Source organism: Monodon monoceros, unplaced genomic scaffold (genome assembly GCF_005190385.1).
Source record: "Monodon monoceros isolate NGI ecotype Baffin Bay Population unplaced genomic scaffold, NGI_Narwhal_1 Super_Scaffold_6, whole genome shotgun sequence".
NCBI lineage: Eukaryota > Metazoa > Chordata > Mammalia > Artiodactyla > Monodontidae > Monodon > Monodon monoceros.
Window position 1 is genome coordinate 6684283 of NW_021703783.1, and position 71556 is coordinate 6755838.

General features: G+C 42.8%; 3 protein-coding genes, 1 long non-coding RNA gene and 1 pseudogene across 4 annotated transcripts; 3 read left to right on the top strand and 2 right to left on the bottom strand.

Annotated features, from left to right (window-relative positions):
* Nucleotides 1-7655: 7655 nt before the first annotated feature.
* Nucleotides 7656-19095, bottom strand: NECAP1 (NECAP endocytosis associated 1). The gene is made up of 8 exons (XM_029206608.1): nucleotides 18991-19095; nucleotides 14200-14300; nucleotides 13940-14044; nucleotides 13169-13250; nucleotides 12235-12343; nucleotides 11955-12138; nucleotides 9709-9811; nucleotides 7656-9382 (listed from the first exon to the last, which is right to left on the bottom strand). Exons 1-8 carry the CDS (start codon nucleotides 19083-19085, stop codon nucleotides 9334-9336), a joined length of 828 nt encoding a protein of 275 aa, XP_029062441.1. The 5' UTR covers nucleotides 19086-19095; the 3' UTR covers nucleotides 7656-9333.
* An 85-nt stretch (nucleotides 19096-19180) lies between these two features.
* On the top strand, nucleotides 19181-24057 carry LOC114886084. The gene is made up of 2 exons (XR_003791237.1): nucleotides 19181-19265; nucleotides 23262-24057. It is a non-coding gene; the product is annotated as an uncharacterized LOC114886084 (long non-coding RNA).
* A 6576-nt stretch (nucleotides 24058-30633) lies between these two features.
* On the top strand, nucleotides 30634-38328 carry C3AR1 (complement C3a receptor 1). The gene is made up of 2 exons (XM_029206602.1): nucleotides 30634-30765; nucleotides 34985-38328. The coding sequence occupies exons 1-2, from the start codon at nucleotides 30731-30733 to the stop codon at nucleotides 36444-36446; spliced, it is 1497 nt and encodes a 498-aa protein (XP_029062435.1). The 5' UTR covers nucleotides 30634-30730; the 3' UTR covers nucleotides 36447-38328.
* A 732-nt stretch (nucleotides 38329-39060) lies between these two features.
* Nucleotides 39061-58247, bottom strand: FOXJ2 (forkhead box J2). Its single transcript, XM_029206601.1, has 11 exons — nucleotides 57824-58247; nucleotides 51512-51858; nucleotides 49516-49590; nucleotides 48629-48697; nucleotides 48306-48446; nucleotides 47621-47819; nucleotides 45021-45407; nucleotides 44503-44604; nucleotides 43486-43695; nucleotides 42831-42929; nucleotides 39061-41811 (listed from the first exon to the last, which is right to left on the bottom strand). Exons 2-11 carry the CDS (start codon nucleotides 51842-51844, stop codon nucleotides 41723-41725), a joined length of 1704 nt encoding a protein of 567 aa, XP_029062434.1. The 5' UTR covers nucleotides 51845-51858; nucleotides 57824-58247; the 3' UTR covers nucleotides 39061-41722.
* A 7029-nt stretch (nucleotides 58248-65276) lies between these two features.
* On the top strand, nucleotides 65277-66005 carry LOC114885422 (annotated as a pseudogene).
* The last annotated feature ends 5551 nt before the right edge of the window (nucleotides 66006-71556 follow it).

The window sequence follows — 71556 nt, forward strand, 5'->3', positions numbered from 1 at the left end:
AATTTAACAAATAAAAAAATTGAGGTGAAATTTAAGAATTCTTGAACTTCAAGAATTTTATAGGCCTTATAGATTACCACAAAAAATTTTTTCCTGAAGGGTCCCTAAAAGAAAAATGATAAGGAATCAAGTAAAATGTTCTTCTTGCTTTCCTATTTCTTCTTCTTCCCACCCCCCTTTTCCTTTCTCAACAATATAGCCCTAAAATCATTCATTGGATGGGGCATAGCTAGGTAGTTTTTGCATGTGCATGTGTGAATGCATGGGGGGAAATATAACATATATAGATATACATATAAGAAACCGATAATCATAGTTACTTTGAAGAGGCATTTAGGGGTTCAGGGTGGATGAGAGATTCACCTTATACTTTTATTAATGTTTTTTACTGTTTGCCTTTTTAATGCACACAAACATTACATTTTCAAACATAAAAAGTGTTTAGATTTTTTAAGTGTTTCCAAGTTCTAGGACTATTGCAATGTCCTAAAGAAATAGGCAATTATTTTTATAAAATTACTATCAGCTGTCTTAAAGAAATTGTGAAGACTAGGAGAGGTGCCATGAGACTTGAGGATAGACTGAAAGCGACCAAGTGTGGAAACAGGGAGAACAATCAGAAGGCCATTGCAATAATCCAGGTAAGAGATGGTAACTTGGTCTGTGATGGTAGCCATGGAGGGAATGAAAAATGATCAGCAGGGGGGAGAAATAGATTAGAGGTACAGATGTAGACACAGATGTATAAAATCACAAACAGGTCATATTTTATTGACAACTGAATCTTTAAATACAGTCTTATACAAATGAAAAATGGATAATATTAACTATACAAGCCTATTATCATTTACATAAATTTATTTCAACAGGTTTTGTAGATTTGTGCTATGTAATTTATGGCTAACAGTTAAAGTCACTTGGTGCTATTTCAGTTAAAAGTATCAGGTTTAAACACAGACACACACATAATCAATCAATCAATCAAACACTAATATTCCAAACTTACAAGATCACTAATTTACAGAATAAATACTGTTTTTAAAAATAGTGGTAAGGAAGTTAGGTTAAAAAGCTGTCGCTTGAAATTTTTTAGCTTGGATGCAGGAAACATCAGCAAAATGAATGTATGTAAGAAGACAGCCTTATTTTGTTGACGTTGGACGTGACTGCTTCACAATTAAAACTACACACATCGCAAACGCATAACTTCAGGTTGTTAAAGCCATGATTTCCTTGCTAGTTTGAACTGCAGCTTTATAGCTCTAAAGAAGCTTGCTAACAATTTACATAAATGGATTGAAAATATAATGTTTTTCTGATTCAAACTAAAAACACAGAAACACTAATACAATGTTGCAAGAATAATTAAGAACTATTACCTTTTAGCCAAGAGGCCACAGCACCTCCAGTAACTCTCCCATAATACCAAAGGGAACACATTTCACTTGCTATGAAAGGTAGATCTGGGCCATAGTCCTGTTTCTGTCATACACTAGACATGTGAAGGTGAGCTCTTTGGCTTCCCAAGGGTTTTGTGTCCACAGCTATAGAATTAAAGGAGTTTGGTAAAGGTGGCCTGTAAGGGACTTTTCCGCTCAAAAAGAAATTAAGTCAGCTTGAGACTCCCCACTATGGGAAGACTTTTAAAGTGGAGTAAGAAGTAAATTTTTGAAAAGGTAAATAGACTTTTTTTTCTACCTGGGCAATACCATAATTCTAACTATTCTATTCTGTTATTCAGAAAATATTTTGCTCACGGAATTTCAATCTAATGGCATACTATTAAGAAGTCTGAAAATGAAGCATCAGACAATAAAAATGTTGCTTAAAAACTTTAAAGAGTTTGTGATATTTGGGTTAAAAACAATGATACACCACTACCAGTAGGAATATCCCACCTTTGAACTTTAAGAGCTAAGAATTGGAGCAGAGGAAACAATGACTTATAGATTTCACCATTCAAGCTACTCTTAGATACGTTAATCAATACACACTAACTGAAAAGTAAATACCTTGAAATACTATCAAGAAAGCAAAGTTAATGAAAATTGATTCTCACAGAAAAATATGATTTTTTCCACCAAAACACTACACAAAAGCACATTATCTTGAATGAATTAAACAAGAATAACGAAGGCCATCATGACTGAAAATGTTCTATGACTGAGAATGTTTTCTCTGTTCCCACGATGCATGTACATTCTTCCCTAGTCTAATTGGTTCTTCTTTTCTGTCCTCATAACAGGGACCCCTTCCTAGGCTTCTTGTTGAATGCTGCTCCAGGTATCTTACAAATGCTACTTGTCTTAAAGTCACAAGGAAAATCATTCCAGGCCCATTTGTCTTTGTCATTAACAAAGACAACACATTTTTCTTTCTGGTAGTTGTTGGGTTCACTCTCGTGCCAGAATCTGAAATGTGTGTGTGTGTGTGTCTATACATGTTGGGTGTGCATGGTAGAGGCCAGAGGACAAGGCAGAGAAAATGCTCCTAGTGAAACATTTAGAGCTGCACTGTCCAACACAAGTGTAGTAGTCTACTAGTATAGAGGTTACTCAACACACAATGCTCCATTCCGAGTAAGCTTTCTTACATTGGTATACTCCACCCCAAAATGAATTCTGCTTGCTGTCTTCTTCTCACCTTTGCCTATAAAGCTCTTTTGCCCCAGTCAGTATACTCACACCATCTGTGGGTTCAATGGTGTCTTGTCCACCCAATGCCACTGGCCTTCAAGGTTCTCATCTGTAAGTCCCAGGAAATATGAAAATCGCTATCCAAAAATTGAGTGATAACGTTCTGCCTAAAAATGTGAATTTTTATAAGTATATTTGCCTTTATCAGGTGATAGCTGTTATGTTAGGAACAGAGGAAAGAAGTCAAATAAAGTACTAGTTAAGCACAAAAGCATTGGCATCAGATCTGTTTTCACATCCCGCCTCTGGCGTTTATTCCATAATGTTAACGAGTGCTTTAATTTCACCAAATCCCAGTTTTCTCAACTCCAAAAGGGATGACTCCACTATTTCACAGAGTCACTGTGAAGATTAAGTGAGATCAACTTGCAAATCACTTAGCACAGTACTTAATAGGATTGGATTTCTAGGAACTTTTATTTTTTAAATTGCCTTCTTCAATTGTTTGTGTATTTCATTAAACTCCATTTTATTCAGGAGCTGGTGAACCTATAGTTGCAAAGCCATGGAAACAGAATCCTCCAGGAAACCCTGCTAACCAAGAATAGAATCTGAGTCATGGTATCGTACATATATGGAAATATATTACATGAGGAAATAAATTTCAGTTCAAATTGAATTTACCTTGAGTTTTTTTTTTTTTTTAGAATGACAACCATACTTCTGAATTATTTTTCCTGTGCTCTATTCTGAGAAGCTATTTCAATCCTGATTAACCATTCATTTATTTACTTACTCATGAAATATTTATCAGGACCTATCTAAGTGTGCCTAGCACTGCAAAGGCCATTGGAGATGCAAAGATGCTTAAGGCATGGCTCCAGCCCTCTACAAAGTAGGACTCATTGGAACACTGAAGTAAGTGCCATGGTCACAGGATGCACAAAGTACCACGGAAGTATCTCCAAACCAGAATAGGAAAGATGGAGCAGAGAAGGTGGTCAGGGTAGTTTTCTGTAGAAAATAACACATGAATCAAATCTGGGAAGACCAGAAGAAGTTGGCCATGTGAAGAAAAATGAGAGAGGAAGAAAAGTCTTTCCAGGTAGTTGGAAGAGATGAAGCAAAGGCACAGAGGTATAGCAGAGCACAGAAATTCCTCTTTCTCTGCAAAGAGATTCAAACCAGCAGGGAAACGGATGTAAGCCTCTCAACATACCTGCTCAGCTTCTGTGCTGATGGTGGCCAGATGAGCCCCTGTCCCCATACAGTGTCTTTCACTCTGAGCCCACGTCTTGCTGTCATTAAAAACAGCAGTTGGACTGGAAGGCTCTCCAGCCCACAAGACAGCAATTCCAGGTGACCCCTCATGTGAAAATTGAAAGGAAAATTAGTTACACCATGTATGTTATCTGTAACAGATTGCATAACTATTTCACTACCTAATATCCAACTAACATTTATGAGAATAATACCAGGATTACCAAAGTCATTCTGTCCCTCCCTTTTAAAAAATCCTGAAAATTGGGCTTCCCTGGTGGCGCAGTGGTTGAGAGTCCGCCTGCCGATGCAGGGGACACGGGTTCGTGCCCCGGTCCGGGAAGATCCCACATGCCGCGGAGCGGCTGGGCCTGTGAGCCATGGCCGCTGAGCCTGCGCGTCCGGAGCCGGTGCTCTGCAACGGGAGAGGCCACGCCGGTGAGAGGCCCACGTACCACAAAAAAAAAAAATCACTGATCACAGATCACCATAACAAATATAATGATGAAAAGGTTTGAAATATTGTGAGAATTACCAGAACATGACACAGAGACACAAAGTGAGCAAATGCTATTGAAAAATGGCACTGATTTCCTCGATGAAGTGTTGCTACAAACCTTCAATTTGTAAAAAGCATAGTATCTGCAAAGTGCAATAAAGCAAAGTTCAATAAAATGAGGTATGCCTGTATAGACAACATTATATTACAAACTTCCAAGTTCCTAAGAGATTAGATCTGAGTTGCTCTCACCACAAAAAAGAAATGACAATTACATGACAGAAGTGTTAGCTAACACTCCAATTATTGCAATAAATGTATCACATTTTGTACACCTAAACATTTACAATGTTATGTGTCACATTTTGTACACCTAAACATTTACAATGTTATATGTCAATTATATCCCCATAAAAATTAATTTTTTTAAAAAAGGAAAGGATCTCATCATTTTGCCCTTATTCTTACCATGTTACTGCAATCCTAATAGGCAGAATTAGGATAGCCAGCCAAGCAGCAGTAGTAGAAGCAGTACTAACAGAGAATTTACCATATGCCAGGCTTTGTTCTAAGCACTTTAAATTTTTAACTTATTTTATTCTGACAATAACTCTATAAAGTAGGAACTATTATCTTCATTTTGCATATGAGGAAAACAAGGCAAATAAGGGTTAATTTGTCCAAGGTCAAAAAGCCAGTAAGTGGCAGAGTAAAATTTTGTGCCAAGGCAGTCTGTCTCTTTCCAAATTCATGCTCATAACCACTCCTCTTTACTTCCCATTAATCATCTATTTTGGTGGGACTGGGGAGGGGGGGTCATTAAAATCAATAAGTGTATTCCCTATTCAAAGATTTATTTAAGTATTAAAGTCTGAAGAAAGTATTATTCTGTTCTTCATTTTCCACCTACCCAAACAGCTGTTTTTCTACATTCCCAACAAACTTTGGATCAGGTACATGTTTAGACTCCATAGATGAAATGTCCCTTGACAGTTTTCATTTATGTCTTTAGGTGTCTCCCCTGCCACCAGGAAATCTGAGCAGTATTTGCTACCACTGTGCTAGAGTTGCTAGGGGGAGCCCGTCCTCTAGTGGTCCCATGCTGATATGCAGCTGGTTAAAGCATTCACAGAAATTGCCTCAAAGACACTTTTTTACTATTAGGTGCAGTGGCAGAACACACGTAAGACAAAAGAAAATATTAAAAAGCAAACAGAAACCTTCATGGTCGGTCTTAATGCATTATTGTGTTTAACTGAGGGGATGACACTAGTCTTAAGATTGATAGGGCAGAACATGAGGTCTCAAAGGACAATTATTTCACTCCTGAGATGTAGACTTTAGTATACTAGAGCTTTTTAAAAAACATACCACCCCCATTCTTAGTAACTTTCAAAAAGGGACTGAAAATGACAATTCTTATTCTGAAATAAATGTCATACGACATGGTTTCAACCATGGTTGCTGTGAAAACCATACCAAGCCTATACATTCCCCAGGCTGAAGGGACTTGCAAGTAAATGTAATCCTCTTCCTTTTTCCTTTCTTTCTCAAGAGAATATGTGATTGATGGGGAGCTCCTGAGTGTGAGTTCTAGTCACAAAGCATATGTATTTTCCTCATGTACAGTTAAGAGGCAATAACAGAAATGATTTTTTTTAAAGCCAAAAAAAAGCTAAATATAACCAAATGCAATCTTAGCCAGTTGTGATAACTGAGATCAGACAGTAAGCTACCAGATTTATCAGCAGCTGTGCTACATGATATCCAGTTTTCCTTTCCCAGGCCATAGCGTCTATGTACCAAAGTAAAATTCGTCTTCAATGCTACTACTTTCTTGGGCCCAAATATTAACGGACCCTGGAGCATATAAATGAGACCTTCTGCAACTATAACAAAGCATATAAGGAATACTTATGTCCTGTAGCTAGGAACAATCAAAATGAGAATGAGTGAAAAAAGGAAAAACCCAACTTTCTGATTTCTAGTCCCTCTTCACTGAAATCACTGTTAATTCAACAAGTATATATTTATGGCATAAGGAAAATATTGAGTAGATAAAAATGAAGACATGGTCCTTATATCAAAGAGCTCACAAACCAGTGAGAATTTCAACAGCAACCCCCAAAAACAAGGGAGATCACCTTTCAGACTGAGGGGATAAGTAACGTTTCACAAAGCAGCACTTTCCAGGATGCGAAGGATTTCACCAGGCAGGTAGAGAAGGGAAGGAATTCCAGGCAGAGGGAATTGCAAGCACTCAATGCCCATGCTGCTGATGGCATCTGCAGAATGACTAGTGTGCGGGAGCAGACTGAGTGAAAGGGAAAACTGAGAGCTGAGGATGAAATGGTACTTTGGACTTTAATCTGTAAGCAAAGGAAAATTATTAAAGGTAATCAATGAGTAGGGGAGGAAAGGGCATGAGCAGGGTTTGGTTTCAGGAAGGTTATTCTGGTGTCAACACGTAAGCTGAACTAGGGCTGAGAAAGCTGGAGGCAAGCCAACTACCTAGAAGGTTATTGGAATGGAGGAAGTGAGGAGTAATAAAAGCTCACATGACAACCGTGAAGGCAGATGTCAATGTCTAAGCAAGGGGGTTGACCTGGAAAAATTATCACCTGCATCTTCTACCCAAAAACCCCCTACAGTTTAGGCTACATGTTTATCCACGACAGTGCCTCACAACCTCAATAATGACAAGAAAGGCCATGGCTGGGGAAGCCATCCAAGCCCTTCCCTAGGAGGGCGAATGGGGGAGGTGTATCAGAATCTCTGGAGAGAGCAGTATGTTATTTTAAACTGAAAACAAAAAAAGAGGAAAAAAAAAAAAAAAGAAGTACCCGTATCATTCTGATTCATCTCCTGTGACAATCACTGAATGAGAACTCCAAGATCCTTCTGGCTTCCAAAGTCTACGGCTCTCACTTTAGTTCTATCTCATGCGTTGATTCCCTTCACTTATGCTGACCACCGTTCTGGGATATGAAAGGTGGCCTAGATCACAAAGATAATTTGAAGCAAATGAAATTAACTGTACCAGCAAATAAGTAATAAATACAAATGATCTCGACAAGGAGCCTCTGTGTGTTTAGAAACATGAGGACAGAGGTCTAGCCTTAACTTCTTAAAACCTCCATTTCTTGAAAATGAGTAATAGATATAAAATGTCCTTTTATTACCTACTGGCCACCTATATTGGGTCAATTAAATAAAAAAGATAATGAAACAGGCAAATAGAAAGATAAAAGAGACACCACCTCTTTCCATATTTTTAATTACCATTATTGCACCAATACAGCATACATATGCTCTATATACATATATCTGAAACTTCATTTTCAATTCTTCAGCAATTCAAATACATAATATATTATCATCTTGAGAATACAAAGAACACAACATAGAGGAAGATTGAGAAAACAGGCTCCCAGCAGTTAGTCACTAGTGATTCTATAGGCTTTCCTTTTAGTGTTTTCTATTGGAATTTTTAAATGTCCTGTCATGGCTCTGCAAGAATAGAGCTGCCTGGAACGGGGAGCAATGAAAAAAAAAAAAAGGACCCAAAGTTAAAAAGAGTCAAGAAGGAAATCCAAGAGAGAGAATCTATTTTGAAACTAAATATAAGGACTCCCTTCAGCCAGAGGGTACACATCCAAATAGGTGCTAAGGGAAGAAGGGAGATCCTCCCATTTCACTCTCAGAATTGCCCCTTAGCAGACAAAATAGCTGGTGCCAGTTCATCTAAGAGCGGGACCCCTTCACAGCATTGTAAAAGGAATGGTGGGCAGAGAGAGGGGAAGTGGTGGGGGGCAACTTGCGCCTGAGATACTCCTGGTGATGGGTATTGCAGCCGTCGTTTGGGCAAAACCTACCACAGCTAAAGCCATGGCTCTCCAGCTTGCTTCATAAATGATGGTACATGTAATAGCAGCTTTCTGTTGAAGAGCTGGTGGACTAAAAAAATAAATGTGTATGAAAAGGAGCCAGATACCCAGGCAGCAAGGCAATGTGGGTACTGAATAAGAGTTAAGTGCTTTCAACCTCTCTGCTCTACAAATTAGGTTAAAAACTCTAAACCCTTTAACTTTAGGACAAATAATGGGGCCATTACAAAGTAACGCTGTGCTTCAAATGCAGCAACTAGATGGAGCTGCAAGAAAGTAACTGCTTCTCTAGAAAATAAGTAGGGAAACATAGTCCCTTGAACCTCCTTCACCCGAGAGACACCCGCTGATCAGAGATGCTGCACTAGTCAACAAAAGGAGAGTGGGGTGCCACCAACACAACCCTCTTGCCACAGGAGGACACATGTAAACGCACTAGAGGGTCAGGGGGCTGCACCCAGCACTGGATGTTCACTGAATAAGACAAGCCTGAGGGAGGATATATAGCAGAGACCCAGGAAACAGGTCTTTCTTCACACCTACCCCTATCAAAATTCTGAATCTGTAAACACTGTGATCAGTCTGTCCATTTTTAGAGTCTTCAGTTAACGGAAAAGGAAGTTCTGAGGGTTTTGTCTCCCCTGAAATTGCTAAACAGAGCTTCACAAAGAGGCACACAAGGGTCATGAGATGATTCTGAAAGAAGTTAAAGAATTTAAAGATGGAGAAAATTTTACAGATGTTGGAGGTTATTTCCCCACCAAAGAGACCCTGGCCTTTAGAGCCCTGCAATAGCCACAAGTATCATAAGACTCACTATTCCCCTGCCCTGATAGTGAACAGGAGATAAGAAATACTTTCTTGGCTGTACAGCAAGGAACAACACCGGGGAGCGACACACCAGCCTGAACGCAATGGAGAAGCTATGAAAACAACCGTTCAGTAATTTTGGTTCTGGGGAGGGAAGGGGTTCCGAGCTCCCCTCACAGATTGGTGCCCTCAAGGTCATTTTGATTCTTCAAGTCTGTCCTTAACATCCTGCCAGTGCTCCTCAGAACTGGACCCAGCTGGATGGCTGTGGTGCCTGGTTTGGAACAGAGCTGCAAGACAGAACAGAGAGATAGCCAAAGGCATATTAGGATAGGGACTCCATCCTTAACAGTAAGAAATTTCTGCCCAGAATTCCTGAAACTATACTTCACAGCAATTCTACTTATTAAGGCCTGAGATATTCCACTCAAGCTTCATGCTACAGCTTTGTTATCCCACCATCCCCAGCACTCCTATACTTCCTTACCTAGAATTCCTGCTGAAGGCTCTATATGACCTACAAATGCCCTGCTTTCCCAGATCAGAGACTTCATTTGACTGTACATACATCATCGATACCCTGGTTGAGAGTATGCTGGTTTCCCTATGCTAATACCTGGATGCAGTGCTAAAGTCACCCCACAAGTCATTGCTTGCAGAAACTGGAGCTGGTGCTGGTGTCGTTACAGGAGCAGGAGAATCCAAATCTAAAAGGATATCTGAATACAAGGTAAGAGAAGAAATAAGAAAAGGGGAAACATAATAAAAATTTTAGAAACAAAGACTTATGTTCACACAAAAACCTATACGTAAATGTTCACAGTGACTTTGTTTGTAACAGACAAAAACTGGAAACGACCCAGATGCTTTTCCATGGGTGATGATTAAACATACTGTGGTATATCCATACCATGGAATACTACTCAGCAGTAAATAGGAACAAACTGTTGATATATACAACTTGATGACTCTCAAGGGAATCATCCTGAGTGGGAAAGGTCAATCCCAAAGGTTATATACCATATGGTTCCATTTATGTAACATTCCTGAAGTGACAAAATTAGAGATGGAGAACGGATTAGTGACTGATTGCTGAGGGTTAGGGATCGTGGGGAGAGGCAAAGAGGTGTGGCTATAAAGGGCGACACAAGGGATCCTTGTCGTGGTGGAACTGTTCAGTATCCTGACCATGATGGTGGATCCAGGAACCTACACATGATAAAACTGCACAGAACTACAGCCGACCCTTGAACGACATGGGTCTGAACTGCATGGGTCCACTTACGCAGGGATTTTTTTTCAATAAACACTCACTACAGTACTAGGTGATCTGTGGTTGGCTGAATCTGCAGATTCGGAACCGCAGATACGGAGGGACAACTATGAAGTTATACACAGATTTCTGACTGCATGGGGGGGGCGCGGGTGAGCAGGGAGGAAGTGGGCGGTGCACCTGAGCCCTGCACTGTTCAAGGGTCAACTGCACACACAAATAAGAATACGTAAAAATGACGAAATCTGGACTTCCCTGGTGGCGCAGTGGTTGAGAATCCACCTGCCAATGCAGGAGACATGGGTTCGAGCCCTGGTCCGGGAAGATCCCACGTGCCGCGGAGCAACTAGGCCCGTGCGCCACAACTGCTAAACCTGCACTCTAGAGCCTGCAAGCCACAACTACTGAAGCCTGCGTGCCTAGAGCCCATGCTCCGCAACAAGAGAGGGCACCGCAATGAGAAGCCCACACACTGCAATGAGGAGTGGCCCCTGCTCGCCGCAACTGGAGAAAGCCCGTGCACAGTGACAAAGACCCAATGCAGCCAAAAAAAAAAAAAAAAACAGACGAAATCTAAGTAAGATGAGGAGATGGTCTCAATGTCAATTTTGCAAAATGTTGAGGGTAACTGGGTAAAGGGTATGTGGGATTTCTTTGTATTATTTTTTACATCTGCATGTGAATCTACAATTATCAAATTAATTTTAAAAAATAAAAATAAATAAACCTTAGATACTATCCTCAGTGCCTTCTGGCAACACTTACCAAAAGAAGTAGCCTGTAACCACTTTTACCTCAAAAATTCCAGAAGGAGATGGTTTGCTCTTAGCAATCAATTACAAATGATTAATGATATAATTTAAAACTTAAATTATATTAAATTATAATTAACTAATTAATGATATAACTTAAAACTCCCAGATTCTAATACTAGGTTCTCTAATCTTAGGAAAATTCCTTCCCAAGTTCTAATTTGTCATCCTTTAAATGGAAGTAACTATATCTATTCTTTTTTCCCACCAGACAGTAAAGAAAAACGAAAATGTACTCATAAACACAGATGTTGTCTCATTTCCTCTCATGGCCCTTGTGAAGAAATGGAACGGATTAAGAAGTGACATTCACTGAATGGCTACTATATTCCAAGAACTGGGCTAGGTGCCACCACATCATTTCACCCTCACAGTCTTGGGGTAGTTTTACATCTCCATTTTACAGGTAAGGATACTGAGACTCAAAGAAATTAAATAATGTTACCCAACACGTTCAGATAAAAAGTAGCAGAGCCATGACCAAAATCTTGTCCCATCTGACTCTCAGGCCCACTAGCATCTCTCTCACAAAGGTACAAAGAAGGAAACAGTCTTCTCAATATCTACTCATTTTCGGCCAAAGAACCACCCAGGACCATGACTCTCAGCTCACTAAAAAGCTTCAGTGCCTTGCTAGAGGTTTCCAGAATCACCTTGTCAGTGTCAAGTGCCATTTAACAACAAAACCATCGACACTCTCCTTGGCAAATAGGAGTTAAACCCTAAGTTAAACTCTAAGATATGATTTCTCAAGGTTAAAGTGCTAGAGACAGTTACCTGCATCAGTACCTCCATGACTGGATTTTGGTATGGGCGGTGGAGTGACATGATTGCTGATGGCAACTGAGGAGGACGGTGGGGGAATTGTGACTCTGCCTCCAGGCGGGGGTGGGAGTAAGCTTAGGCCCCCAGCCGCTGTAGTCTTGGGCCTAGAAGCACCTCCTTTCTTGGTTGTGATGTTCTACAAAAGAAAAAAAAGCAGCAGAGTGAGAGAAAGAAAAAGAATAAGTCACAGGCTTATGGAAATACAAGGAGGGGTGGGGGGAACCATACTCACCCCAATACTCAACTTGATGGTCTGCCCCTCCTTGAAGCCCAGATCCAACTTGGGACGATTATCCATTTCCTGAGATTCTTTGGAAATCTCAGATTCCTGCTTTACCCACCTTCAGTAAAAGAGTAAGTTATTTTAATTGGGATTCCCTGAAAGCGGAGTCTGACACACAAATTTGAGTGTAGCTAATTTATGTGAAACATGATTCCAGAAAGTAGAGTAAGGGAACATGAGATGTGAGAAAGGAAAGGAAGAAAAGTCAAGAGAGGGCAACTGGGGTTCAGTACCGCTGAGGAATTATTCAAAATGCATATTAAACTTGTCCCTCCAAAAGAGGGCACTCAGCCACCAATTCCCATCCCCCACGGTTGAGGGCAGCCCCTGAGGGGGTGTTAATTCCTCAGTCCTTCCAGGTTGCCCCCCTTGCTAACTGGGTGGCCTTCCACAATTTCAGGAAGTCCTAAGGCAGAAAAGCCTGCCCTTGAGGTAGGAAGCCGACAGTGTGCATGGTGCTGTCTACCACAGCTGAGCCAAAATCGAATGGGCTGAAGAAATACTGCAACAGGCACAAAACATGTCAGCTACATGGAGTAACAACACTGGCACATAACTCCCCACATAGCTCACAGACAGCCCTGCTGCTACTGTTATGCCTCCCTCAGCCACCTAAAAGCAAGGGCAAATTCCCCAGAGGCATAAACAAAAGCCCCAGCTCAAACCACTGTACAAGGGATTAAAAACATATCCTAGCTATAAGGAAAGGATAGAATAGATACAAATATAATGTAAGAAAACAGGGTGAATGGGAAGATTTATATTCACGTGAACTAGTTTACCAAGTAAAGAAACCAGGAGGTAAAAGAGATAGTGCCCACTCAACTGAGGAGCAGCATTCCCCAAACATTTAACCTGGTAAATAAAGACAAGCTTCACTCACTTGAAGTGATCTTGCAAAGAGACATTAAAGTCAAAGGCATCACCCCGATCTGAGAAGCCAATGCCAATGAAAGCACTACGCCCTGTGAAAAAGACAGGAATCTTCAGAACAGGAAGTATCCCTTAGCGCAAACTCTATCCAATGAAAATATCAATGTAATATTTACCCTAACTAGATAACATCTGTGAATGTGAAATATTTTCTCCTGGACCAGGGATCGGCAAACTGCATGCAGCCCATGGGCCAAATGCTGCCAGAGCTTGTTCCTGTAAATAAAGCTTCACTGGAACAAAGGCACACCAGTTTGTTTACATACCACCCATGGCAGCGTTCACATTACATCAACAGAACTGAGTAGTTGCAAGAGATCATTTGGCCCACAAAACCTAAAATATTTATTATCTGTGTATTTACAGAAAAAATTTGCCAGCCTCTGATTGGAGAAAAGATGATTGCCGTAAACACAGATGATGTAAGATAGTCCCACAAAAAACCACCACAACAATGAACAGGCAATATGTGTCAATTCTTTGGTTAGATAAACATTTTGATTTATTTATGTCTACTTTTAATAACCACATTTTGAAACTTGTGCTCATATCTATTACAAACATGTTAATCCTTCTCCTTTAGCAACTAGAGTTAACTCTGGACAAAGGGGAGGAAAAATTTAGTAAACTGAAGTAAGATAAATGCATTGGGGCACACTTCTGTTGAAGTGCATTAACTATTTTCCTAATCTCAACCCATTCAAAATCCCTGATCCCTTACCAGTACCATCCTGGATCCGGATTACAAAGTAGCGGCTGGAATCTGTCACTGTCTCCACAGCAATACCAGGATATTGTTCTACTGGTGCTTGAGCAAAGAGCTCCCCTGACAGGTAAGGAAAAGACTTCTTTGAGCAAAGGAAGCAAAATTTAAAACTCAATTAACAGGTATTTCCACGCCAGTCCCCAATTTGAAGGTATTTATAAAAGAACACCAAACCAATATCCTTAACATGTTAGAGAGTCACCAGCACAGATTACCTGAAACTTTATCCTCAAGTTTGATATAAGCAATCTTCCCTTTTGAAGTGATTCGGAGACGACCAGTCCAATCAGGTTGATCTAATTTCCAGTCAGATGCCCTAGGATAGGAAAATGGAGAAGCCTCAGGCCTCGGGTCCACGTCTTTAATACACTAAAAACCTACGCAGAATCATTTGCCATATTTCTATTTCCCTCTTCTGAATTGCTTACTCTTTCTTTGTATTAAATAATCAAAACACTAACTCATGATTCTGTCTATACAGATGCCTCATGTTACACACAGTCCAAAGCAAATAGAAGAAATGTTACTACTTAAGTCCAAAAAGCATCAATAAAAGTATAAAGTACAAAAAAAAAGCAATTTAAAAATTTATCACAATGACACTATTTTATATAGTACCGTAGATGGTATTTTATATAACAGTGTTTTGCTGATCAGGGAACAACAAGGTCTACTAAGTGAAATATATTAGGTACAGAAGCCTCCCAAATCCCTAAACATATTACCTTTCACTGAATTCAACCAATATTTACAGAGTGTATATTAAGTTGCAGGTACTGTTCTAGGTACTTGGGATACAAGAGGGAACCAAATTTAAAGCCGTCATGAAGCTTTCATTCTAACAGAAGATAGATAATAAAAAAGAAGCAATAAATAAGTAAAATAATTAACATCTCAGAAGGTGATAACTGCTACGGTAAAAAGAAAATGCAGGGCTTCCCTTGTGGCGCAGTGGTTGAGAGTTCGCCTGCCGATGCAGGGGACACGGGTTCGTGCCCCGGTCCGGGAGGATCCCACATGACGCGGAGCGGCTGGGCCCGTGAGCCATGGCCGCTGAGCCTGCGCGTCCGGAGCCTGTGCTCCGCAACGGGAGAGGTCACAGCAGTGAGAGGCCCGCGTACCGCAAAAAAAAAAAAAAAAAAAAAAAGAAGAGGTGTGACATGATCCATGATCTCCCTTTTAATTTAAAAGGACTACTTTGCCATCATAGCAGAGATGCAGCAATATGAACACTGAAGCAGGGGGATTAGTTAAGAGACTACTGTGCTAATCTAGGAGAGTCACAATGGTGACTCGGAAGAGAAAGGAGCAGAAGTGGCTAGACTGCGGATATACTTAAAGTAAGGCAGCAGGATTTTCTAATGGAATGGATTTGAGGTAGAAGAGAAAGACAGACATCAAAGATAAAATCAAGGATGCCTCCAAGGTTTTTAGCCTGAACAGAGGAATTGCCAATAACTGAGATGAGGAAGGCTACAAGTAGAGCAAGTCTGGGAAGAAAGATCAGGAGTTCAGTTTTGGCTATGCTGAGTCTGAGATGTCTTACAGATTTTCAAGAGGAGATACAGAGTATGCGTTTGAATATATGAATCTGGACTTCAGGAAGGACATGTGGATTAGAGATACAATGTCCATGGAAACAGTACAAACACTGAATCCTTATGATCTGTGTTATAAATGAATCTGAATGAAATCTAAGATATTATTTAAACATGAAACAATTTTACAAAACATTGTATTTGTGAGTTTGTTTTGCCAGCAGTGTGGAAAAGGGAGGGCAAATAAAAGTTATTAATAACTCATCCCTAAAAAACAATAAAATAAAATAACTCATCCCTTGGGAACCTAAAGACTAATACTTGCAGGTTAGGAAGGTAACAATAAAGTATATCTGAATTAAAATAATTTTCACAAGATGGTAAGCAAATGGTGGAAAGGAAGAAATGAAAATTTAAATTAGGACAAGTTCTGAATAGGATTTACAAGATAAAATCTTTGTCGCGCCCTTCTCTCTTGATGTCCCGCCTCAGAGACCCTCAAATACCTGAATCTGATCCAGATTAGAGCAAGCTCTAGAGGTCCTTGTCTATGAAATTTTTTTAATGAGTCATTACTTATTCCGCTATACCGCCATGAGCTAGACATAGTGTAAATGGGCTACTGAAAATATTAGGAACAAGCCTACGAGACACGCTTCTTTGGACAGGTTCCTAGGCTTATTTGTGTGTCTGGTGGCCAATATTTAACAAATCCTCAGTAAATGAATGGATACTCATGGCAGCAGTATCCCTCAGCCCTGAGCCTTACCTCCTCTCCCACTCCCCTGACCTAGCCTGAGGAACTCTTGGTTTTACTGATCTTCTAAACCAACCTCACAAATTTTCATCTACCTTGGCAATAAATCTTATAGCAGCCATATGGAATAGGCATGAAAAGTCTCCCACCTCTCTCTAAGTGAAGAAATAGAAAATAACACACTAAGTAACAATCCCTAACTTCAAAGTCCAGCATTCTTTTCATTACATTAAACCACACTATAGGGTTTAATACTGATTTAGCTGAGGAGGAGGGTAATGATGAATTTTAAAAAGCTTTATAGCTTGGGAAACCATTTTCTAATCATTTATAAGTTTTGCATCAACCTAAATTCCATAAGTCTGGTCAGTGCAAGTCTGGGAAGTAACAGCTTATGCTAGGTGAATCAAAGTCAATCATTCCCTCTCATCTTACTAGTCACTAAAAGAAAGCATTTCTCCTGCTTCCTACAAAGTCCAGTTTTTCCTTTAATGGCAGCCTGGAGAACAAATCATGCTTATAATGTAAAATGGACACAGACTAAAAGGGAGAAAAGTAATATTTATCAAGCACCTGTTCCAGGCATTATGCCCATTCTTGTGAAAATTGAGAGGATCTCACAAAGTAAGTAATATTATATCCATTTCTATAGATGAGGAAACTAAAGTTCAAAAGAGTTAAGTGACTTGCCAAAGGTAACACAGCAAATAAATGAGAATCACAATTCAAACTCAGTTCTGCTCTCTTCACTGACTAAGAGTGGTTGATGTAAAAAGCCTCTTGTAGGATAAGATGTCAATAATAACCATGGAAAACACAGAATGACAACAAGAAAAAGGGTAAAAGAGGAAAATTAAGAAATTGCTTTGATGGCTCAATGCAGTTAATTGACATAAGGATAAAGGATAAACCAGAAGCGAAGACAGAGAAAGCAGACGGGTGAGAGAAGCTTCAAGCTTTTAAAAAGCTTGCAGTAGAAGAAAAAGAACAGAACCTCACTTCAACGTGTATCATATCCTTTAGGAAGTCTCAACGCATAAAGTTGGAGGTCATGAGCTATTTTACCTTATTTCACAGTTCAATCAATGCTAATTTAAGTGTAATCTACTAATTTCTTTCAGTCAACATTTACAGAGTCTCCACTATGTACCAGAAACTGTGCTAGACCCTAGGAATATAAAGTTTAAAAAGACCTCAAGTTGTTCACAGTCTCGTCTGGAGAACTGGGAGACCAAACAATCAATGAGAATGCAGAAGGAAGAGCTCTGTGATAGAGACAAGCTCAGGTACTATGGAAGCACCAAGAGCACACCTAAGCCAGAATGGAGGGTCAAGGAGGGCTCACCAACGAAGGAGAGTTCTCAACTGACACACACATATTAGCACCTGTGACTACCATCAAAAAGCACGTAGAGTCTTATTCATGGTCAATTTGGGGTCTGATTGAAAGCTTGAAATTACCAAAAGGTACAACCCACAGGGTCTAGTGCACAGGTCAGCAAGCAGAAAGATACTGATTCATGATGAATGAACCTTTGATAAGGAGGCAAAACACTGGACACAGGGAGAGGATAACTTTTCAGCCGAGGTAATAAGAAATGCCAAGAGGAAAATCATGATGGTGATGTGAGTCAGAGAGAGAAATCAAAACAGTATCTCATGTTTATATACTGCTTTACTGTTTTCCTAAATTCTTTTTAGGAAATTTATCTTAAATTCTTTTTCACATTTATTATATGATTTCATTTAACCCTCTAAAAACTTCTACAAGGTACATAGCTAGAGCAGGTTTTATTACCACCTTTTTTTTTTTTTTCTATTTTACAGATGAGAAAACTGAGGCTTGGAGAGGCTAAGAGATTTTTCTCAAATCATACAGCTATAAAATTGCGAGGGCTCACACTCATATTTTTTAACATGCAACCCAGTGAGTTACATGTGAACTCTTTGGACTACATGACTTGGTGGCTTCCTACAGCATACTCAGACCCTCCCAGTCATTGGATTACAAGGTGGTTAGTCAGCCCTCCAGTGAAAATGCTGCGTTAACTCTGGAAGTAAAAGCTATAGGCGAAGTGGAGAGAAAGGGGTAGGGAAGAAAGATTGAAAATACTATAGTAGCACCAAGAAAACACCGAAAAGAGACAGAGTGGACAACCATTGGAAAACTTACGATCATAACCTTTGCCCACTGGCAAAAGACCGGAAAGGAAAAACCATATGGTGGATGATAAGATTTGGTGACAAGATTTAGCACAAAAGACAAATTAGCTCATCCAGAGAGGGGCCAACGACACAATGATTACCCACAAACACGCACGAGGTACTGGAAATGGGGGGCGGGGACAGACAGCGAGGGGAAGATGAGGGTGACAAGCTAAAGGACGCAGGGAAGAGCGAAGGAAAGGTGACTGGCGATGGAGCAGACACGACTGGAAACGGATGAAGAGCAGAGGGGTAACCCAGAGGGATCCGGGGGAGGAGGGGTGGAAGGATGCAGGATGGTCATTTTTTTAAGCGGCGGAAACAAGGATGACAGCAGTCCAGAGTGGGGGAAGAGCAGGAGGACAGAGTGACAACAACCCAGGTGGGGAGCCTAGCAAGGTGACAACCCAGAGGTGGCAGTGGCAGGGACGGGCAGCGTGCTACTGAGGAGCAAAGTGTCAGCCCCAACCGGGTACGCGCGTGCCGCAGTACCTCGGGGTTAGTACCTGTAACCGCGGTTGGAGGCCCGGGGCGGAATCCGGTAGACGCTGACGTCGGGCTTCACACACAGAACTGACTCGTACTCCAACTCCGCCGCCATCTTGGCTCTGCTCACCGCCCAGCTGGGGGCGCGGCGTGAGCACGGGGGCGAAACGTGGAGGCGGGGAATCGCGTTACGCAGCAACTTCCGTTTACGCTACTTCCGTGAGAGTTCCACGAGGTTCCTGAGATTAACCTCCGGTGCCGCGGGTCCGGGAAGCCATGTTGAAACCTGGAAACGGTGAGTTTGCGTGACTCACCATCTTGGGTAAGGGCAAGGGTGGCCTCCAAGTGAGTGATTCCCGTTAAGGAGCTCTCCGTCCACGAGAAGCGAGGAGGGAAAGCGCCATCTTGCTCCGGGCACGGGCCCGCAGTGCTCTGGGAGGGTACCGGCCTTCGTGAATTCGGGCGAGTTTCTTTCTTCCAAGAGTCACTTTAAGACGTGTCTTAGAAACCGTAGTTTCCAAGCAGAAAAGGGGAATCCGCCCGTCGGTATTCCCAAATTGGGTACCTACAAAAACTGTATGACCCAGGCGTAGACAGACGTGGTGGATTTTAACCTTCCAGAGTCCAAACTTCAAAAATGGCCACCCAGCCTGATCCATTGCTTTATAACACCTTTTTATCTCAGTTTCGAGAACGGCACCTGTTGAAATAGTCTGCTACACTTTCAGTGTGCATTCTGGTTATCTTTTTGGAAATTTTGCCCGTGTTAAACTGTAAATGGGATCAACTCATTCCTGACCCATTGGGAAAGCACCATGAACTATTTAATAGCCAATATTTGCTCCCAGTCTTATTATAATGATCGATTCTACTGTCTCCATAAACACATGCCTCGTACACTCCAAAGGTAAACTTGCCACCATTCCATCACTTAATTGATTTAAGTAGCACAGACAGCAAATGGAAAACCGAGATACCAACTCAAGGCTGTCTGACTACAACAGCGGTGATCTTCACCACTTCATTATGTTGACTGGTTGGAAACCTGTCTCTAATTTGTCTACCCTGCGTAGCAAAGTGATATCTTAAAATTCAAAGAGAATCATAATATCTAGCCCTTATGAGGAGGTGGGGAATCGTACGCTGTGAGCAGGAAGGTAATTTGGTACAGCATTTCTGAAGGTAAATTTAGAATTGATCAGAATATTGTAGGTAACCTTCAATGTAGCAAATCCACTAATAGCTATTTTAGAGAAGTTTTTAATGTGTGCAAAAAGGTATGTACAATAATGTTTATTACAGCATTGTTTGTAATAGTGAAAAATGGAAACAACGTGAATGTCTATCAACAGAAAATGGGTAATGGCATACATTACTATAGGATGTTTTGAGGTGTGTGTGTGTATAATATATATAGTAAATAAATAAGTATAGGTATATAGATATTAAGGCCATAAAAGAGATCCAAGTTTTTTTTTAAAGCAGACATTCACTTAAAATTTCAGTAATCCTCAACTACTTAAGGTTTCCTGAGTTGTCCATGTTCTTCATATTCTTCATACCTTTGCATGCATTAAACCTTCTGTCTTAAACACTCTCCCCTAGCTTGTTAATTTGGCAAACGAATATGGTCACATATCAGCTCAAATTGTACCTCCTCCTGTGACTTTGCCAGGTCTTTTAGATGAACTTTCTCTAATGCTTCCACTTGCTTCTGTTATACCTTTTCATTGTATCTAACGTGTTATTATTCTTCAGATATCTCCCACTAAACCATCTGCTCTATAAAGGCAAGAACTTTGCTTTTTCAGCACCCAGCACATTGCCCTTCACATAGTAGGCAGTAATAATTGTTGAATAATAAAAGATTTCTGCTTAAGTCCAATCATTTAACTTATTAACTTGGCCATTTCCCCAAATCCCCCAATATAAGGACCCTACATATACTTTGCAAAAACTTCAGAGAATATGAAATTATAAAATGAAACATGAACTTCCACATCTCTATATTATTAACAACTTTATGCCAACAAATTTAATAACTTAAATGGTAATAGATGTACACAATTTACCAAAAATAATTCAAGAAGAGATAGAAAATTTGAATAGCCTTGTACCTGTTAAAGAATTTGAATTTATAACTAAAAACCTTCCCACAAAAAAACAAACCTCCATGCCCAAAATGTTTCATCATTGATCAAACACTTTAGGAAGAAATAATGTAAATCCCATACAAATGCTCTTAAAAAAAGGAAGAGATAAGACACTTTCCAACTAATTTTTTTTTTTTTTTTTTTTTGCGGTACGCGGGCCTCTCACTGTTGCAGCCTCTCCCGTTGCGGAGCACAGGCTCCGGACGCGCAGGCTCAGCGGCCACGGCTCACGGGCCCAGCCGCTCCGCGGCATGTGGGATCTTCCCCGACCGGGGCACGAACCCGTGTTCCCTGCATCGGCAGGCGGACTCTCAACCACTGCGCCACCAGGGAAGCCCCTCCAACTAATTTTCATAAGACAATATTACCTTGATACCAAAACCAGAAAAAGATGTTACAAGAAATAAATATATATATGAAACTACAATGAGATAACACAACACACCTAATATAATGGCTTAAAAGAAAACTTGACGACAGCAAAAAGTGCTGGCAAGAATATGGAGCAAAAATACAGAGCAACTTTCATACATTGGTAGTGGGGAATTAAAATGGCACAACGATTTTGGAGAACATAGTTTTGTATTTTCTTAAAAGTTAAATATATCATTTATCACATGACCCAGCATTTTACTCTGAAATATTTACCCAAGAGAAACTAAAACATATGTTCACAAAAAGACATATATGCAAATATTCAGAGCAGTTTTTTTTACAGTGGTCAAAAACTAGAAACAACACTAAATGTCTATCAGCAGGTGAATGGGTAAACAAATTGTGGTGCATCCCTGTAATACTGTCATATTGACATACAATAGTAATAAAATAAATAGAATAGCAATAAAGAGGATCAAATACTAACACTCAGGGGTAGCAATTTTAAAAATTGAACTACTGACACCCACAATGACATGGATAGATCGCAAAAACATTATACCGAAAAACAACAACAACAAAAAGCCAGGCCCAAAAGAGCACATACTGTATGACTCCATTTATATGAAATTCTTAAAAAGACTGATCTACAGGGCTTCTCTGGTGGTGCAGTAGTTAAGAATTCACTGCAGCATTGTTTATCATTTATAACAGTGAGACATTGGGAATACATGTCCATCATTAGGACAAATCAGTTGTGCTGTATTCATTCAACAGTATGGTGTAAATAGTGAACATGAATGAACTACTTGCTATGGACAACATGGATAGATCACAAAAACTTAATTTTAGGAGAAGAAAAAAGTAAGTTTAACAAAAGATAAAACAAAATTGTCCATTTGGACAATGTTTAAAAACAGACAAATCTAAAACTGTATTGTTTGGGGGTAGCCAGTTAAATGGCAAAGCCATATTTAAAATGTAAGGAAATGATAAATACAAAATTCCCAGTTGTGGATTCTTGGGAGGCGGGGTTCAGGAAGGTGATTAGGGCGGGCACAGGAGGTGCTCCAGAGATACGGGTAGCATTCTACTTCTAAAACTGGTTGGTAAGCTCATGGTAGTCATTTTATTATTATTTAAAATGTACGTGTTTATTATAGACACTCTTTCAAATGGATTATATACCTCACAATAAAATTTAACAGGTGCTATGTGAATCAACTAAGTTTTTAGTTATTTATTTCAACAATAAACATTTTGTATAACAATAATTATAATAATATTATCTGATATTTACATAGCAGCTTTAAGATTACAAAGTGTTTTCATATACACTATCTCATTCATTTTTCAAAACAGTCTTGCCCATAGGTAGCATTATCCCCATTTTCATTAAAAAAAATTGCTGAGATACAGAAAGTTCATTGACTTGCTCATCCAATATTTAAGTGTCAGGAGAGAAGTCCTTACATTTCTGATACAAACATAACAGCTGCTTATACCTTATATTTAAATGTTTGCGTGAATAATTAGTATTCCTGTGCCTATTGGTTGAATTATAGTAAAGAGTAGCATTTATTAAGTACTGAGTACTGTTCTGCATGCTTGTGTGCATTATATTATTAATCCTAACAACAGATATGTACTATTATTATCCTGCTGTGAAATTAAGTAATTATTGTCCACAGTCACAAGTGACAGACATAGATATGTGTCTCCAGGCCCGGGTCCTTAACCAATATGCAATTCTGCCCTTACAGCTCTATCCAGTGAATGGACAGAAGATACAACTTTTGAGCTTCCCTGGTGGCACAGTGATTGAGAGTCTGCCTGCCAATGCAGGGGACACAGGTTCGTGCCCCGGTCCGGGAGGATCCCACATGCCGCGGAGCGGCTAGGCCCGTGAGCCATGGCCGCTGAGCCTGCGCATCCGGAGCCTGTGCTCCACAACGGGAGAGGCCACAACAGTGAGAGACCCGTGTACCAAAACAAAAAAAGAATATACAACTTTTAGCAAGTACAGTAGATCCTCCTCATTCATGGACTCCAATATCTCTGAATTTGCCTATTTGCTTAAATTTATTTGTAACCCCCAAATCAACATTCACAGTCACTCCCTAACATGCACAGGTGGCAAAAAAATTTGAGTCACTAGACAAGTACATCATCAGCTGAGGTCAATCCAGGTGGCGCTCTGCCTTCTTGTTTCAACTCTCTTATTGTAAACAAGGATCCTTTACACAGCCTATCTAGTGCCAAGTTTTTCGCATTTTCATACTTTTTGTTGGTGATTTTGCTGTTCAAAATGACTGCTAAGCATAGCACTGGAGTGCTATATAGTGTCCATAAGCACAAGAAGGCTGAGATATATATGTGTTAGTTCATCTTGTTTGGGCATGAATTATAGTGCTGTTGGCAGAGAGGTCAATGTTAATGAATCAACAATATAAAATAAGGTTTCCCAGGACGACCTTCAAGATGGCGGAGGAGTAAGAAGTGGAGATCACCTTCCTCCCCACAAATACATCAGAAATACATCTACAAAAAAAAAAAAAAGAAAGAAATACATCTACATGTGGAACAGCTCCTACAGAACACCCACTGAACACTGGCAGAAGACCTCAGACCTCCTAAAAGGCAAGAAACTCCCCACATACCTGGGTAGGGCAAAAGAAAAAAGAAAAAACAGAGAAAAAGAATAGGGATGGGACCTGGACCTCTGGGAGGGAGCTGTGAAAGAGGAAAAGTTTCCACACACTAGGAAGCCCCTCAACTGGCAGAGACGGTGGGGTGGGGGGCAAGCTTCAGAGCCACGGAGGAGATCGCAGCAACAAGGGTGCAGAGGGCAAAAAAATTGCATTTGACCAAAATGCAGTGACCAGAGGCTGGCAGAACTCAACCCCATACATCCCCTAGCAGCAGTGGTCCAGTGTCTGCTAATTCAGTGTTCCTGGTGACACTATAGAACATAACTTCCACGAACATGGAGACAGTAGACCAGATTAACATTCACAGGGCAGCATGGTGGCTAAGAGCATAGGCTCTGGAGGCCAGCTGTCTGGTTCTAAGTCTGCCATTTACATAGTGGTGTGAATTTGGATAACTCATTAGCCTCTTTGCATCTCAGTGTCCTTTTTGACAATGAGGTACTAATATTAGTACCTATCTCATCATTGGGGTGTCGTTAGAGTTAAATAACATGCAGCCAATGAAGCACTCAGCACAGTGTCTGGTAGATGTCCTCAACATGTAAGTTATCACTATTATTAATATTAATTTATATTTGAAACAAGAATGATCATGTTTGTTTAGGTAATTATAAACATAGACACATGCAGTTTTAGAATTTCAGAAGCTGCACAACAAAGAACATAATAACTAAAATGGAGTTACCATTCTAACACCGTTTTTCCCTAAATGACTGACAAATATGGCCAGTGTAGAAAAAAACATTTCGCATGAAATGAGTATGCGTGCTACTGTGATTTATAATAGGAAATATATATATCTTGATCTGTGCCCCTGGCTCCTAAAGCCCTTGTAAATTCCTAGGTGACAAGAGCATTAGGAGCATCTTTGGTTCTAGTATTTGGTCACTGACCCCAGTTTCTGACACGAGGGAAACGCTTGTAATTTCCTGGTGATAGGAGTGTCTTTTGATCCAATGAGGTGACTGGGTGGGCTCTTGGATGGCTCCTGGATAAGGGCTCTGGAGAGACCAAGCCATGGTTAGAAGCTTAGAATTTTCAGTCCCACCCCCCATGCTCTTGAGAAGGGAGAAGGACTGGAAATGAAGTTAATGACTGAACTTGCCTGTGTGATGAAGCCTCCAAAAAAATCGCAATAACATGGGGTTGAGAGAACTTCCAGGTTGGTGAACACATCCATGTACAGAAAGGGTGACACACCCCAACCCTACTGCAGACAGAAGCTCCTGCACTCAGGACCCTCCCAGATCTCGCCTTATGTAGCTCTTCATCTGGCTGTTCATCTGTGTCCTTTATCATATCCTTTAATAAACTGGTAAACCTAAATAAATGTTTCCCTGAGTCTGTGAGCCACTCTAGCAAATAATCGAATCCAAGGGGAAGAAAGTCATGGGAACCTCTAATTTGTAGCCAAGACAGAGAGAAGTTGTGGGTAACCTGGGGATCTACAGCTTGCAGTTGGCATCTGAAGTGGGGAGCAGTCTTGTGGAACTCAGCCCTTAACCTGTGGGATGTGACGCTATCTCCAGGCAGGTAGTGTTAGAATTGAGTTAAATTGTAGGACACCCAGCTGATGGTGCAGAATTGTTTGATGTGGGGGGAAAAACACACACACATTTGGTGACCACAAGTGTCAGAAGTGAAGTGTCCTGTGTGAAAGTAAAGGAGACACATGGGAGGTGGAGACCTGTGGTTTTCCCTGCACAGAAGGAAAAACTGGGTGGTTTTCAACCCAGCATCATTTTGTATCACCACTTTCTTTGCCCACATTCTAGTGGAAGTGAAATGGGGAAGAAAAGGCAAAGGATAAATGAAACGGAGAAGACATTTTCTAAATAATGCACAAATAGGATAGCTAACCTAAAAAATCCATCAAAATTTACTCAAAAATTTATCTACACTTAAAACATTTATGAGAGCCATCTACCCCTCGATAATCCTGAATTCTGTCCCCCCTGCAAATTTTTCTTATGCCTTCTCATTAGATCAGATAAACACAAACTGAAACCTAGTCCCTGGACCATTTTGGGTTTCATGGAACTAAAGTCACAAAGGGTGTTCATGAAACACACAGTTTACTTCCCCTTCAATCTCCCTTCCTTGGCTGACTGCCCTGGATACATATTATAAAAGAAAATCAATCATCAATAAATCAATAGAAGAAACAAAGTTTGCTAAATTTTCTTTAAACCACTCAGATTTGAATGATTCATCATGCCAAATTTGGCTGGATTCTTTCAAGATCCAGGCATCAGTTCATCAGATATTTGTTATTATGGTTGGATTAACAGTTTTTTGTTTGTTTTATTTTATTTACCTTTCGACTGAATTACTTTAATTTCTGGGTGACTTTGTTCTTCAGTTTGTGCTCTTTGTTTTATTATAACTATGTGCATAATTAGGCAGCTATACTATAGGGAGTAGAGAGTGTGTCAAATCTACATCCTTGAGGGCTATGGGTTAGAATTTGATTCGACAGAAAGGATGTAACTTAACAATGTAAAGGGAACATTCTGTAAATTATTTTCTAAGAGTCCAAGATGGGAGAATAGTTTTGATATGATAGGCAACTGGAAGCCACATTAGTTTTTTGACCTAATAACTGCTAACATTTATTGAATGCTTATGTGCCAGCAGTGTCTTAAGTGCTTTGCATGTATTAATTTATTTACTCCTAGCAGTCCTATAGAGTAGGTACAGTCAATATTCCCCGACTGTCATTGCCCAGCCAGGAAAACAGAAACCATTGTAGGTATTTCAAACAAGGTATTTAATACAAGGACTTGGTTGCAAAAGTGTTGGAAGGACTAGAGGAATAAAGGGGGAGAAGATAGTATAACTTCAGGAAGGTACTTCCCTAAAATTGGAAGAGAGACACTCACAGGGCTGTAGCTGCTACTGAAACCAGCAATCCTGCCAGAGCCCACAGTTGCCCGCAGCTGCCAAGGTCACGCCTGCCATCCGTATTACAGAAACCCACCAGAGTTGTCTGCTGCTGAAGGAGCCAGAAGATAAATGATGCCCCTTTCAATCTCTCTCTTTTATATTTTAATATTTTTAATGTTTATTCTATTTTATGGTTCTGTTCTTTTATTTTTAAAACATATTTGCAAACTCTGCACAAACTAAACATCCATCAACGGAGGAATGGATAAAGAAGATGTGGTACATATATACAATGGAGTGTTACTCAGCCATAAAAAAGAATGACATGAGGCCATTTGAAGAGACATGGATGGACCTCAAGATTGTCATACTGAGTGAAGTAAGTCAAACAGAGAAAGACGAATATCATATGATATCACTTATATGTGGAATCTAAAAAAATGGTACAAGTGAACCTATTTACAAAACAGAAATAGAGTCACAGATGTAGAAAACAAACTTATGGTTACCAGGGGGAAAGGGTGGGGAGGGATAAATTGGGAGATTGGGGTGGACATACGCACACTGCTATATATAAAATAGATAACTAATAAGGACCTACTGTATAGCACAATGAACTCTACTCAATACTCTGTAATGGCCTCCATGGGAAAAGAACCTAAAAAAGAGTGAATACATGTATATGTAGAACTGATTCACTTTGCTGTACAGCAGAAATGAACACAATATTGTAAATCAACCATACTCCAATAAAAATTAATCTCAAGAAAAAGAATCAAATGCAATGATTCCCTTTTCTCTTCACTTTCCAAGAGCACATGAACATGCCCCTCTGGCAGAGCCTAGACAGACCCTGCCTGAGAGGCAGTCTCGGAAATGCAGTACCCAGGCTTCACTTAGAGAAATAATAAGGAAGAATGGGAATGGGCCTGAGTATCAATAAATAAAACCCGACACAATCCCTGTTTTGCAGGTGAGGAAATGAAAACACAGAGTCTGAAAAATTCCTGTGCAGCCACACAATTAGTCAGTGGCAGAGCTGGGCTTCAAGCTCAGGCTCTACGCACCTTCTGTTGCTCCCTGTGTGCTTTTTACTCCAGCCAGACCACTTTACCTGTGTCATTCACTCACGCTGGGCTTCCCTCCACCTTAATGTGTGTTTTCCCCCTACTTGAAATGGGAGAATTATAGATTGTTAGATGTAAAAGAAACCTTAAAGATCACACGAGCCAACCCTTTAATTTTACATCTAAGAAAAAAATTCTAGGTCAAGCATCCAGCCCAAGGTCAAGTATTTAGTTATGATTAAAACTAGAACTCAGATTCCTAATCTAGAGCAGTTTTCACAAGAATGTTCTTCCATGAAAATTTTCCAGCTAATTCTAACCTCCACCAGGTTTCATCAGATTTGTCCTTTGCTAGCTAGCCATAGCATTTGTCTATGTCATCCATAGTTTTTGGCACTTGGTTATTTTTTCACTTAGAGTATAATTATACTTGGTCTACTAATGAATCTAATCATTTTTCGTCAAAGTCCTTAAGGACAGAAACTTTGTCATATATTTATTTTTAATTCTCTCAGACAGAGCAGGCTAGAGATTATACAATTCTAAAATTTTTATTTTGGCCAAATGACTACAGATTTCCATCATTGAAAATGTAGAATTAATCAGTGACTCATAAAATGTTTTAATATGGCTGTGTTTGCAACATATATTCAAAACTTCACTCTTGCCAAAGCATCTGATCTCTGCTTAGAAACTTGTAATTAGATATTAAAAAGGAACAAAACAGAAGAGAATCACATAAATTCCCCCCAAGTTTTCCACATTACACCATAAAACTAGTACTTTATAAGAAGGGACAGAAGCCATCTAGAAATAGGAGCCCTATTCACAAGGTGTTTTCAGTAATTTCCTTCCTGATCTGAAAATCCAAGTAATACAGCTGGAAGTTCTCCAACTGGTTTTAATTGCTGTATAATCTTTAGAGAAAGAGGAATCAGTAAAACTGGATCCACACCAGAAACAACTTTAAAGACTCAAATTAATTCTTTGAATTATATTCAAAAGCCAACATCCTTTTCAACCAAACTTTCATTCATTCATTCATTGGTGCCCCAGACATGTATTATTCCAGGCATGGTAGCAGGCTCTGGAGATAGGCACAAACTCTTAGTCTAGTAGGGCAGAGAGACAGATAAATTATTTTATAGCACTATTAGTGTCTGTCAAATTTCTACCCAGCCTTAAAGCCCAGCTCAAGTGTTATCTCTTCAGTGCATTATCTTCATGTTTGTTTCAGTGAGAATGTCTTTCCCTCTTCCATGTTCCCAGGACTACCCTGCTAGCAACCCTTACTCAGTTATAATTATATATTTACATCTTTCATTGCTTCTGCATCTCCTACAGTGCAAAGCATAGTGTCTATATTAAGAGCAGAGTACTTGTTTATGATACTGAACTTAATGATAAAGACCTTACCTTTTGCAAATGGAATAGATACCCTTGCCACCATTGATGGAAGTGTAAATTGGTGGAGTCTCTTTAGTGGGAAATGCCATACCTTTCAAAAATGTAAATTCACATACATAGATTTAGCAATTACAGTCCTAGGAAACTATTCTACAGAAATTTTCATAGATGTGTAGAATGCAAGAGTACTCATGGAAACATTGTTTATAACTGTTTTAAAATTTGATAAAAACAGAATATCCATGAAAAGGGGAATAATTGACTAAATGGTATAATATAGAATAATTTAAAAAGTGTGATGTGGGGACTTCCCTGGTGGTCCAGTGGTTAAGACTCTGCACTTCCACTGCAGGGGGTAGGGGTTCAATCCCTGGTCGGGGAACTAAGATTCCCACATGCCCTGAAATGGCCAAAAAATAATAATAATAAAGATAGTAAAAGTAAACAGCTTGTCACCTCTTTCTAGAGAAGTCCCATAATTCTTGAAGAACCTGCCCAGACCTTATTTCTACCTTAAGACTTTCCTAGATTGCCCCAGGCTAAATACAGCCCTACATGTTATTTTCTACTCTTTTACTTCTACTGCTATTTCTATCATCATAGTCTGAATTGTATTACAGGTGTTTTTTGTTGTTGTTGTATGGGTACATACTCTCACCAGACTGTGAATCTCTAGAGATTAGAACATAGTTTAATTCATCTGATTTTTGCACGACAAACTCCTTTGACACATATTAAGCATATAAGAGATGTTACTTGAAATTCATGACATGGGGTTGTGCAGGTCATTCCCCCCAGTTACTCCCCACCCCCACTCTCACATACCATAGGATCATTTTTGTGCATTTCCAAAACAAAGCAAATCCAAAAACCTATAATGTGGGAAGCTGATGTAAAAAGTACTCTCTCTCTAAGCATACTCTGTGTCCTGCAGAAAATTTTTGAGAACCATGCTCTCCCACTTCTGTTTTTCTTACTTTTCTTACATGAAACATTTAGAAATGACTCACTTTGAAACTCTTTCTGTGGAGTCCGATAGTTGTCAAAAGTGTTGGGTTTATCATCAGAAACGAAGAGAGAGAGGAAAGAGGAGGTGCTCAGCAAATTTCCTAAACATACTTGACTGTGGTCAAGACAGGACTCGTGGAGACCTCCAGATCCATGCTGAAGTCTTCAGCTACTATCTCGGGTTTTTGGTAAGGAAACCTAGATACACCTGAGGACTTGTGCCCAGCTTGTTTTGCTCATTATTGATAACGGTTTGAGAGTCATTATTTTCTATTTCCCCTTATTCCTTCCCCAACTTTTATTTCTTTTGCTTTATTCCCATGTCCACCTTTTTCTTTTTCTAAATATTCCACATTCTATTTACCTCTGTTCTTAATATTTTCATTCTGGAACTGATATTGAATTTTTACATCATTTTTCCCTGTCTTAAACTGGCTGTTTCTCCTTCTCACCTTTGATTCCAGCTTTCTCCAATAGTTTTGTTTTCCAAATCATCGATTGCCTATTTTTTCTTTTTTTTTTTTTAATAAATTTATTTATTTTTGGCTGCATTGGGTCTTGTTGCTGTGCGTGGGCTTTCTCTAGTTGCAGCGAGCAGGGGCTACTCTTCACTGCGGTGCGCAGGCTTCTCCTTGCGGTGGTTTCTCTTGTTGCAGAGCACAGGCTCTAGGCGCGTGGGCTTCAGGTGGGCTCAGTAGTTGTGGCGCACGGGCTTTGTTGCTCCGCGGCATATGGGATCTTCCCAGACCAGGGCTTGACCACGTGTCCCCTGCATTGGCAGGTGGATTCTTAACCCCTGCACGACCAGGGAAGCCCCTGCCTATTTTTTCTTAATATATATATATTTTTTCCTCATTCCATTTCTCTTATTTATTTATTTTGCTCATTCCTTATTGCTACTGATTCTGTCATCATATCATTAGTTCTGATTCTGGAATCTATTTTTCTTTCCCTATCATAGTTGAATTTTGGTTTCAGGAGTTTACTTATCTTTTTAATTACTTGTTGGCCAATTCAGTATTGAAAACTAAAAAAAAAAAAAAAAATGTTGAGGTACTTTTCAGCCAAAACACTTGTCGAAATATAAAATGTTATCTTGCCCAGAAAGATTTTTAAGATTCTGATTCATATATACTTTCATTTCAAGACAGATACTATGTAATATTTAAAATATAGCTCACGCCAGATGATTCAATTTCTTTGTATTGGAATTTTGCTCTTTTCAATCTTTATCACTTCCTTATTATTCTTTATTATTGTGCGGCTCTTGGTGCCTTTCCCTTTATTAGCAATACCAAAGGCTTTTCAGTTATGTGATTATTTGTAGTAAAAAGAGTATTGGCCTGACAGTCATTGGACCAAGGATATGACAACCCTCCTTGTTGTGAATATGTAAAAGTCCCCTAATTTGCTGAGTTTCAGTGTCCAAAACTACAAAATAAAAATAGAGACAAGAAGAGATGATTGCTAACTTTCCTTTCAGTCCTAGAATTCTATGACTATCGGTCTCTCAATATATTATGGGTCTATGCGTGAATATGTGTGTAGGACAATGGATCAGGGTAGCTGCCACATACAAAAGCGAAGGAAGTGACCCTGACAGGACTTGAATATTGGAATAAGCAAGGTTACCGAACGGAGAATGAGAATCACTTCTTCTTTTTTAGTATTTTGTTGTCTTAGTTATTTTAACTTCTGCTAATCCCCATGGCAGCTTGTAAACTCAGCAGAACAGCTTCAAGTCACACAGTATTTTGGACTTCTACAAAAGGAAACATAAAATGCTGTTACAGCCAGTAAGAATTAGGAACTGGAAAACAAAAAAGGAAGTTAGAAGAGACAGCATCCTTACTGGATTAAATGGACAAGCATAAGAATTTTTCATTTAGTTGAAAAAGAAAAAAGTTAACCCCCAAAATGAGCATCTACCCATTCAAGTAATCTTTAATTGTGCTAAATTCTGCGGAACGAGCATTTAGGAGCAAGATTCTTTTTTACCATTATGAAACTTAAGGCCAGAATGATAGATAAGACAGTCACAAAAAGAATTATAGTACAAGATGAAATGCATCATTGCACAGAGAATATGAAAAGAAGTTCAACCCCCCTACACACCCAAAACTGGGAGGCTGAAGAAATAGATTATGACTGGGATTATAAGAGAAGTTTCAAGGAAGATATATTTGAGCTTGATCTTAAAGAATGGCTAGGATTTCAACAGATAGAGATTAAGAATGGAGGAAAGAGGAGGTTAAGGTGGAGGATATAATTCCATATAGAAGTAAACAGCATAGCCAAGGAATAGAAAATCGTATTGACTTGGAATAGTGAGTTGTTCAGGAAAGCTATAAAGTAGGGTATGTTTATGGGAATGTTGAAAATCAGGGAAGGGTAATGTCACAGAGGCCAAGAGAAGAAAGTGTTAAGAAGCCAGTGTATCAAATGACATGGATATTGTGGAGGATAAAGACAGAGAAAAAGATGCTTGGGTTTGTTATCTAGAGTTAGTTTTAGCAGCATGATGGGGCAATTACAAAGGGTTGTGAAGTGAGTGGTGAGAACAACAGACCCCAAAACAAGCCAGTATCCTTGAAGAAGAGAAACAATGCTACATTAAGAGACTTAAGAAACATCCTGATGCAGTGTGATCCTAGACTGGATATAATTGTTGACAAATCAGGTGTAAAGGATTGTTTTGGGGACAGCTGGAAAAAATGGATAAAGTCTGAGTATTCCTTACGGTACAATCTTACTGTATAATGTGGAGACTGCTAACTGATAGAAGTGATAAAAGAAAGCAGTTTATATAAAACAATATGCATTTACACCCATGTTCATAGCAGCATTATCCACAGTAGCTACAATGTGGAAGCAACTCAAATGTCCATCGACAGATGAATGGATAAACAACATGTGGTACATCCATACAGTGGAATATTATTCAGTCTTAAAAAGGAAGACAATTCTGACACACACTACAACATGGATGAAACTTGAGGACATTTTGCCAAGTGAAATAAGCCAGTTACAAAAAGACAAATGCTGTAGGATTACATTTATATGAGGTATCTAGAGGAGTCAAATGCATAGAAACTGAAAGTAGGATGGTGATTGCCAGGGGCTGCGGAGAAAGGGAAGTGAGAAGTTGTTTTCTAATAGGTATAGAGTTTCAGGTTTACAAGATGAGAAAGTTCTAAAAATTGGCTGCACAATAATGTAAATATACCTGACACTACTGAACTGTACACTTAAAAATAGTTAAGATGGTAAGTTTTATGTTATATGTATTTCACCACAATTTTAAAAAATTTTAAACCAATATGCACAGTATAATCTAATTTTGTTAAATTTTGCTTAACAAAAAATATACATACATATACATGTATGTATGTGAAAAAAGATCCAGGAGGATGTAAATTAAGATACTAAAATAGTAATCCCTGACTAGTGGTATATGACATTTTTATTTTCTTATTTTTGCTTGCTTATGTTTTCTAAGTTTCTTCATGAATGATTTCTTTTTTTGTTTTATTTTGTTTTGCTGGCCATGCCAAGTGGCTTGCGAGAACTTAATTCCCCGACCAGGGGTGGAACCTGCGCCTCTTTCAGTGGAAGCGTGGAGTCGTAACCCCTTGACCGCCAGGGAATTCCCTATCTCCATGAATGATTTCTGTCTCTGCAATAATCAAGCTATTTTTCTCGAGTTATACTCATAAAAAACAAATAAGAAAGAAATGATGAGTGGTAAGGAAATCAACGCAAAGAGGGAAAACAACTCGATAAATTTGACAGCAAAAGGAAAAAATGAGGTTGTATCTAAAAGACATGACTGAGGGAATTCCCTGGTGGTCCAGGGGTTAGGATTCTGAGCTTTCACTGCCGAGGGCCTGGGTTTGACCCCTAGTCGGGGAACTAGGATCCCACAGGCGGTGCAGGGCACGGCCAAAAAAGAAAAAATTTTTAAAAATTTTATTGAAGTATAGTTGATTTACCATGTTGGGTTCATTTCTACTGTACAGCAAAATGACTCAGCTATAAATATATATTCTTTTCCATTATGGTTTATCACAGATATTGAATATAGTTCCCTGTGCTCTACTGTAGGACCTTGTTGTTTATCCATCCTATATATACACTAGTTTGCATCTGCTAATCCCGAACTCCCAATACTCCCCTCCCCCACCACCCCCTTTGGCAACCACAGGTCTGTTCTCTATGTCAATACAGTGGATTTTAAATTGTCTTTCAGAGAATGTTTTTGTGTAATCCAATGTGAAGTCAGAAAATAAAACTAAAACAGTGTGAGGGTCTTTGTGACTCTACATCTTTATGTGGGGAGGTTAGAATTCTAAGAATATGCATTTTTTTAAGTTAGTTTTAACATTTTTGTTTATATTTTTATAAAAGTTTAGCAATGGAGTCTTTCTCTGCTGAGACCAATTCAACTGACCTACCATCACAGCCCTGGGATGAACCCCAAGTAATTCTCTCCATGGTCATTCTCAGTTTCACTTTCCTGCTGGGATTGCCAGGCAACGGGCTGGTGCTGTGGGTGGCTGGCCTAAAGATGCGACGAAGTGTGAGCACAGTTTGGTTTCTCCATCTCACCTTGGCTGACTTTCTCTGCTGCCTCTCCCTGCCCTTCTCCCTGGTTCACTTGGCTCTCCAAGGACGCTGGCCCTACGGCTGGTTCCTATGCAAGCTCATCCCCTCCACCATTGTCCTCAACATGTTTGCCAGCGTCTTCCTGCTGACCGCCATTAGCCTGGACCGCTGTCTTTTGGTACTCAAGCCAATCTGGTGCCAGAATCATCGCAACGTGGGGGCAGCCTTCACAATCTGTGGATGTATCTGGGTGGTGGCTTTTGTAATGTGCATACCTGTGTTCATATACCGGGAAACATTCACTATAGACAACCATAGTATGTGTGGCTACAATTTTGGTCTCTACAGATCATTAGATTATTCAGACTTCAACTTTGATCTACTGGAAAACGGGTCTCTTGACAGCTCCATTGTTGAGCTGCCTGAAGAAATGGATGATCGGTTAGATTCTTTCTCTCAACAAACAAGTGCTTGTCCCTGGGCAGCCACTGCTGGCCTCTGTTCTCAAATATCTCAAAGAACTTCTGGACATTCACTCCCTACGGATTCAGCTAGATTATCTGTTCAACATCCATATTATAATGTATTTAAACCAGCTGATGAGCTCTCAGCTACAATCCCCAGTGATTTTCCCATTGAAGATCGCAGAACTAACCCACTGGAGAACTCTGAGGCTTTTCTTCCTGCTGATTTAGACCTTTTCGCTAGTGCCTCCGGCAACTCCTCATACACATCGGAGCTATTGGAAGATTTCCAGGATGATGATTTAGGCCAATTTGCATACGGCCATCAAGTGCCAACACCCCAGGTAGCAATAACCATCACTAGGCTAGTGCTGGGTTTCCTGTTACCCTTTATCCTCATGGTGGCCTGTTACAGCCTCATTATCTTCCGAATGCGTTGGAGCCGCTTCACCAAGTCTCGGAGCAAAACCTTGAGAGTGGCTATGGTGGTGGTGGCTGTCTTCCTCATCTGCTGGGCTCCGTACCACATTGTTGGAACCCTCTTACTGTTTATTGACCCAGAAACTCCCTTTGGGGAAGCTCTGTTGTCCTGGGACCATGTGTCTCTTGCTTTAGCATCTGCCAATAGTTGCTTCAATCCCTTCCTCTATGCCCTTCTGGGGAAAGATTTTAGGAAAAAAGCAAGACAGTCCATGCAGGGAATTCTGGAGGCAGCTTTCAGTGAGGACTTGACACACTCTACCAGCTGCCCCCCAAACAAAGTCTCTTTGGAAAAAAACAGTATCAGTACAGTTGTGTGAAAATATGGAGCAGTTGACCCAACCAGAGGTTCTTAGACATTCACCCAGTGCATCATATTTCTAAAAAGACGACAGAGATAGGGAGCAGGGGATTTCAGAAACTGTCAGAGAATCAATCCAGAGGGTCTTAAAGTGTGGTCCCAGGCTAGTGGCATCGGTATCACCTGGAAAGTTGACAGAAATACAAATTCTCCAGCCCCACCAGAGACTTGCTGAATCAGTCTCTGGGGGTGGGGCTCAGACAGTGTTTTCACAAGCTCCCTTGTTTCGGATGAATGCTAAACTTGGGAAGCATTGTAAAAATTAGTCTATTTCTATCTCAAACAAAGCCACGTGAAATAAATGCGAAGGCAGTCTCCTTTAAAATGTTTCCATCATTAAATTTCTTTCTAATTTCCTTCCAGATTCAAGTTAAAACCATTTCTTCTAGTCCTACCTGAGTGAAAGGTGATCATTTATTCTATGGCTTTGTTGTGGTGATGGTGGTGGTGATAGTTTTAAATGAAAAAAAAAAAGGTGCAAAAAGAAAGTCTATAAAAACAAGGAGTTATGAGTCTGAGTCTGGAGCAGAGTACAATGCCAGATGCCTGCAACTTGGAATACTCCTGGATACAGGACGTAGGAATTCTGAGTTTCCATTATTACAACTAAATAAGCATCTATTGTGTAAAGACAGACTACTTAGGCATCTAAAGACTTTCTCATGAAACAGTATGTAAGCCACAGTTCGGGGAGTTTCTCTCTTCCCTCTGTTTGCTCTATCTGCCTATTGATAGAATCATCTCTCTTTCATTCCTTTTCTTAAGCTCCTTAATTCCCTTATTCCTCCCCTGCCTCTAAATCTTCTTCCAGACTTTATGCCTCTAATAACCAATAGTTTCATAAGATGCAAATTACTCCCCTCCTCTAGCTCCACATTGGTACTTTCCAAGAAACTCATTTCATATGAAAGGAGAAAGACGGTGGAGGATAGGGCAGTTATTCTTGAATTCACTGCAATGTAACTGAGTACCCTCTGGGCACGTTATCCAACTTTAAAAGAAAACATGACTGTAGGTGTGTATCTTTCATGCCATAATTACCAGATATATCTTCGGGTTTTTTTTTTAATTAATCTTTATCTTTACCAAAGTAATACATGCACATAACTTAAAGAGAACCTAAGGCTTATAATGAAATCTAACAGGTTTCCTGCCCCACTCTGCCCAGCCCCTCCTTCCTCCCACTCCCACTTCCCAGGGATAACCTTTGAAACGATTTTAGATGTTTCCTCTGATATTCACCATGATATTTCTAAGTCATGACCTTATGCTGCTAGTTTTTGTAGACGTGATAAAATGACTTCTTGTTTTGAAAGATGACGATTTTTATCCAAACACATTCGTATTTTTTGTTTATTCAGCATCCCAATATTCATTACCCATCATCCTTTAAATTTGTTCACGATCACACATTTTCTTCTACTTTGTCGACCCATTCCAACCCCCCTTCTCTTTCTCTTTCATTTTTTTCAGAAAACATTATTAAACCCCCATCACCTTCTCATTTTTCTCTGTATATAAAGTTTTATGTGTTAAACCTCTAAATTTTCAGGTTTTGTTTGTACTACAACATAGCTCCACCTGTGTACAGTGATTTAATCCGAAAAATAGAAAATGAGATGTCTTAGACTTTACAAGGCACTATCCTTTGTTCAGTGGTTGAGGGGAGGGTCTGGACTACAAATAAGTTATAAAGTACTATGTGGAAAAGTGTCAAATCACTAGGAATGCTTTCAGTTGTGCAGTAATGATATCTGACATGATGTGAGATTTGCCATGCTACCTTCCAATTTAATCTGATCATATATTTGATGTGAATAAATGCTTTCTTTCTGAATGTTTCCTTGCAAGGCTGAGAGATTCATGGATCCTTTTAACTGTTTGACTCTCAGAATATATCATAATCTCTAAACATACGGCAAATATAAATCTCATAGTGGGTAGCTGTAGGCTTACTATAATGATGATTAGCTGGGCTTCTGGAAATCCCAACATTTCTCATGGGACCCTGGGTATAAGTCCCTAACTTCTAGGGTTACTGTATAGGATACCAGGGTGAATGATTCTGGCATAGTTATAAAGATTCAATAGTTCAATAGTTGACATTTCTGGATTCCTTTTGAGAGTTCTATTTACCCTGGAAATGTATTCTGAAGAAATCCTTACCATTGGAATTCCCTCATTTCCAATGAAAACCTCTGGCGAGTACCTGTAAGTGTTCACTGGAAGTCCCAGAGGGGGACCCAAGTCTTCCTCAAATTGTAGTATCTGTAATCTTTAAAATATCCCAGAAGGCAAGCAAGATGGCTTAGCCCACACATCAAGCTGCAAGGGGGGACTGCCTCTCCCAACAATATTTCGCTATATTTAATAGCATTTGAAAAAAAGAATGTTAAAGGCATGCTTTTAATTCTTTTTTCCCATCAATCTTACCAAGAATGTCAGGGTCAACTAATCAAACCCAGTGAGGGGTGGTGAGGAGGGGCAATAGAAGACAAATGCTTTCACATTTCTCTTTTCCTACCCTGGCAAAAACAAATTTAAGACCAGCGCCAGGAAGATAAAACCATAAACATTCTTTTTTTTTTTTTATTAAGAAAGCATGCAAACAACAACAACTTGTGAGACCATACACCCCCCGCCCCAGCCTGCAGCAATGCAAAGCATTATGGGTGGTATGAAGGACTCACCAAACCAGAAACGTGGGGGTTGAAGAGAGAAAGGCAGGGATGGGCGGATCAATACCAACGAATTGCTCCTTCCATCCCTCTCCTCCACTTTCTCCCTTACTTCCTCTTTTAGGCAGTGAGCTCCTGCAGTTTTGCACACATCACCCAAGACAACAACAATGACAAAACTTTCACGGCCAGCAACGCTGGACCAACAAGACAAAGTAGGATTCTTTCCATTTCATGGAGGGTAGGGGAAACCGAGGCCCAAAGAGGGTCAGGTTTGTCCTGTGCCATTTAGCAAGGCTGGGTTTAGTGGAGAGGAGCTAAAATCCCAGAAGGCCTGACGGCCAATCTCCAGCCCTAGCCCCAGACTTCAGTTACTCCGGCTGCCTGCCAGAGTTCTTAATGACCCTCGTTTTCAGAAGACACAGATGAAATATAAACAAGAGACATTTACATGTCTGATTTAGTCTACCCTTGCAAATCCTATATGGATCTGGGTAGAAAAGGGGTTTAGAAAAGAGTGATGATTTGTCAAGGGGGAATCTTAAGGAGAACAGATGGGACGTTGTATGTAGGAGGCACCTTGACTGGAAGGGTAAGGAAGACACGCCTCAGATAAGGACACTGGGCAAAGGCGTGTCACCACCCTCAAGAGAAATTCTCCCTTCCCCAAGGGGAAATCTTACGGCATACTTCAACCCCACTAACTGCCCTCCGACACCATGGGGGATTCACACCACTCACACCCCTACTTCTTACAAAGAACTTCAAAGAAATAAAGTGCTGTTTAGTTAACTGCCCTTTCTTGCTCCCTGACTTCAGCCTCACTGGACGTCTTCAACAAACTCATATAGCATCCCTTACAAAGAAAGGAAGGGGCGGATGAGGGGGACAAGCAGGAGAGCAGAAAGCATGGGTAAATAAAAGAATATGAGCACAAAGCAGAAATCACAGAGAGAATGGCCTTGTCCATTCGGTACATTTTGTCCTGCAGCTTTGAGAAAGTAAACATTCAGCAAAATAAAAACGGAAGTAAAATTGTTCTTCCCTCTCATGACTAAGATTCAATGACTAATATCGAATATACACTAAGTACTCTGCAGCAATACATCATGGCCACTCCTTGTTAAAGGAGGTTAAGTTATCCCTGTACCTTTCTCTGGGCGGGGGCGGTCTCCCTTGGCCCTCATGGAACTCTTTGCTTTAGGTTACTTATTCCCCTCTACCAATTTCCCTTCACCCCTCAAAAGCCTGATTGCAAAAGCCTCAGCCCCAACGATCTGGATTCCAAGAGAAGCATTTGCCTACATTGTTAAGTAACTGAAATATTCTCCACCCATGTCTATGCCAGCTCCCCTCTCCTCCCCGCACCCTCCTGCCACCAGTACTGTAGGTTTGGTTCTGCTATGATGGGTGGGAAAGAGATTCCCGTCTTGCCCTAGGCTGTGGTGAGACTACAAGGAGTTATGGGTTACTCTCCTTTCTTGAGAATGCCAGAAAATGGGGGAAGAAAATACCATGGGTGGAAGAGATGAGTAGACAACTAAAGGAGGACAAAATAATATTTGCTGAATGAGATAAGGGGGTGAAAGGATAATTGGTAAATGCAAATAAAAGCCACAGTTGATTTCCAGAGAAAATGATGTTTAAGAAGTCAGAATGGTTCAACTGAAACCATCTCCAAAAAGCTGAACCTTATGCTGAAGAGTTGTCCTCATTTCCACCAGAGAAGCAGAGTTCTGGCTAAGCCCGACTCTATCTCCTACAGAGAACAGGCCAGGAATAAGCCAATGGCAGTTTATCTGACAGAGTAGCACAGACGCAATTTCTGACTGTTTTATATTCCATCACCCCTCTATGATATTCTACCCGACCCAACCCAGACCTCCTACTCCACTAGGATTTTATTGCCACCACCATCACGCTCCCCCTTGATGGGGAATGAGGGTCAGCAGAAGTAGGATTGGAGAGATAAAGGGACAAGGAAGAGCTCAGAGGACAAAATTAGCACCATTGAGTAAAACCTGCAAATTCATGGTTGCCAAGCAGTGTTTTAGATCCCTTCTACTTGATAACGTGGCTTCTCCAGTCCTGGATCCAACGGATATCCACAGAAAACAACGTGGGGCTGAAAGGTGGGACTAGCGCTGACTTTCCCAAAACGAAAAGGAAATCAAAGTTTGAGACCCTTCTCTGCGGCTCTCATGGCCTCACCTTCCAGCCAGATGATTTTAAATTAGCAAGAGGTGGACGTGGTCCATGGTGGAGGGACAGGAGACCGGAGACAGCATATAACCAATAATAATAATAATAATATAATAAGAATAATAATAAAAGAATTAGGAAAAAAACAAGAAGGAAGAGGAAGAATGAGGCAGAAAAGAGGGGGTTATCTTCGGCAGCATCTTGCGGTGGCTTCTCTGGCAGAGAAAGAAAAAAAAAAAAAGAGGATATATATCTATATACAGGCAAGGGCGGAAGGGGTGGGCTGGGACTGTGCTTTCCCCACTGCCAGACTTCACCACCCAGCCCTGGGCTGATGGCCAGACTCTCAGATGCACTAGGTAATCAAGTCCCAGTCGAAGTCATCGGGGATCTCCTCATTGGCCCCAGGAGGTGGAACTGGCGGCCGAGGGACCATGTGGTGTGCTGTGGGAAGAGAGAAGGAGATTAAAAGGAGAGTGGATGGGAAGCCGTTCTATCCATCTTGACGGATGGTGGTCAACCCCAAACACCACCGTGGGGAAGGTCTGGGGAAACTATGGTCCTTATCAGCCCAGAGTTACTTTTGTTTCCGGCCACCACTTCAGTGAGATCTCAGGAAAGACTCAGAGTAAATTAGGCCACATGGCAATGTCACGGTATGCAGCCATTAAAAATTATATTCATGGGGACTCCCCTGGCGGTCCAGTGGTTAGGGCTCTGCGCTTTCACTGCCAAGGGCCCGCAAGCCACGATGCGTGGCCAAAAAACAAAAAAAAAAAGAAAAAAAATTATACTTAGGAAGACTACATAATAATGACAAAAAAACATACAGAATATACTATTACATGAAATAGCAATACAGAAATTTGTATGTAAATCACACGGAAAAGGAATACTTGGACAAAGAGATGAACATCACCTCCAAAATTGAAAACACTGTGGTTAGGCAGCATGATAATAGTGATTTTTCTCAAATGCATTTAAAGGTGAAGGATCTGTTCGTTCTGTAGTCTTTATGGCAATTTAGGGTCTCCCCACCTACTCTCACCATCAGAGGTAGTTCAATCCCAGAACCCTGATACTAGAGGTCAGGAAGACAAGAAAGCAGATGTGGGCACAAAGCAGGTACATTTGCATAACATGTTCATGTCATTTGTCTGAGTGTACCTCCCACTTAGATTCCGAAGCCAGGCGTAAATGTTCTACACGTCTATCTTTTGTTTATAGCCATGCTTCTACTTCCTTTCATCACTGCAGGCACGAGCTCATTTTAAAGTAAGTCGGTCTTCTTTAGTCTCCCATGACATACACCTCCCCAGCAGGTGGACCACCCTCCAGCCTTGAGAATCAGGAAGGCTCACCCCCTCCCAGCAGGTGCAGGCAAAAGAGCCAAGAATGCAGGTTCGGAGCCATAGGAAAGCCAAACGACTCGCTGGTGGTGAAACAAGCTTCCTGGCTCTTACCTGGGCGATTGTATCCTGCTGAGTCCTGGGTGGCAAGTGGGTACATTGGTGATGGACCCGGGTAGAGGTGGGGGGCTTGAGGGTGCACATAAGAGTTCACTGCCAAAGCAAGACAAGAGTTAAGTGAGTGGGACCATCGTATTCAAGGAAGCAGAGTCAGACAGAGAGGGAGAAAAAAGTACTCTTCCTCCCCTTCATCTCTTCTCCCTTCCCTGCTCTGTTCTGTAGCTCCTGTGGGCATCAAGGCTTTCTGCAGAAGCTATCAGTCCTCACCACTTAGGGCACAAAGGGACCCGATACTAGTGGAGTTCAATATCACAGCTATCAGAAGGATGACAAATATAGAACCGTGATCATTGACTCTTACTTCACCAGTTTGAAGACCATATAACTGTAGAGAATCACAACTCCACCTAATTACGATCCAGGGAAGGGTTACTGAGACACAAATTTGGAACAGGGACTTTCTCCTCCCTTTTCTTCAGTAACCCTGACCTCCCAGATCAAGATCTAAAAGGAATCATACGGTCTATTTCTTTGGCATTTGGATCACTGCTCATAAGCTGATGTTTCTCAGTTCTCTTCTGCCCTTCTCGTCCCCCTTCCTTTTCATCATCCAGTCTCCACCTCCTTGGCAGCTTGCTTTGTGCGGTACCTTGGTTCATGGCTGGCTCCTGCTTGCCACTAGTGAGGGCACAGGAATCAGCGATGCGGGCGGGGGCGGGTGGCCGGTGGGAGCCCCCCTGGGGGGGCACGTGACCAGTCTGAGTGAGGAAGTGGTTGAGGGAGTCACACAGATTGGCAATGTGATGCTGGTCCAGGCTCCAGTTCTTCTGCTCTGCCTGCCGCAGACTCTCCATCAGCTCTGCAAACAGAGCAGCAAGAAAGGCTAGCCTTGCAGACGCCCCAGTGCCCCCAGCGGCTCTATACCCGACTCACTGCTCCGACTACACGGCCAACCAACACTGCTGGTTACATGCGCTACCAAAAATTGACATCCGCTAGAGTCCTACATTTTCAAACTCTCATTCCATTTCTTCCTTACTAAATTCTTTTCTTTTTTTAAATTTTTTTTAACATCTTTGTTGGAGTATAATTGCTTTACAATGTTGTGTTAGTTTCTGCTTTATAAAAAAGTGAATCAGCTGTATGTATACATATATCCCCATATCCCCTCCCTCTTGCGGCTCCCTCCCACCCTCCCTATCCCACCCCTCTAGGTCGTCACAGAGCACCGAGCTGATCTCCCCGTGCTATGCGGCTGCTTCCCACTAGCTACCTATTTTACATTTGGTTCCTTAGTAAATTCTTATTATAATTTCCATCTTTCTGATGAATAAGTTTCAAAGTGACTGAGTGAATTAGCCGTGGTCACAGGGTCAGTAAATGGTGACAAAACTACAAAATAGTGGTCCAGGGTGATGAATTCCTGAGAGTCTTGTTCTCCTGAAGATAAAACTCAGTGGAATAAACCACCGTCATATTTTGCATTAAGGCAGAAATTAATTAAAACTAACTTGAAGAGAGCATCAATATTATCCACCTTGTGTAACATGAAATCCTCCATCCTCAAGCTTCACTTAACCATCCCCTCCTGGTTCTGGTTTCCATTGGGTTTTTCCACTTCCGCTATATCCCTCTTCCCTCCAGGCACCATCCTTCGATCACTAACCTGAGAACTGTGACTGCTCAATGCTGGACCAGTTGAGCCGGTTCACCATCTTGAAGCTTTCCTTTAAGGAATCAATATTGGAGCACCAGTCAGGAGGAAAGGCTGTAAAGAGGGGGGCGTGGTAATGAGACAGAGTGAGGGGTAAGAGAGCCGCCAACTGACAGCAGACTGACTACTGAATGCAAGATTCTTGCGTCTCCGTAGGTTAGCAGCCGCATGACCGAGATAATTTTGGACTCTCCCTCCCTGGAGATTTAGGACAAACAAAGCTATCGATGCTTTAATTACAGACAGCCAAGCTCATGGGCAAAAGAATATGGAGAACCATCCCAATTTATCCAAGAATTCTCTAATACAGAGCTCTAAGCAGCAACCCCTGTGGCCCAGACGAGCTCTCATGGGAGAGAGGCTACAAGACCCGCTGTTAAACTTCCTAGCCAGCCGCACCTCCTGCCAGAGTCAGAACAGGGGGCTCAACCCGCAGTCCTCTAGGGTCTCCCTGCACCCTCCCTACTCACCAAAGCCAGTGCTGTTGATGGGAGCCTGGCCTTGCGCCTGTGGCGGCGGCGGCGGCGGCGGCTGGGCAGGGTGGGTGGGGGGATGGTGCTGATGAGGGTGGTAGCTGCCGTGCTGCAGCGGGGGTGGGTGCATGGCCATCACAGGGGGCGGCCCGTAGCCCTCGGCCCCCGCTTGCTTCCCCCCCGGTGGGGCACAACCATCTGGGCTTGGGGTGTGCAGGGGGGGCGCACCGCCCACATTGGAGGGGCCCTGGGCGGGTGCCTGCTGCGGCTGCGGCGGCGGCTGCGGCTGCGGAGGCGGCGGCGGAGGCGGCGGCGGCGGCGGCGGCTGCTGGTACATGTAGTAGTTGTTAGAGGGCGGCAGGTCCCCCAGGAGAGACGAAAAGCCTGCGGGGAGGGGCGGGGGCGGGGGGGAAGCGGGTACGTGAGCGGGGCAACGCATCGCTCAGGACGTCCACTGGCTGGAGACGGGACGTTCTGGGACAGCAGGGTCCCCTGGGCCCCCTTCCTCCCCCGCCCCGGCAGGGATAACCGACAGACGGAGGCCCTCGACAGCACCGACAACCGCTGAAATTTTAGCCAAAAGGTCAGCATGCACCTTTTCATGCTATTTTTCAAGGATCTGGGATGTAGTCCTGGAATCACAGTTTCAAAAGACATCGGACATCAGGTAAAGTTCCAAAAGCAAATTATAAATAAAACAAAGCCATGGGCCTCTGTTCTCTCCTTTTCCTTATTGTCCTACACGCTTCTGCCTCTTGCAGTCACTACGAAAAACGGAGTCTGGGTACGCAGTAGAGTGGGGACGGATGAATTTCTCAAACAGATGGGGCAGGGAAGAGCTTGAGATGGAGACCCGGGCTTTCAGCCTTCAGCCGTGATTAAACTTGAGTGAACTGTCTGCTGTCCTCGCTCCATCTAATTTTTTCCCTTTGTTTCTGGGAGCCCTCCAAGCTCCCTGCTTCCAGTCAACCAAATCACCTGAGTTGGACTCATTTCTCAAGCAAATGCTGAAATCTAGCAACACAACTCTAGATAGGAATCCCCTGGGATATAAAAGACAATAAATGACAATTAAGACAATTTTCCCCAAAGTGACTCCTAACCACTTTTTTTTTTTTTTTTGCGGTACGTGGGCCTCTCACTGTTGTGGCCTCTCCCGTTGCGGAGCACAGGCTCCGGACGCGCAGGCTCAGTGGCCATGGCTCACGGGCCCAGCCGCTCCGCGGCATGTGGGATCCTCCCGGACTGGGGCACCAACCCGTGTCCCCTGCACCGGCAGGTGGACTCTCAACCACTGCGCCACCAGGGAAGCCCCTAAACACTTTTTATCATTCCATTAATCTCCGACCGCCTACCCAAGGCCACTGGACAGAACAAGATCTCATGATTCACCTAAAGTCCTGACTTCATCCCTACCTCTAAATTCTTTTTAAAAATTTAGGGGAATTCCCTGGTGGTCCAACGGTTAGGACTCCGCACTTCCACTGCAGGGGGCGTGGGTTCAAACCCCGGTCGGGGAATTAAGATCCCACAAGCGATGTGGTGTGGCAAAAAAATAAAAAGTAAAAATAAAACAAAAAGTAAAAATTTAAGAAACAGGAATCACAGAGCACTGAACAAGACAATCTCTCAAAAAGTCTCCCAATAGGGGCTTCCCTGGTGGCACAGTGGTTGAGAGTCCGCCTGCCGATGCAGGGGACACGGGTTCGCGCCCCGGTCCGGGAAGATCCCACATGCCGCGGAGCGGCTGGGCCCGTGAGCCATGGCCACTGAGCCTGCGCGTCCGGAGCCTGTGCTCCACAACTGGAAAGGCCACAACAGTGAGAGGCCCGCGTACCGCAAAAAAAAAAAAAAAAAAAGTCTCCCAATAACGGCTTCAAATCATTCTCATATGGTAATTTGGGAAATTTGAGTATGGATGAGATATAAACTGATATTAAGGAAGCATTATTTACTGTGTTAGGAGTCATCATGGCAATGCATAACTAAAAGAAAAGTCTTCATCATTAAGGATGCATACTGAACCAGTATTTGCAAGTAGAATGATGTGCATTAAATTCCTCCATTTAAAAGAAAAGCTGGGTGGTAAACAAAACAAGCTTAACATATCGGTAACTGGTAAAGTTGGGCAATGAAAATATGAGGGTTTATTATACTATTTTCTCTATTTTTGCATCTGTTTGAAATTGTTCCTAATAAAAATTAACATAAATACGTTAAAAAATAAAATTAAATTGTTCTCACAGTGAAACGCAGGGATTCTTAGGAAAAGGAAACTACTGCTGTCCCCTAGTGGCCATCCTCAGAATGACTTGCTGGCAGCCATAAAATCATGGCCCTTAGTTCGAACAGATGGGGGATTCCTCCAACTCACTTACTGAAACTAATGACCCAGCTCGCCTCTTGAAACAGCTGTCCTTCAGAACTAAGCCAGAAGAGCTCTGACTCCACGCAGTTGTGGCTCATGACATGCTTTCCCTGACCAGTGGTCAACCTCTCCTTGTGTTACAAGTAAGAAAAAGAGGGAAAGAAGAGAATGTCCCCATCTGTTCAAAAACCCAAGGACGTCTCTGCTCCCCTCCCCACTCCAGACTCACCATGCTGAGAGGAGGAAGAGGACTTCTCCAGCATGGATTTGTAGAGGTTGCGGAAGGACCAGCTTAGATCCTGAAAATTGATCTCTGAGTAGGAGAATTTGAAGTCATGGTTGGTGTTGTACAGGGGAGGGGGACCCTCGGTGCTCTCTCGGCCTGGAGCCCCTGCTGCCACTGCTCCGCCATCCACAGACCCTGTGCCCTGCAGAAAGAGGTAAGAAAGACTCGATACATGTCCTACGTGAGGGACCAATACAACCCCTTAGTGGACACCAAGTTCTCTGCCTGTCCTCTTCATCCTCTCCCACCTTTTCAATGAATGAGCATCATTTTCTCCTTCTCTTCTCATTCGTTCCTATCTTGCTGTAGCTTCTCGCCCTTTTCCTGTGCTACATCCATAGCCATCTTTCCTTTCTCATAACCTTTTTGGCTCTCTTTCTTGTCTTCTCACCACTTGTTTTCTGATCTTTCTTAAAACTTTGTCGTCTCTCTCTCTCCATCTCTCTCTCAGCTTCCCTCTTTCCCTTTCTCCTTCTTTCCCAATTTATCTGCCTACCATAGCACAGATACTCAACACATAATTTTGAACCAACAGATATATGAATCTATTCAACCATCCATCCATCCATCCATCCATCCATCCATCCATCCATCCATCCCTATATCCCCTGCCACCTCCACCTCCTACCTGGCTGTAGCTGGCGATAGATGTGGGGCTCTGAAGTGGCATCTGAGGATTCCCCTCGGGAGGCAGTGAGGCTTCTCCACTCCCTGGAACGCCTCCCCGTGGGCTCTTGCTTGCCTCCTGTTCTGGTGAGTCCTGGGATAGCTGAGGGTTGTGAAAGAAGAGAAATCTATAAGCAGATGCTAAACATCCTCCCAAGACCAATGGTTCCACACCTGCTGGTATTTGACCTTGGCCCCAAATTTAGGAAATGACTGAAAAAGCAGGCAAAGATGTGGAAGGAGCAGCTGGCTCATAAATGGCATCTCATTGAGGTGGAGACTTACATCATCATCGGGAGGGTGTCTTCTCTTTCGGGAGATGTCAGGGCAGGTATCGATTGTCCAATAAGAGCCCTAGAAGAAGAACCCATCCCCATAAAGAAAAAAAAAATCATTATATACGGAAATTCCCACCTTTGGAAAAGTAGACATTTGAAGAGATTTTCACATAAAATAAGAGTTATATTTTTTAAAATATAACTGGACTGAAATTCAACTATACTTCAATTTTAAAAAATAAATAAATAACATTAACATTAAAGAAGATCATCTATCTGGAACCTTAAAAAAAGAAAGAAAAGAAAAATAACTGTAAATTCACAGGACTGTAATCCTGAGGGTACCAGCTATTTTTGAGGACTAAATTTGTCCTAACAGCTCACTGAGGCCTCGATCATTCTAGAGGGACAGAACACAGCATCTAGTTCAAAGAGCTGGAAATGTCCAGACCAACCCTTCCCTTCCACATGATCTGAGGCAAAACTCTCTTGGACTTCAGCATCCACAGCTGTCAAACAAAGAGGATGATCTATCCCTTCTCCCTTTTGAAGGTAAAATCATGGGATTTTTATACAGAAAAACTCCTACAAAGGTTATTAAGCCCACCTTTTACATCTAGAAAGAGCACCATGCACAAAAAAGGGGGCATCAAGGTCCATTTTTTAAATAAATATTTCTATTTAAAAAAAATTTCAGTCTTCCTTAGTCATTCACTCTCATGGGGACCCACCAGCTTGATAACCAAGCTCTTCCTTTGAGGAAAAAAATAAAGCTGCTTCTCTAATTAACATGATTTCCTCTTCTGGGTAATTAAAACAGCCACAGGACTCTAAGCTGTCAACTACTTCTCGCTCCTTCCTCCCCTCCCTTCACCGCTTACAGCAGAATCTCACCTTCCCAGGATCATCCCGAGGTCTGGGCACCTTCCGGAAACACTTGTTGAGAGAAAGGTTGTGCCGAATTGAATTCTGGGGAAGCAGAGAAGCAAGTTAGATTTGAGCATCGTGCAAAGCAGAAAATTGTCCAATAGTGCACAGAGGGACACAAAGGGATATAACACACACTAAAGTTCCAGTATCAGGGTGAACAGAGCACCTCTTAACTATACTGATGGAGGAGATTACCTATCAGATAGCAAGAGCAATGAGATAAGAAAAAGGAAGCAATTAAATTGATGAGAGGTAATGGCTGTAAATTTGACTATCAGGTGCTTCTAGAAAGCTGATTATATAGCTTTTCAATCTTTCCACCCAACTAACAACAGGCATATAAATGCCTCAAAATCACGTCTGCCCAAACCTAAGTGTCCATCAATAGATGAACGGATAAAGAAGATGTGGGGTGTGTGCACACATACACACGCACACACACACAACAGAATATTACTCAGCCATAGTAAAGAATGAAACTTTGCATCTGCAGCAACATGGATGGACTTGGAGAGCATTATGCTTAGTGGAATAAGTCAGACAGAGAAAGACAAATACTGTACAATATCGCTAACATGTGGAATCTGAAAAAATACAACAAACTAGGGAATAAAACAACAAAGAAGCAAATTCACAGATATAGAGGACAAACTAGTGGTTATTAGTGGGGAGAGGGGAGTAGGGGCAATATAGGAATAGGGGAGTAAGAGGTACAAGCTATTGTGTATAAAATAAGCTGCAAGGCTATATGGTCCAATATGGGAAATACAGCCAATATTTCGTAATAACTATAAACGGAGTATAACCTTTAAAAATTGGGAGTCACTATATTGTACACCTATAACTTACATAATATTGTACAGCAACTATACTTCAATTAAAAAAAAAATCACATCTGCCCAGTTCCTTAATTCATTCTATCAGTAGTGAAAGAACAGTGTTTTAAAGCTGATGACGTGGTAATTCCCCTGCGGTCCAGTGGTTAGGACTCGAGCTTTCGCTGCCAAGGGCGTGGGTTTGATCCCTACTCGGGGAACTAAGATCACACAAGTCGAGTGGTGTGGCCAAGGGGGAAGAAAAAAAAAAGCAAAAACTGATGATGTAAATGATAACAAAATATAAATTATGAGTGAAACAAGGCACACTTTGCCTTTGTCTTCTCAACAGCCCATGGAATGGTCACACTTGGAGGAAAGAAATATTGTTGCTACATGTCTTGGATGAGGTGGTTGGAGGCTATGGCAGCTAGCAGGAACATATTTCTAAAGGAAACACTAAATGCTTTCAACAGTCTCCAGCTCATCATCTGGTCTGTGTGTCAGTCGGTGATTTACAGAGTGACAGACCTACATTAAATCCCCATTCCTACTCAACAACTGGCAAGTGAGTGATTGCTCCAAAGGACTGAGAATAACAGTCTTCTCTCTTTGCTTGGAAGAGGAGGCCCCTTTTTCCTTTATCTCCAGCCAAACAACTTATCCTCTCCTTCCTTGCATGGTGGATGAGCTGTGGGGGAAGAACCTAATTATATTACTCTTTTTCTTCGTACACAATTTTTCAAAAGATGCTGACTATGTGGAATGAAGCTCTGCAAACCTGATGAGATGCTACCTCTAGGTAGGATGGAGCAACGCCACGCTTTGCACGTGACTTCAACAGAGTAGAGTGGCAATAAATATCTGTGAAATGAACCAGAGGGTAAGAGGGTCTGATAAGCGTCAGCATCCTGTTGCCCCCATAACTATACTTAGTGGCTCGGGATCCCTGGCGTTTCCCCGATACACCTTATGGAAGTTGTTCAACTCTGGAAAAAAAGTGACAGATGGGAGATTTGAGATTTTTAAGTTCACACATCTCTGAGACGCTCAGAGTGAACTGGACCAGGTTATAGGAAGAAATAAAAGTAGAGGAAAAGGTTGTCAAGGCTAAGAATCATCTCAGGGTATAGAAGCCGTCCCACCTTCCAACCAATGCCAGCATTCTTGTAATAGGGGAAGTTATCACAGATCCAGCGGTAAATCTCACTGAGGGTCATCTTCTTGGCTGGAGAGGAGTTGATGGCATAGGTGATGAGGGTGGCGTAGCTGTATCGGGGTTTGCCATCCTGGTGGACGGCTGCCTCATCTTTGCTCAGGGTGGCATTAGGATCTGTGGGTGAGCCTGGTGGACACTTGCGGCTGCCGCCTGGAGGCCCAGCCTGGGAGGCACTCCCAAGCTTCTCAATGGTAGCCCGGAGGGTCAGCTGGGGGAGCCAGTCTATGGAGGTGAGGCTACTCTCTAGGTCAGAAGCCATGGTACTTCTGGGTTCTGTAGAGAAGAGGAAAACAGAATAGACAAATATTACCTGTGGTTACTGGTGGCAAGTAATACACAAATCCTAGGGCTTTAAGGGAAGGAGAGGTTCTTCCCACTCTAATTCCTGTAGAAGACTCCTCCCCTGGGATAGCCCTCGACCAGGTGTTACCAGAACCCCCAAACGGATATGTCACCAGCTACCTACCAGGTGATAGACTGGTACTTATTCTACACCTTCACGTGGAACACGGCCAAGAGGCCTCTCCCTTCGCACAGGACTAAAAAGGAGATCAAACCGCCCACCAAACTGAGCTATTCCCTCAATTCTTCTCACTTAAAGCCCTATAACATAATTTTTTTAAACTATGTAGAAATAAATTTTAAAAATAAAATAAAATAAATAGGTAAAATCAGCCAAAGTCTATTCTCCAATTATGTGATGCTTATTATATGTACATTCAACATCCACAGATAGATAGCACAGGTGAATGTGCAAAGAAAAACAGAGTAAACACAAGTATACACTAATGAAGCACACACCAACACTTCTAAAGATGTATCACGTCAGTTCCATACCAGTGCTCACCCTTTTTATCGCACATACGCGTGCACATGAGGCATATTACATACTTCCCAACATAAGTTACATGTGACAACCAGCCAAGCACAGATGCAAGACAGACACATCAACAGTGGCTCACGACCAGAGATCACAATGAGATACACGTTATAACGTTACCCATAGGGCACAAAGTCACACACAGAGCGAACGGAGCCCGAGCACAGCTGCCCTGGCACCTTTAAAGCTCCCCCTGGCGAGCTCCCGCCCACAGACACCGACACCAGGAAGAAGTCATTGGCAAAGCCCTCCCACCTCTCGGCCTGCCCTGCTGCACTGAGCCAGGGAGACACCCAGCTGCGTGCTCACCGGTAACAATCAGATCTCCGGGCTAAAAATAACCACTCTGGGGCTAAGGGCTAGCTCCCCTTCTCCCGCCCTCCTCCTCTCTCCTTCCTTCCCGGCCTGGCACGCACGCTCGCTGCACCTCCATGCAAACTCCTGACGCTGCCAACCCGCCCACGCCTGCTGTCTGCACGCCCGGCTGCCACCCACGCAGCCTGGGCGCTCTTGCAGGCGGAGAGGTGCAGCTAGAGTGACGTCTCGGTGGGGGAAGGTGAAGAACGGTGGGTGAGATCTGTATCGCAGAATCTGGAAAGGCAGGCAGGAACCACTTGGTAGCCATTTGGCTCTCCCCTGGGGTCGATGCCAGCCACCCCGCAAGCGCTTGCTGCCTGACCGGCTCGTGCCTGCACAGCCGGCCAGATTCCAGCTAGGATTTCTTCCTCGGACCCCTGCTGAGGGTCCATCGAGGCGTCCAAGGCTAACATGCCTCAGAATCCTGGACAGAAAACCTATTCCGTATATAACCTCTAAATCCACACCCAGATAATACGCACCAGCGTCACATACAACTACACACACATCCACACACTTTGTAGTTAGAAGCTCAATCGCAGATATGCCTGCCTACCCCAGTCTCCGCCTCCAACACATCTTTCAGGCTATTGGCTCCCTCTTCTAGTTAGAGACGCTTCTCCCCGGAGACATTCTCCGAGGGGTCAGCATTCTCACTCATCTCCCAATTCCCCAAGTTCCCCACCCACGCAGTCTCTGCAAGCACGCGCATGTCCCCTGCCCTGCGCTCCTCGCCAGCAACACGCCCACTCCCGAAGGCTCGAGGAAACACCTTAGCGCCTCGGGGGCTTGGGCAGCGTGAGACCCAACTGCAACCCAAGAATTGCTTGACAGGAGAAAAAACTTTAAAGGCCCTGTTCAGAAACAGCACCACCATGGGGTTTCCCCTTTATCCTTAGCTCCTCTCCCCACCACTCTCCTTGCCATCCCACCACCACCATCTTGCCCTAAAACCACGGAAACTTGGAAACTAATAGGGACATTTAAGCATTCCAGGAAGCCTCAGACCTCCTAGCGCTTTACTAAGTCAAAGCAGCACAGCTTCTGGGGTAAAGCAGGGTGCGATGGGCAGCCACCTGGTCCTGTAGCTGGGTTATCCCAGCTGATCGGTGCCATGGCGATGAGCGGGTTCACGATGACCAGGGGCCTCCTGGGTCTGTAAGGAAGTTTTACCCTATTCCCTATTGTCTCCTGCTAAAGCTCCTTGGGAAGTCTCACCTTAAGTACACAGAAGCCTTCAGGGCACATTTCATTTGAAACTCTCCAGACATTGGACAGGGAGGGACACGAGAGTACAATCAACGTGGTTTACAGAACCCATTTGGCAGTGCCAATCACCGTGAATTCCGGAAAGCGAAGCACCCTTGGCCTTTTGCTACTTGTTCTATGCCCTTCCCTAGCACTTCCCCAGTACCAGGTTAGGACACTGAGGTTAAATTTAACCTTTCTCCAGCACCCTCCCAGCCAGCCCTCCAGATACCGCCCTAGCACTCAAAATATCTTCCCATAGACTCAGCGAAAGATCCTTGTGATCTTTCAGCACCATTCTCCCTAAACCCATCCCATTTCCTCACCCCCATCACTTCCCCATTCTTGAAGGGCAGCCCAGTATGTGGAACCTCAGAGAATGAGGTTCCTTGATTCTATTCCAAACCTTGACATTAACTCACGAAAGGTCCCGAACCGCCCCTTGCTCCCTGAAATCTTCCTGCCTCAGTTTCCCCCTATCAGTAAAAGGGATGCAGTCATAAACACTGTCCAAGCTTCATTCCTGGAGGGACGTGAAAGAAGCTTGAAGAGCCAGTGGCTGCCACACATTCCACACTCCCCAAAATAATGGCACCAGGCTAATGTTCAGGGCTATTATTAGAAAGGCACACAAAAGGTACTTCCATTTCTCAGTCCAACCAACCTAGTTACCCAGACCTCTCTCTCCAGGTGGGCCTCGTGCCACTGGGCTGGGGCAGAACCTGAGTCAGGCTACATTCTTCTCTTCGAGCTGGAAGACTGAAAGGAAATACCCATAGAAACTGGGAAAGGCAGCCAAAGGGCAGGCTCCATCACATCCATGGAACGTCTAATGAACACCACACTATTGGGAGAAAGGCAGAGAAGAACAGAAAGACATTCTATGTTGGGGGGGGCGGGGGCTGATCCTGGGTGAGACATATAAGACGCAAAATAATAGGCACAGTTTTCTTCCCATTTTCTCTGAAAGGTCAGTAATTGTTCTCTGTATGGTGCCAAGGTCAGACATTAAGGAATGATAACTTCCTGCTCTGTACATAACGCAGAAACTAATAGAGCAGTGGCTAAGTCTGCCACATTACCGATTACCAGCCAGGCTGCCTGGGTTTCAATCCTGGCTTCACTACCTACTGGCTGTGCAACCTCAGGCAAGTTACTTAACCTCTCTGTGTCGTAGTTTCTCCATTGGAAAACAGAGGTGATAACCGTACCTACATAGGGTGGTTGGGAGGATTACCTTGAGTTAAAATTTTTAAAGCACTAGTGTTATGTAAGTATAGCAATTACCATTTTTGAATGAGAAAAAAAAGGAGAATATTAGAAATTGAAAATTAGAAAATGGACAGACCATACAGGTAAGCCTGGAAGTAGCGAACTTGCAGTGGTTTACACCCGCACTGAGTTCTCAATAGTTTTCAGGATGTCAGAATCTCAAACTTTTCCTTTGTGGGGAGTGTCGCCCCAGGACTGACCAATGCCAGGACTAGTAAACTCCCCAGGATGAAGAAATGGGGGAATATCATCCCTTATTTTTCAGGGGGAACTAGGTCTAGTCATAAAACATGATCTGGAAAATAACACCCTCTAAGTCATAGTTACTCCAACTCAATAGCCATATGCTTCTAACTGATTCCACGGAGGCAAGGAGAACTAGGGAAACTCAGTCCCAGCAGGGCCAGTTACACTGTGTGGCAGTGAGACACCTGCAGGTGTTGTGGTCCAGCTCGCTCTGAGCCATTCAACAAGTAGCATTCCAGCATCTGGTAAAGTACTTTGTGAGAAACAGTCTGCTGTTCCACAGAGCTGGCTCTTTTCAAAAAATGGGGGAGGGAGTTCTAGAGTTAAGAACCAAGGATCCTCATGCTATTTAGGCCAGAAACGTCTGAAATGGAGCTCTCTTATCAGTCCTAGAAGAAGCGGTCCTAGCCTGAGACTGCGCTGCCCTGCCGCGTGGGATGACTCTCATGCAGCCATTCATGAGGGCTCCCACTGGACAGCGCAGGCCAAGCCTTTCCTCCCAGCTGGGCATTCTCACCAGCACCCTCTCCACGTTCCTACACAGGGGCACCTGCTCTTAGAGGCCTACCAGAAATGCACAGTTTTAGGTAACTGGAGGCTTAGTCTGAAAAGCACACACGTACCTGTCCCCACACCTTGCACGGATGTGGATAGAGCCACATCCACCTGAAGTAAGAAACAGACGCGCATCATTCTACAGCACAGCCATACAAACCTGAATTAGAGCCCTGTCTCACTGACCATGACTAACAAGTAACTTCCAGGACCCAGTGGATGTACTTAGAGACTCAGTCCACCCAATGCCCAGACAGAGAATGGAGGAAACATCAAAACCCAAATAAGATGAAGCCTCCCACTTAGACTCTCTGTGGGGTCTAATGCCCCTTACAGGAGACGAGGTACTTCCTAAAGGTGAGGCAGGAAAGCAGGCACCCAGCTAGGGATCCCAGGTGGAAAGGCAGAGCACTACTAAACCCATAGCCCAGGCTCAGCCAGAAGGAGTTCCTGGCACCTTTTTCTTGCCTTTTCTGGACAGTCTGGACTTTGATGATTCCTGCTATTATCTTATGAAAGAAAACTTACATACAAGGTTCCAGAGACCCAGAATTGAACAAGAAACAGGAAGGCAAAGGGTGAGACTATTAGGTGCTTTTCTGAAAGGAAACTCCTTGGGGGCTCAAATCTCCCTGGCAGTCAACTGCTTTTTTTTTTTTTTTTTTTTTTTTTTTGCGGTACGCGGGCCTCTCTCTGTTGTGGCCTCTCCCGTTGCGGAGCACAGGCTCCGGACGCGCAGGCTCAGCGGCCATGGCTCACGGGCCCAGCCGCTCCGCGGCATGTGGGATCTTCCTGGACCGGGGCACGAACCCGTGTCCCCTGCATCGGCAGGTGGACTCTCAACCACTGCGCCACCAGGGAAGCCCCAGTCAACTGATTTTGATGCAAGGCTGGAAGGAGGCTGGGCAGCAACCCTCCTCTCCTCCTCTCCAGGATCTGCTTTTTCCTGGGGAACCGTCAGCAAGACAGGAGCGGTGTAGGGCACTGGGGCAGTGGTACCCGGCCAACATTAGGGAAGAGCTTCAACCCAGGGCTGGCATTCCCCTGCACCCTTTCTTCTTGCCTCGGGACATGGGATCCCCATTTTCCCCGTGGCCTCTTGGTGCTGGAGGCAGGGTGAGTGGAGACAGGCTGGTTTTCTTGTCAAGGGAGCAGTGATCCCAGTGGGGCGCACAGAACAGCTCTGGTGGGCATTAAGTGACCTCGGGTCACAGGTAAGGAAATGTAACACCAAGCCCCAGACAAGGCCAGGACACCAAATGCCACCACGACTTTAGTGGGAGCCCACTCTCTGCATGAAAAGGCCCAAGGATGGAGAGTGGCACGGGAGTCTGGCTGGGACGTGGCCTGCCATCATTATTACACTGTGTGGATGGAGTGCTGAAGGTACAGTGTTTTCTGATATCCTTTTGCCCTCAGCATGAAAACATACGCGTCCCTAGGGACCTCAGATGAATCCCATCCCTTTAGTCCCCCAACACTAAGAAACCCATTTCTCAGAGCCTCTGCAGCAAGATGAGGGCTTGAATCCAGTAGCTTCAGAACACATTTCCCAGAAGGTTCTGAGTTGTTACTCTACCTTCCCCAGTAATGAAACCCAAGAGTCCCACCATCTCAGCCCCCTACACCCACTAGTACCTAAAGATGACAGAGAGAAGATGAAAGAAAGAAAGCACTGACCTGTCTCCAAGTCTCCCCCAGCAGAGGGACAGGACCACTCGGTACTGGAGTTTGGGGTTGGAGGGACTCCCCTCTTCAGAGGCAGATGAAGAGTCTCATCTTCAGTGGCTCTTCCTGTACTTGGCTGAGCCTCCCAAGCTGGGGAGGAGAACTGGGTCCCCTGAGGAGGGGCGGGTGGTGGGGGAGGGGGAGGAGAAGGCGGTCCCACCTGGGGAAGGTGGCACAGTCCCCACACTCGGCCGGTGACCCTGGGGACGAGGGGAGGAGCCTCTCCCAACCGGGAGTTGTCTCCTCCCCCTTGGGGGAGTCCCCCTCCCCCCCAAACTGAATCTGTCGGGAGTGGAGGGCTCTTTCTGTCCGCTGGAGATCTGAGCGGAGGGGCTCTGCCCTGTTCCACCGTCTAGGTACAAGGAAGTTGGGGGGAGCTCTTCCCCTCTCCTGAAAGGCTGAGAGCTGAGTCCTCTTCTCTCCCTGGAGTGTCCCCTGCCGCTGAGTGTAAAAGGAGTCCTCTCCCCTGTGGGTGGGATGGAGGGTGTCTACTCCATAGGCATATCCCCCTTCCTTTATGCCTCAAAAGTCCAGAGCTGAGGAGAGTGGGTTTGGAGGAGTGGAGGCTCGCCGGGGCGGTCTCACTCGCTGCCTTTGGTAAGAACCAACCCCTCTACTTCGGGAGCTCCATCCCCGGGCCGGTACAGGGATCTTCCTCGCCTCTAGGAAGAAGAGACTCGTCCCCTAGAGAGGTCTCTTCTTTCCCTCGCCCGAACGCGAAGGGTCATCTCTCCGGCCGGGGGAGAGGTGGCTCCCGTCCCCGCTCCCGCCTCCGCTCCTGGGGCGCCCCCGAGGGTGGGGTTCTCGTACTCCCCGCTCTCCCGGAGCTGGCCTGGGCAGCTGGGGCCGGGAGGCCGCGGCTCCCGACGCCCGTCACTGCTGCGGCGGCGGCCGCGCCTCTTCTCTGGTCCCGTCCCGTCCGCTCCCGCCGGCGCGTGGCGCTCCCCGCGCCTCCACCGCTCGGGCTCCGGCCAGTCCGGGCTCCCGGGGAACCAGGAGGCGGACGGACGGTGTCAAGACTCGGCCGGGGCTCGGGCTCCGCTCTGCTCCGCTGCAGGCCCCGGCTCCTCCCCGGCCTCCGCGCCGCGCTCGGCGCTCCTCCCCCGCCCCCGCCCGCCCGGCCGGCCGCCGCCGCCGCCGCCGCCACCGCCTCCCCGCGCGGGTTAAGGAGGAGCGGGCGGAGCCGAGCCGCGGGCCGCGCCGCCGGGGATGAGCTGCGCCGGAGGAGCCGCGCCACCGGCCCCGCGCTCCCTGGGGACACGCCGCGCGCCTCCCGCGGCCCCGGGGACGCACACCGCGCTCGCTGCCCTCCGGCCGCCATTCCGCCACTTGGCCCCGTGCAGCTTGCCACCCACCCGAGATGACACCCTCCTGCTGTCTGTCGGGAGAGTCCCTGTTTGGCGCCGCAGGAACTGTCAATTTCAGTTCAACGCTAATTCTGCCACACTGACCTTTTTTCATTGTCTTCTATACGCAGATGAACATCGGTTTTCTCGGGAATGTCTTTGATGGGCTTCTTTTTCCCCTGGGATAGCTTTGAAAGGGGTATGGGGTTGGGCCGAAGTTAGTCTGTTACCTTGATATCATCCCGGAGTTCAGTAAATGCTTGTGGAATGACTGAGTGTAGAAAGGGAAAAACGAGCGTGCAACGGAGAAAACTCTGGACTAAACATCAGAAGATCTAGCTTTATAAATTTGTGCAAGGCCCTCGTTCTATGGAATCTTGGTTAGCGAAGATGAGCTCCTGATGCTCGCCCTGCCCACGCAATAAGGCTGCTGCAAGAATCAAATGAGCTCATTTATGTGAAAATGCTTTTTAAACTGTACAGTATACAAAGGATAAACGATATTGTTCAAAAATATATATTGTTCAGTTCACTTGACAATTCTATAACAAATCTTAACCAGGTCACAGTATAGAATGTTCACATCCTCTGCCCCTCATAGAATAATCCTCACCCAAAGACAAAAAACGCCATCAGGCGTTTTTTTTCCATTTTTTTCCATTTTTCCTCCTGGAATCATATTATTCCTCTGCAAATTCTTATATATTTCAGCCTCTGGCCTATTAAACTTTTCTCAAAGTACTCTACTTTCTGTCACATAAAGTAATAAGAAAGCAAAATTATTATCCATGAAATATTTTAATTGCTAAAAAAAAGAATGCATACTCAGGATTACAGCTTGATCACTACATTTCACGTTTAGATATTAAAGGGTTTTTTTGGTCTTCTAGCTAAATATATAATACTATATATATATATATAAATTACATTATATTTACAATGTGCTAGGAATTCAGCTATGCATGCATTATCACATTTAATTTTTCCCAATCCCATAAGGCACTATTATTAAACCTATTTTACAGATGAGAAAACTGACTCAGAGGCATTGACTATTTCTGAGTACAGATGATTAGTAAGAAGCAAAGTCAGGACTTAAATTAACATATCCAAAATCCAAAGGACTCTTAACTTATATTCCATTTTCCTGAGCTGTCAGAATTAAAAGTCATTCCTTTAAATGTAATTAAAGGCAGTAAATTCCAATTGAGCCTTTTCTTTCTTTCCACCCTTGCAATATCCAGGATTAAAACTGTATTTTCCCTTCCTCTTTGAAACATTAACTCATTCTCCCATACACAGATAATTTGGCATCAAATGTTTCTTGCTATGTGTTACACGTTTTGTTATGTTTCTTTTTCCAACCCTTTTTTGACATTTGTTATGTATATGAAATTTGAGGAGTAGGGGTAGAGAGGTCAAAGTACTAAAAATGGGAAAGTTAGGGAAGGATTAGACTTTCTTTTCCTGGAAATTGAGAAAAATAAAAACTCAAGAACTTACTTGACATATACAAGACATTTGCTGCAGCATTATTTATAACTGTAGCAAATCAGATAAATATCCATAATAAGGTAACTGTTAAATATGCTATGGTACAGTTACATAATAGGATACTACTTAGCTTTTAAGTGAGTAATTTTATTTAACTCTGGGAAGTAGAATTAGAGAGGAACTGTTTTTCTTTTTATGTCTTCTTTACCATTTAGATATTTGCTATAGTCACGTATTATTTTAAAGAACGAATTTTTTTTTCATGTATCTAAATATATTCCCGTGAGAAAATCATGTTTAAAAAGTTTGTAGGGAGACTGTCCCCTTGGCGGATGCGCCGGATCACGGGGAGCCCGGGAAGGGGAAGGTAGAATTAGAAGATCATGTGACGCTGGAGTGTGAGGATTTATCTTGGTGACTAGGTTGCTGGTTCCACTGCAGGTATAATTATGCAAAGCTAAGAATCCAGGAAAGACTTGACAGAGAAGGAATTAAAAACAAGATTTTATATGAAAGTACCCACCTTGATCCTGAAAGAAAACAAACCAACAGCGGCAGCAGCAGCGATTGAGCAGTCTTGAGCACAGAAAACCCAGATACAACTCACTTCGGTGGGAACAAAGCTGAGATCAACTATAGAAAGCATTTTATGTACCACAAGGCTTTCAATCAACTAAATAAAGTATGTGTAAGTTGTAGTTTTTTTACACGTGTATGAATATTTACAACCTTATTCTGGTCCTGTATCTACTGTCAGTATAGCACATAGAGGACTCATAGTTAAAATAAACCTCGTGTTCAACATGCTTATAAAAAAAAAGAAAAAAATTGTATAATATGATTATATAGTTGCTTTTTAAAATATATATGTATGTGTATGTATATATTTGCATATGTACATACACACAAACACATAGATGGATATATACCAAAGATGTAAACTTAAAGATTATTATAATTTACCTCATTTTCTACTATATCTATAATTAGCATTTGTATGGTTGTTTGCTTATGAGTTTTTTTTAAATCAAAAACAGAAACCGATAAGCTAGTTTTGTTTTGCTTTTGCCCTGAGACAGGGAGAAGCACTTGCATTCACTTTCCATTTACTTTCTATTAAGGAGGGTGATATGGAGCAGAATAAAAATATAGTCACTGAAACATGCAAGGAATAAAGATGTACAAGATTCACCCTTCTCAATAATAGAACATATTATATAATTCTTCATGAGTGCTAGTCTACCTTGAGCGAAATGCTTCTTCATACTATTGGTGACCAATATGCCACAATACATATTTTGGAAGCACTTATGAAAGACCTGTGTGTTATATGAAACATGGTATAGTGGATAAAATTTGTGTATTCAAATCCCAGCTTTGACACTCAATAACTGAGAACTTAAGTCATTTAACTGATCTGGTAGTCAGTTTCCTCATCAGTAAAATGGGGATAATAATATTACTTACATCATAGTGTTGGGGAGGGACTGTGTGATTTCATGCATGGAATGCACTTAGATAAGTGCACGAAGGAAGAGTAACCTAGAAATTGAAAGAGGCTTAAAAGACAAGGCAACCAAATGCAATCTATATGGATCAAGAGACATATCTGTCAAATACAATATATGGACATTTGGGGGGATCCTGATTTGAACAAAGCAACCGGAAAAAACATCAAGCAATTGGTGAAATTTCAATCCTGACTTCGGTGATATAAAAGAATTACTGTTATATTTTAGATATGTTAATAGAATTGTGTTATTATTATTTAAAGATATTTATCTTTTCATGATGCATACTAAAGTATTTAGTCATGAAAAGCCTGAAATTTGCTTCAAAATAACCAAGTGATGAGGAAGAGAGGTATAGGTAATAAATGACTAGCCAAGTGTTGCTTATTACAACGTGGGTTTTTTTCATTTGTCCTTTTTTAATACTATTCTCTCTACTTTCGCATATGATTGAAATTTTACAAAATAGTTTTTTAAAAATACTGTTTAAAAGCACTGGAACATAGTAAGGACTCTGTAAATGTTTACTACTATTACATGCTTTATATTTATATTATCTAATGTTTGTTTTACACCTTTCAGATCACAGTGTGTTTTCATTTACACGAAGTCTTTTAGTACTAACACTAAACCTAGAAGGTATCCCCATTTTACAACTGAGAAGACTGAACTAGAGGCAAGACTGCAAGGCGGCCCGATATACCACCTCTGCTTTTCCAGCTTCCAGGGAACCCTCGGTAAAAGGACTAGGAGGTAACCCGCAACCTCTAAGCAAAGGGTTCTTGCTTCCCTTAGAGGCTGTCGTCAGATCTAGTGGGGAGAGAATAAACAAACATACAAATGATTCACTTAAAAATATTTATCAGACAAAATCTGAGCCCATATTTGCGCATCAGAAAAATTCTAGCGGCTACTTTAAAAGGTAATCTCGGAAGAAAAGAATAGAACACAGAAGAAGAGATTACATCGTAAAGGAAAAGTTCTCTCCGTGGTTTGTATTTCTTTTACATAACTTTATTATTGTAAGTTTCATTAGTTTACCTACCTAACCTGTTTATTCTTTCTAAAACTAAGACTAGGACTAAGGTTAGGGGACCAGAGACGAGAAACTGCGTGGGAAGCGAAGTTGGGAGGCAGGAGGACGTCACATCCCAGTTGTTTAGAGGCCCAGCCACCTAACAGCTCTGCGCCACCTTAAGAAGCGTTAGCCTCTCCCCAAGCTGAGCAGGCCCTCGGCTCCTCCCACTCCCGTGTTAGCTCCGACCCGGGAACGTGGGGAGGGGAGGAGAGACACACTGAATGGAAAGATTGGCGCCGGGGTCTGCAGGGTCTCCCCTTCCCCCTACTCTACCGGCGCGGGGAGGAACGTGTAAAGCACGGGTCTTTGGGGTTTGGATCCTTTCCTGATGATTCATGATGGGAATGTGTTCTACTGAAATGGGGGGCGAACGGGGGGAGGGATATGAGGGGTGGGGCTCATCTTGGGGTGAGGTCGAAGGGGAACAGAACTGGGGCGTTTGAGACACGCAGTATGCAGTGATCGTTGGTCGAAAATTGTTAAGTTCAAGAGATCCGGACGCACCTCTTCAAACCATTTCCAAAAGAGGGGGCAAGTTTTCCATTCTCCGCCCAATTCCCCGTCTTCATTTTAATTGATTGGGTTTAAGGTAGGCCGGGCCCAAGGTTGCTTGTTGATTGGCTACGTATGTAATCTATCAGGATGACGCAAGCGAGAGGCGGATGTTTGGGAAGGAAGTGAAGATTATTTTAGTACCTCCCACCACAACTACTGATTGGTTGGGATTTGCCGTGATGTAAAACAAGGCGTAAAGATGTCCACGAAAGGGAAGGGCCAATTGGCCATTCTCTCAGGGACGATGTCTACGGTGGAATTGGGAAGAGTGAGACGGAGTCTGCTATTGTAGTGAAGGACCAAATGGATTGAAAGCCGGAAATGAGTTTAGAAGGGAACTGAAGGAGAAAGGGAAATCCGCGAAACCTTCGTTGTCCTCAAACAAGGCCATTTCCTGCGTGGAATCGATAGTTTCCTGTTTACTCAGCGAAGTTAGCGGCCACCGTGGTTTTCTAAAATATACGTGATAATTAAATTCATATGAGCCTTTGGTCCCAGACTTCCCATTTACTTATACTAAAAGGATGAAAGAGACAGAAGAAAGGAAAAGCGTGGGGTTTAGCCTTGCCTTTAGGGAAGGATGGGGAAACCGAGGTTCTCGTACAGAAAGTTAAGGACTGACCCTGGATCACAGTATCCTAGCAGGTGGGTTCCTAAAGAAACCATTCACAAAATAATTGGAGAGGCTGCGTGGAGGTGAAGGAAACTGTAAAAGTTTGTCTGAAGGAAGGGCATTAATCACATTACAGAAAACTGCTTGGATATGGAGTGTATTTTATTCATCGTTGCATATCCAGTGTCTAGCAGTGTCTGATACATAGCAGGTTATGAACCGAACCAAAATGAGAAGACTTTTACAAAGTATGCCAGACCTTTAAAATATGTTTTGAAAGGTATATATGCCAATTTTATGATCCTGGGAAAATGTTTCACACTCACCACCTGGGTTTTTCCAGCCATAAATTGAAAGATAAATCTGCTCCCACAGATCTACCTAGGAAGCTACCTATCTGTGAAAATGCTACCATTTTCTCCTTAACACCCTGAGGCATTTAAAATTTGAAAGTAGATTTCCCCTCAACCTACCTTCCTAGAAAAATTGAAAAGATGGAATTGGAGAAAAGATATCCTCTACATCCAGTGAATGAAAAATAAGGTGTTTAACCTACAATCTGCAATTCCAGGGTAGGAAGAACTATTTGAGAGTGTTGAGAGATGCCATCTATACTGTAAATTATGGAATTCCCTTGCTTCCCAGCACAAATGGACCTTTTTTTTCTTTCCTAGTCCAGACTTTTTCTTACAGCTACATTTCAGCAAAGCTCTAACGCTGTCTAAAAATTGTGCTTTGAAATTGAGGGACCAGAATAAGGACTTCCCATCAGTATTATAACTGTCCCCACTGCAGAGCTGCAAGGGCTATGGGTCAAGATTCAGTAACCGGTAACTTCTGTTCATCCAAAGTGATCCCATCTTTTTATGATTTTCCAGGATCTCCTAGGCCAGATAGTTTACAAGAGAGTATATCATACTAGCCCTTCAGTATCGTTATGGCCATAGTTTAGAAATAAGAGGAGGAATGAGAGGCAGCTGTATTTGCAATAATAAAAGTACCATGAGAAAATTATTACTAGGCTGTAAATAATTCTAGCATAATAAGGTATATCTTGCTTATGCCAAAGTGGGATTGAGAGTGGGGCCAGGGAGGGGGAGGATGTTAAAATTTTTTTCAAGAATTGTCTAGGCTTCCAGCACGTCGGTTACTCGGCTGGGGGAACCGTTGGCGTGGTGGTCGCCTGGGTAGTTCCCGCCACGTGAGAGGAGGGCGAGGAGGGTTTGAGCATGAGCATGGAAGAAGGGACACCTTGATATCAGTGGGTTATGAAACTGGGGGAAAGGCACACGGGGTGTTTTTCCGCAAATATACTCAGGCTGAGGGGCAAAAGCTGGAATTTGGAGGCTGGGTCCAGAATACTGACCAGGGCACAGTATGAGGGCAATTTCAAGGTTGCATCTCCAAAGTGCGTCATATGCAGGGATGGTTGGAAAAAGAGGGAATCCCAAAACAAACGCACGTCGACAGAGCAAACTTCTACAATGAGAAAGGCATCTCATAGTTGGATTACTCAGATTCCTAACTTGTAAAATAATGGCCAGAATTTAAATTTTCCAAGATAAACTAAGTGGTTTTGCTTTTTATTGTTAGTAGAGATAGAACTATTCTGTGTTCAGTATTAGAATTTATCAGTAAGTTATTTTAGTATCAGATATTTGATTATTACTGCATATTATATGTATGACAGGAGGATTACAACTACAATTCTAATCAACAAAAACACATTAGAACCTTTAAAAACAATTGTGTTTATGAGAGAAAAGGGCATTTTGTTCTTAGTAATGTTAAATGAATATGTGGAAACATGCAATATTATTTTTAGGTTAATAATTCATATACTTAAAGAACTGTGGGGCTTCCCTGGTGGCGCAGTGGTTGGGAGTCCGCCTGCCGATTCAGGGGATGCGGGTTCGTGCCCCGGTCCGGGAAGATCCCACATGCCGCGGAGCGGCTGGGGCCGTGAGCCATGGCTGCTGGGCCTGCGCCTCCAGGAAAAAAAACTGCTGTTGTTCCTCACCACAGGCCCACGCCCTCCAGCGAGTAAAGATAAACCACTGGCATCTTGATTAGTGAGAACATGAGACACTGAGTCATAGCCTCTCGGGCATCAGGAAAATCAGAAAAAACACCAGGACCTGCTTAGGACCTGCCGAATGAACTTGGACAAGTCACCTTACCACTGGGCCTTCATTTATTGCAAACTAAAATTAGTATTACAGATAAATATTAACATTTAAGAAAGGAGGGGGGAAAAAAGGTATGGAAGAAACAGTTTGTAAAAGGAACATATACAGTAGTACCCTCTTAGCACTTTCACTTTCTGAGGTTTCAGTTACCCACGACCAACCGCTGTCTGAAAATATATTAAATGGAAAATTCCAGAAATAAACAATCCACAGGTTTTAAATTGCGCGCCACTCTAAGTAGCATCATGAAATCTCAAGCCATCCCATTTCGTCCTGCCGGGGATGGGAATCATCCCTTGGTCCAGTTTATTGATGCTGATCACTCACTTGGCAGCCGGCTGCTTTACCAGATGTACTGTCATGGTATCACATTCACATAAATTTTATTACAGTATGTTGTTACAACTGTTCTATTTTATTGTTAGTTACTGCTGTTAATCTCTCACTGTGCCTAATTTATAAATTAATCTTTATCATGTGTATGTATGTGTGTATAAGAAAAAACATAGTATATATAGGGTTGGGTACAATCTGCGGTTTCAGGCATCCGTTGAGGGTCTTGGAAAGTATCCCCCATGGATAAGAGGGAACTACTATAATAAGAAAAAAATATTAAAAAAATAAGGAAGGGGACTTCCCTGGTGGTCCAGTGGTTAACAATCCACTTTCTGATGCAGGGGATGCAGGTTTGATCCCTGGTCTGAGAACTAAGATCCATATGCCGTGGGGCAACTAAGCCCACGGGCCACAACTACTGAGCCCACACATTCTAGAGCCCGTGGCTCCACAACTAGAGAGCCCACATGCTCTGGAGCCCATGCGCCACAATGAAAGATCCCGCATGCAGCAACTAAGACCCGATGCAGCCAAATAAATAAATATTTTTTTAAAAATAAGGAAGGCATTAGATTAGTGAAGCTCTTAGTTCCCTTAAGGGTCTGAAAGTCTATTATTTAACTTTTTTTTCTGGACTCCTAATAACCTTCTACATGGACCTCAACTTGTAGACTTATGCCAACCCTACTTAGGCCATCTAGTCTTGTTCAGTGACCCAGATTTGATGAGGAGAAACACAGATTTTTTTTCATGTCACTGTATTTGTTCAAAAGCATTCCATGGCTACCAGTAAAATATAAAACACACTATTCAGCTTGGCATTCAAAGCCCTCCTCAACCTGTCCCTAACCCATATTTTGCACAATTCCTGCTCCCAAAAAACCACTGGCATCACATAAACAGGTGCCTTTATTTCCGTTAACATTTTCCCCCATTTCAACAAATATTCGTTGAGCTTATTAATCAATTGTATGTCTCAGACTTTATGTTGGAAACTTCAACAAGTTCAAAGATGAATCAGGCTCAGCCCCTGCTAGAGTGTGCATCCATACCAGGTTACCCAAGACTATCTTGGGTTTAGTGCTAAAAGTCCCCTGTTGTGAGAAACCCCTGAGTCCTGGGGAAAGTGAGACAGTTGATTACCCTGGTCCCTGCCCATGAGAAATCATGAGCCTCTTAAGAGCCCTTCTAACTAAGAAACTCTGCATAGATGCATATTCTTTACCCCAACTTTCTTCCAAGGGAATTATTTTGGACTTCCCTAACAGTATAGTATTAAAGACTACGCCCAAGCAATGACTTTTATTTGTAACACCTCCTAGATGATGAACTCCTGGGAGGCAGAGACATCATTCCAGGACTCCACAGTGCTTCCTAGTGCCTTATTTACTAATATAGTGACTATAAAATGAATGTACGTTGAATTGAATAGAGGAGAACATGGACAAATTAATAATAGTTAAGGCTTTTTTTTTCTTTTTAAAATAAATTTATTTTATTTATTTATTTTTGGATCTGTTGGGTCTTCGTTGCTGCACGCGGGCTTTCTCTAGTTGCGGCGAGCGGCGGCTACTCTTCGTTGTGGTGCATAGGCTTCTCATTGCGGTAGTTTCTCTTGTTGCAGAGCACAGGCTCTAGGTGTGTGGGCTTCAGTAGTTGCAGCACGCAGGCTCAGTAGTTGTGGCACACGGGCTTAGTTGCTCTGCAGCATGTGGGATCTTCCCGAACCAGGGCTCAAACCTGTGTCCCCTGCATTGGCTGGCAGATTCTTAACCACTGCACCACCAGGGAAGTCCCTTTTTTTTCCTTAACTAAAAACATTTTTAAGTAAAACACATATGGAAAATTGCTCAGTTCGATTATTGTTTTTACAAAGTTAACAGCACCCCGACAAAATCACAGAACACACCCCAGAAGTCCTGGTGTCCCTTCCCAGTCACAACCCCCCAAAGGGTAACCACAGATTTAGATTTACGACACCACAGCTTAGTTTTGCCTGTTTTTGAACGTTTATATAAATGGAATCATTCGATATGTCCTCTTTTGCACCTGGCTTCTTCCACTCAACTTTGTGAGATTCATCCATATAATTGCAGGTTGCTATAGCACATTCACTCTCATTGCTGTATAATATTCCACTGTGTGAATATAACACAATGTAAATTATCCATTCTTCTCTTAAAGGACATTTGGATTGTTTCCAGTCTGGCATTGTTATGAATACTGCTGAGATGAACATTCTAATACCTATTTTTTGATGAACGTGTGTATGCATTTCTATTGAGTATATATCTAGGGGTGGAATTGTTGGGTCATAGGGCAGGCATATGTTCTGTTTGGTTTTTTTAAAATAATTTTTACTGAAGTATAGTTGTGTTTCTTATTGAAGAATGTTGTGTTTCTGGTGTAGAGCAAAGTGATTCAGTATGCATACATATATTTTTTAGATTCTTTTCCATTATATGTTATTACAAGATATTGAGTATAGTTCCCTGTGCTATACAGTAGGTCCTTGTTGTTTATCTTATATATAGTAGTGTGTATATGTTAATCCTAAACTCCTAATTTATCCCCCCGACTTCCCCTTTGGTAACCATAGTTTGTTTCCTATGTCTGTGAGTCTATTTCTGTTTCGTAAACGAGTTCATTTCTATCATTTTTTTAAGATTCCACATATAAATGATATCATATAATATTTGTCCTTCTCTGACTTACCTCACTTCATATGATAATCTCCAGGTCCATCCATGTTGCTGCAAATGACATTGTTTCATTCTTTTTTATGGCTGAGTAACATTCCATTATATACATATGTTCTGTTTTAATAAATATTGCTAAATATTTTCCAAAGTGCGCCAGTTTATCAACTTGTACCCCCATTAACCACGTATGAGAGTTCTGGCCTCCCGTATTTGGCATTCTCTCTCTCTTTCCTTTTCCTCCTCCTTCATTTTAACCATCTTAGTGGGTGTACGGTAGCATCTCCTGTGGTTTTAATTTGAAGTTCCCTGATATGACCAATTCAGCTGCACACCTTTTTCCTGAGTTTATTGCTCACTGGGAATATTCCCTTTTGAGAAGTGTAATGCAGACGTTTAAAAAAAAAACCTTGTCACTACTGACTCAGCCCTTGCTGAAAGGCCATGCTATCACTATGAGGCTCTAAATAATTCCAAGTTAGCTAGGGGACAAAGGGGAGAACAATCTCCAAAGCACCGGTCCCTCTCTTGCCCACCAACCACTCCCCGGACAGCACCCACAAGGCAGCGCGGGACGACCTTTATTACTCCTAACCCCAAATTTTAAAGAGTCCTTTCCAGGAGGTGGAAGGAAAGACATTTGGGGCTTTTCATTAGAAAAGAGCCACCGGGTCCAAAAGAACCACTAAAAATTGCCCTCTGCCTTCTCAGCCTCGACCCCGGCCCACCCCGCAGAGTTGTCTGAGGGCAACACCCCCGGGGCGCGGAGGCGCTGAGAGGGAACCGGTATCTCTTAAAGCAGAAATGTTAACACCCTCTTAACGGCGGCATCAAGGATGGTGGGGCCCAGAGTCGTTTCCCCGTAAAGGGTTCCCCGCTCTCTTCTCGAAGATGCCTGGGCGCCGGGTGGGAGCGGGGTGGGCTGCGGCCCGGCCGGTCAGTTTGGCGCGAAGGTGAGGAGAAGGACTGGGGCCGCGGTTGTGGGGACTCAAGAGCGCGACCCCTGCTCACGCCAGGGGTGGCTGCCTGCGTCCTGCTTAACGGAGGCAGCCGGACCCACGAGTCACGTTTTCCTCCCACATCAACGGATCGTTCAAAACAGAATCCTGGGCATCTCGTAGCTGCGCGGGGGGTCCTAACGGCCGCGCAGCCGGGCGGGCGGAAGCGCAGTGGCGGCATCGCTGTCACCCCCGGGCGTGGCCTCCTGGGACCAGCGGAGAGGCGTGGGTGAGCCCGGAGATGGGCGGTTGAGCGGAGCCGCCGGGCCCAACCGCAGTTGCCCGGTCCCGGTGGTGGGTGCGCAGCGCTGTCCCTGTGGCTGGCAGGCGGGAGGACGAGCTTCCGAGCTGGGCCCGGGTAGAGGTGGGTGGTGACTCACGGTTGGGCGGGACTAAGGGAGAAGGGGGTCCTAGGGCTCTGGAGAAACTAGCACGTAGCCTCAGAGTACTTGAGAGAATATTTGTTATTTCCTGAGCACCTACCGTGTCCGAGCCCTGCTCCAGGTGCTGGAGACCTCACAGTGAACGACGTGGGCAATGGTCCTGCCTTCCTGGAGTTTATACTCTAGGGAAGGGATAGACAAGAAAATGCGTGGATGTGTAATAAAATGCCAGACAGTGATAAATCTTATGAAGAAAATATGTAGTAAGAAATGGGGAGGGGACTGGCATATTCAATTTCAGGTGGGGGAAGGAATGGGTCTAAGGAAGTGCCTTTTGACCAAAGACCTGAAGAAAGTGAGAGCCGTAGAAAAACCATCCAGGCAAAGGGAACTGTGCTGGCCTTGAAAGATACCTACCAGGAGTTTAAGTGCTATGCAAATGATAACTCTGTAGGTTTTTGAAAGATGAAAATTGGAATTTCC

Bases quoted from the DNA above. Each gene is read 5' to 3' on its own strand.
- NECAP1 (XM_029206608.1), bottom strand. From the start codon at position 19,085: ATGGCGGCGGAGTTGGAGTACGAGTCAGTTCTGTGTGTGAAGCCCGAC. The intron at 14,301-18,990 runs GTACTAACCCCG...TTCCTATCCTAG, and splicing joins GCCTCCAACCGCGGTTACAG to GGCATCTGACTGGAAATTAG. The intron at 12,139-12,234 runs GTGAGTATGGTT...TTTCTTTTGTAG, and splicing joins CCATCAAGTTGAGTATTGGG to AACATCACAACCAAGAAAGG.
- C3AR1 (XM_029206602.1), top strand. From the start codon at position 30,731: ATGCTGAAGTCTTCAGCTACTATCTCGGGTTTTTG. The intron at 30,766-34,984 runs GTAAGGAAACCT...TTTTTATAAAAG, and splicing joins GCTACTATCTCGGGTTTTTG to TTTAGCAATGGAGTCTTTCT.
- FOXJ2 (XM_029206601.1), bottom strand. From the start codon at position 51,844: ATGGCTTCTGACCTAGAGAGTAGCCTCACCTCCATAGACTGGCTCCCC. The intron at 48,698-49,515 runs GTGAGATTCTGC...TTCTTCTTCTAG, and splicing joins CTCGGGATGATCCTGGGAAG to GGCTCTTATTGGACAATCGA. The intron at 44,605-45,020 runs GTGAGTAGGGAG...CCCTCTTTACAG, and splicing joins CATCAACAGCACTGGCTTTG to CCTTTCCTCCTGACTGGTGC.